The sequence below is a fragment of the Rana temporaria genome, chromosome 1, assembly GCF_905171775.1.
Source record: "Rana temporaria chromosome 1, aRanTem1.1, whole genome shotgun sequence".
Classification (NCBI taxonomy): Eukaryota; Metazoa; Chordata; class Amphibia; order Anura; family Ranidae; genus Rana; species Rana temporaria.
In genome coordinates this window covers 245,288,695-245,360,783 of record NC_053489.1, presented here as the reverse complement: position 1 = coordinate 245,360,783, position 72,089 = coordinate 245,288,695, and the positions used below count along the sequence as shown (strand labels likewise).

Genomic DNA, 72,089 nt, shown 5'->3' with positions numbered 1-72,089 from the left:
TTTTATGGCATTTTTATTAATATTTTTTTTTTTTACTGGTAATGGCGGCGATCAGCGATTTTTTTTCGGTACTGCGATATTATGGTGGACACTTCGGACACTTTTGACACATTTTTGGGACCATTGTCATTTTTATAGCGATCAGTGCTATAAAAATGCATTAATTACTATAAAAATGCCACTGACAGGGAAGGGGTTCACACACTAGGGGGCGGGGAAGGGGTTAAGTATGTTCCCTGGGTGTGTTCTAAATGTAGGGGGGGTGGACTCACTAGGGAAAATGACTGATCGCTGTTCATACATTGTATGAACAGACGGTCAGGCATTTCTCCCCTGACAGGACCGGGAGCTGTGTGTTTACACACACAGCTCCCGGTTCTCGCTCTGTTAGAAGCGATCGCGGGTGCCCGGCGGTGATCGCGACCGCCGGGCATGCACGCGGGAGTCAGGAGCAAGGGGGGGCGCGTGCCTCTAGTGCCCGCTTCGCCTGCTGACATAGAGCTACGGGCTCTCACGCAGGAGAGCTTAACTGCCGTCGTAGAACTGCGGCGGCTGGTCGGCAACCAGTTAAGCTAGTGCACTTACCTTTTCCTTCGATTTCCCTTCTAAATGTTTTTTTTCTTTGTTGGAATTTCTCACTTCCTGTTTCTCCTCAGTAAGCTTTCCACCATCATCCGAGCGGTGGAAAGTCATTTAGAACAGCCTACTGAACTGAGGAGGAACAGGAAGTGAGAAATTCAGACAAAAAAAACAAAGAAAAAAACATTTAGAAGGGAAATTGAAGGAAAAGGTAAGTGAACAAACAATGCACTAGCTTAAAGTAACCTATTTAGAAAATAAAAAACAAACCTTTACAACCCCTTTAATGCATTCTATGGGTTTTTTTTGGCCCCACCCACTGCACACACGGTGGCCCTTGGAGGATTACTAAAACAGGTACAAATAAATAGTTTAATTTTCAACTTTTCTTTTTTTTTTCGTAAATTTGAAAATTCATAAATTAGAAAATTCGGGATTCGTAAATTCAAAAATTAGAAAATTCAGAAATTAAAAAATCTGAAAATTTGAACATTTGAAATACAAAAAAAGAAGAAAGAAAATCCAAAAATATGAAAATTTGAAATAATGACGAACTAACTAATAATAAATAACTATTAAATTATAGGTATTTAAGTTATAAGGGGGTGCAAACTGTTGGGACTTTGAATGAAGCACAATTAAGTGCCTCCATCCCTGATTCAAGTATTTATAAAAGAAGGGAAATTTGGTACTTTGAATAAAGGTACAATAAGTTAAGTATTTATTAAATTCATAACATGGATGTATATTCAATAAAAATATGATTTCATATATATACATATGGCATACACAGAGTATAAGCATTTGGACCGCTGGAGGGAGCATTCAACGTGCCGGGGGCGTACCGTGAATACCGCCGGATGTCTAGTGGCGTGGCATGCATGCCGTGGGTACGGGTGACGTCACAATGTCACGCACTTGTGTCGGAGGTAACGTCGGTTCTCAGGGCACACACCTTCCGGAACGCAGAGGGAGCCAGCGATTTTGATGGCAGAGACCCTAGGGTGGGTAAAGGGAGGAGTTCAGCCCCTGCAGCCAATGGGCACATAATTCCAATTCTAATATAATATGCAATCTCCGGAGGAATCCATAGTGATACCTGGAGTGTTGCTTAAGACATATACCAAGAATGTGAACCAGGTGAGTGTGGCTTTTTAGATACACCAGACTGGCCTATGCTTCTACCACATTGAAAATTTGATTACATTATATCTCTAACATTGAAGCTTTCTTTAAAATTAAAGTATAAATGGAACATCTTTGGTATATGAAAATAGCATATAAACCTCCAATATATTTTTGGCCCTTACTTTATATTCCGCACCACTGTTACCGGTGGCACTCACCCCCGGTTTATCAGACTATCTTAGACACTTTAACCTCTTTTCTAACCCCTATCCTTCACGCAATATGGGTATTCTTTCTACCATTGAAGGCAATAAGCGTTCACGATCATAGTTGCACATACGCCTTAGTACACCCACTATTATTGGTTTGGATTCTGACACACTGTGTTTCCTGAATGTCACCCACTTTATTGGATCTCTTATACAAATATTAATTTTATTTTACGCACAGTCACTTCCACTAATTATGGGACCAACGGAAGTAACCGTGTTTTGCAACCCTGGCCTTGCAATACATTTGCACCATCTCATCTCTTGAATGGTAATATATCATCAAATGCATAGAGATGTAATTCTTGAATAATATGCAATGTCAAACAACATTTTGTACACTGTAAGATATTGTTAATGTTGTCTAAATTAGAATTCTCTGACTAATATTTTCCTAGGATTAAAAAACCCCCTGAAGAGACCGATAATGGAAAGGTCGAAATGCTTTGGGGTATTCATGTGGACTATTATGTTATAAACAAAATGGAAATACAGGTCTCCTTGGCCAACTGTCTGTCATGAGTGATGATTTTTGCTGTTATTTGTGTCGTAGACCAGTGATAATACTTAAAATAAAATTCTTTGCACATTTGAACTCATATTTTGATAGAACCAAGATCAATGTACGTATTTATCCATTTTAAATGCTTATACTCTGTGTATGCCATGTGTATCCACTTCCCGACCTCCTCATGTACATTTACGTCGGCAGAATGGCACGGACAGGCACATCAACGTACCTGTACGTGCCTGCCTAGACGTGGGTGGGGGGTCCGATCGGGACCCCCCGGTACATGCGGAGGTCGGGTCCGCTCGGGGAGCGATCCGGGACGACGGCGCGGCTATTTGTTTATAGCCGCTCCGTCGCGATCGCTCCCCGGAGCTGAAGATTGGGGAGAGCCGTGTGTAAACGGCTTCCTCGTGCTTCACTGTGGCGGCGCATCGATCGAGTGATCTTTTTTATTAGGGAGACTCGATCGATGATGTCAGTCCTACAGCCACACCCCCCTACACTAGTAAACACATACACAGTGATCCCTAAATGTTACAGCGCCCCCTGTGTTTAACTCCCAAACTGCAACTGTCATTTTCACAATAAACAAAGCAATTTAAATGCATTTTTTGCTGTGAAAATGACAATGGTCCCAAAAATGTGTCAAAATTGTCCGAAGTGTCCGCCATAATGTCGCAGTCACGAAAAAAAATCGCTGATCGCCGCCATTACTAGTAAAAAAAATAAAAAAATAAAAATGCAAAAAAACTATCCCCTATTTTGTAAACGCTATAAATTTTGCGCAAACCAACCGATAAACGATTATTGCGATTTTTTTACCAAAAATAGGTAGAAGAATACGTATCGGCCTAAACTGAGGAAAAAAAAAATGTATATATGTTTTTGGGGGATATTTATTACAGCAAAAAGTAAAAAATATTGCATTTTTTTCAAAATTGTCGCTCTATTTTTGTTTATAGCGCAAAAAAATAAAAACCGCAGAGGTGATCAAATACCACCAAAAGAAAGCTCTATTTGTGGGGAAAAAAGGACGCCACGTCGCACGACCGCGCAATTGTCTGTTAAAGCGACGCAGTCCCGAACGGTAAAAACCCCTTGGGTCTTTAGCCAGCATATTGGTCCGGGGCTTAAGTGGTTAAATACAGTCCTGATCAAAAGTTTAAGACCACTTGAAAAATGGCAAAAAATCATATTTTACATTGTTGGATCTTAACAAGGTTCCAAGTAGAGCTTCAACATGCAACAAGAAGAAATGAGAGTGAGACAAAACATTTTTTGAGCATTCAATTTAATGAAAACAACAAATAAACTGAAACAGGCTGTTTTTCAGCTGATCAAACGTTTAGGACCACATGCCTTTAAAAGGCCAAATCTGTGCAAAGATGTGGATTCATTGTCATCTTCTGTCAGGTAGTCACACGTTGTGATGGCAAAGACAAAAAAACTCTCCCTTTTTGAACGTGGTCAGGTTGCTGAACTGCATAAGCAGGGTCTCTCATCAAGACACTGGACGATCCTCGACCCAAATTAAGGCACTTACTGGCGCTGACTGCAGCCCCATAACTATCAGACGGCATCTGAGCCTGAAGAGCTTCAAAAACAAAAAACTTCTTCAAAAACCTTGTCTTCTTGCCACAGAACTGCTCGTTTGGACTTTGCAAAAGAATACCAAACATGGGACATTCAAAGGTGGAAGAAAGTTTTATTCTCTGATGAGAAAAAAATTAACCTTGATGGTTCTGATGGTTTCCAACATTACTGGCATGACAAGCAGATCCCACCTGAGATGTTTTCTACGTGCCACAGTGGAGGGGGCACCATAATGGTCTGGGGTGCTTTTTCCTTCAGTGGAACAATGTAGCTTCAGGAAGTGCAGGGGCGTCAAACGGCCACTGGCTATGTCCAGATGTTGCAGAGAGCATTCCTCATGACTGAGGGCCCTCGCATGTGTGGTAACGACTGGGTTATTCAACAGGACAACGCTACAGTACACAATGCCCGCAGGACAAGGGACTTCTTCCAGGAGAATAACATCACTCTTTTGGCCCATCCTGCATGTTCCCATGATCTAAATCCAATTGAGAACCTTTGAGGATGGATGGCAAGGGAAGTTTACAAAAATGGACAACAGTTCCAGACAGTAGATGGCCTTCGTGCGGCTGTCTTCACCACTTGGAGAAATGTTCCCACTCACCTCATGGAAACGCTTGCATCAAGCATGCCGAAACAAATTTTTGAAGTGATCAACAATAACGGCTGAGCTACTCATTACTGATTTCATGTTTGGAAGTTGGATTTCTGTTTTGGGGGGGTTTAGTTTTTTTTTGGAGGTGTGGTCCTAAACTTTTGATCTGCTGAAAAACAGCCTGTTTCAGTACGTTGTTTTCATTAACCGGTTAACGCCCGCCGCATGTATATGTACGTCCACAGAATGGCACGTACAGGCATATGGGCGTACATGTACGTCCCCGCCTTTCCGCGGGTCGGGGGGCCAATTGGAACCCTCCCGATACATACGGCGATCGGTAACCCGCGGGGAGCAAACCGGGACGAGGTCGCGGCTATTTGTTTCTAGCCGCCCCCTCGCGATCGCTCCCTGGAGCTGAATAACGGGGAGAGCCGTATGTAAACACAGCTTCCCCGTGCTTCACTGTGGCGGCTGCATCGATCGAGTGATCCCTTTTATAGGGAGACTCGATCGATGACGTCAGACCTACAGCCACACCCCCCTACAGTTGTAAACACACACTAGGTGAACCCTAACTCCTTCAGTGCCCCCTGTGGTTAACTCCCAAACTGCAACTGTCATTTTCACAATAAACAATGCAATTTAAATGCATTTTTTGCTGTGAAAATGACAATGGTCCCAAAAATGTGTCAAAATTGTCCGAAGTGTCCGCCATAATGTCGCAGTCATGAAAAAAATCGCTGATCGCCACCATTAGTAGTAAAAAAAAAAAAACTATCCCCTATTTTGTAAACGCTATAAATTTTGCGCAAACCAATCGATAAATGCTTATTGCGATTTTTTTACCAAAAATAGGTAGAAGAATACGTATCGGCCTAAACTGAGAAATTTTTTTTTTATATATATATATGTTTTTGGGGGATATTTATTATAGCAAAAAGTAAAAAATATTTTTTTTTTTTTTAAATTGTCACTCTATTTTTGTTTATAGAGCAAAAAATAAAAACCGCAGAGGTGATCAAATACCACCAAAAGAAAGCTCTATTTGTGGGGAAAAAAGTACGTCAATTTTGTTTGGGAGCCATGTTGCACGACCGCGCAATTGTCTGTTAAAGCGACGCAGTGCCGAATCACAAAACCTGGCCTGGGCATTTAGCTGCCTAAAGGTCCAGGGGCTTAAGTGGTTAAATTAAATGCTCAAAAAATGTTTTGTCTCACTCTCATTTCTTCTTGTTGCATGTTGAAGCTCTACTTGGAACCTTGTTAAGATCCAACAATGTAAAATATGATTTTTTGCCATTTTTCAAGTGGTCTTAAACTTTTAAACAGGACTGTATATGAAATCATATTTTTATTGGATATACATCCATGTTATGAATTTAATAAATTCTTAACTTATTGTACCTCCGCATTTTAATTGCTTCATTCAAAGTCCCAAATTTCCCTTCTTTTATTAATAGGTATTTAAGTTTCCTTTCAAATTTGGCTGTTGTGAATTAAGGTATAGCCTCTAAAATAAGATACATAAACATTGTAAGGGGTAGTACCATCATCCAGGAATTGAAGTATAAAGAGATTGGGTCTAAGGTCCCCAAACCAAAGAACCAAAGAGAAGGGGGGGGGGCGAGATTGGACTATTGCGGTACTGGTAAGTGGAATAAGATCAAACATAAAATTATAAATGTAAAGCAAAAGAAAAAAGTTTTCGAATTTTCGAATTTTCGAATACTGTATACCAATTTCTGAATATTCAGATTTTTTTTTATTTTGGTTGTTATCATTCTGGCCCTGCTGGCCAGAGGAGAATGATGCAGAATAACATCATTATCTCAGTAGAGGGAGAGAAGAATAAAAGGCATATTGCTGTAGCCCAGCACTTGGCTACACCTGCATGAAAGGCTCTGATAGAAACAGTCACATGTGAATTCTAGGCCAGTGACTTTACGAAAACAATGGAGAATATTGACTTGGCGAGGGGGCGTGGCCAGATGCGAGTGTGAGGCCCCGTACACACGGTCGGACAAAACCGATGAGGATGGTCTGATGTGTTTACACACCATCAGTTCAAAAACCGATGGGGTCAGAACGCGGCGACGTAAAACACACGACGTGCTGAAAAAAACGAAGTTCAATGCTTCCAAGCATGCATCGACTTGATTCTGAGAATGCGCAGGTTTTGAACCGATACTTTTCTGTACTAACCATCGGTTTGGACCGATCGGGCAGCGGTCCATCGGTTCGGTTTTGAAGCATGTTTTAACATTTTGGACCGAAGGAAAACAGACAGATGGGCTATACACACGGACGGTTTGGACCGATGAAACTGAACCTCGGTCCACTCTCATCGGTTTTGTCCGACCGTGTGTATGGGGCCTGAGAGGACACTTTGGCGAGAGCTCCAGCTCCCTGACCAACTTATCCTGCTGAATTCTGCTGATATCAGAGGCATCCTGCTATCAGAATGCCGAAATCCTGCCAATGTCAGAGCCATCCTCAACATTATGTTGAGCTTCTTTTACCTAGATTCCTACTTTAATATACTGATTGATTGAATCAAGGCTATCACCCCCCCCTTTTAATGAGGCACATGTGCTTCTTAAGCCAGGCAATGATCCCCTCCACTGTGCGTCCTATAGGCCCATATCTCTATTAAACATAGTTTACTAAAATGTCTCTTTACTTACATTACTGTTTTTTATGCCAGAAATTATATTATTCTCTTGTGGAAAAAAACACGCTACCCTCTGTGTCCACCTGGAAAGGGTTAATTAATAAAGCCTTACCTCTATACAAGGCCACATACGCCAGCATAGGGATGCCAGCTAAATTTGACAAGGTCACTATGCAGCTCTGCATTGTGACCGGCTGTGATTGGATACAGCCGGTCACACTGCTCCCCAAGCTCCGCTGCCCGCTCATTACCCCTATCGGGGAACGGTTGTGTCCCGAGAGGCCTGCAGTAGCGGCGGTAAGCCGAGGACGTCTTTTTTAAACAAACAGGTCAGGATCCTGGATAATGACATTGACCAAGTATGACCATTGCAATGACAGATCCCTGTACGCTCCTGTGTCTAAACAAGCTAGCATTGGGCCTGGGTGACATTATCGACCAAATATAGTCATGAACATATTTGGTCAATGACATCACCTAAGATTCCCAGGCCCGGACTGGCCATAGGGTAGACCGGGCATATGCCTGGTGGGCTGCGACGATGTGGGCCGGGGCCGTCCGCTCCTTTTGATGTCCAGGCCGCATTGCTGTATGCGACCGCGGCCTGGACAAGGTTAACACAGGCCGCGGCTGCCACTCACCTGCCGATATGCGGCCATGCCTGGGTCTTCTCCAGGGCATGGGCTGAGCTGTGTGTCATGTCTCTCTCACACACAGCCCAGCCTCAATGCAGACAGGAACAGTTCCTCTCTCTGCTCCTCCTCTTCCCGTCCTTTTCTTCTGTGTGTGACACGCCCACACTCTCGGGGAGATGTGAAAGAAGCAGACAGCCTGTTCCTGAGCCATGTCCTGGGCTGAGTAAGATCTCCCTCTCTCTCCTGCCTCACAGTATGTAAAACATATTTAAGGAGTGATGCAAGAGGGGGGCTTTGATGACCAGAGACCCACTTACATCAGAGTTCCCCTTTGCACACATTCCCCTATAGGCCAGGTTCACACTAGTGCAATGCGAGAACCCTGCGATTCCACTGCGGGTTCCCGCATCGCACCCGATTTGCAAGGCAGCTCACACTGCCATATGCGAACTGCTGGGGAGTGTCATACAATGTTAACGACACCCCCAGTTCAGCTCGCATATCGCACGGCGAACTGACAGTTAGGATATGAATCGGATCGCATTGGGTGTGAACACCCATGTGATCCGATTCTGGTGCAGACCAAAAAAAGGGTCCTGTGCATGTTTGGTCCGAATGCAATGCGATATCAGCCATACTATCTGTATGGCTGAAACCCCATTGCACGGACATCACATGTGATTTGCAGTGCAAATCACATGCGATATCGCACTAGTGTGAACCTGGCCTTAATGCGATATCGCATGTGATTTGCACTGCACTGCAAATCACATGTGATGTCAGTGCAATGCGATTTCAGCCATACAGATAATATGGCTGATATGGCATCGCATTCGGACCAAACACGCACAGGACTCTGATGTAAGGGGGGTCTGTGCGGACTCTGATGTAAGGGGACTCTGATGTAAGGGGGTCTGTGTGGACTCTGATGTTAGGGGGTTCTGTGCGGACTCTGATGTAAGGGGACTCTGTGCGGACTCTGATGTAAGGGGGTCTGTACGGACTCTGATGTAAGGGGGGTCTGTGTGGACTCTGATGTAAGGGGGTTCTGTACGGACTCTGATGTAAGGGGGGTCTGTGTGGACTCTGATGTAAGGGGGGTCTGTGTGGACTCTGATGTAAGGGGGGTCTGTGTGGACTCTTATGTAAGGGGGTCTGTGTGGACTCTTATGTAAGGGGGTCTGTGTGGACTCTTATGTAAGGGGGGTCTGTGTGGACTCTGATGTAAGTTGGGGTCTGTGTGGACTCTGATGTAAGGGGGGGGGGGGTTCTGTGTGGACCAAATACACACAGGACCCTTGGTCCACACCAGAATCGGATCACATGGGTGTTTACACTCAATGCGATATGATTCATGTCTGAAATGTCAGTTCGCAGTGCGATATGCGAGCTGAATTCACAGGGTTCCCACATCATACAAGTGTGAACCCAGCCTAAGAAAGGGTCCCCCTTTACATTAGAGTCCACAGAGCTTCTACTTACAGTAAGTGGAAATTCTGCAGACTCTAAGGGGGGTCTGTGTGGACTCTGATGTAAGGGGGCTCTGATGTAAGGGGGTCTGTGTGGACTCTGATGTAAGGGGGGTCTGTGCAGACTCTGATGTAAGGGGGTCTGTGTGGACTCTGATGTAAGGGGGTTCTGTACGGACTCAGATGTAAGGGGGGTCTGTGTGGACTTTGATGTAAGGGGGGGTATGTGTGGACTCTGATGTAAGGGGGGGTCTGTGTGGACTCTGATGTAAGGGGGGTTCTGTGCGGACTCTGATGTAAGGGGGCCCTGTGCAGACTGATGTAAGGGGGGTCTGTACAGACTCTGATGTAAGGGGGTCTGTGCAGGCTCTGATGTAGGGGGGTCTTAGTGGACTCTGATGTAAGGGGGCTCTGTGTGGACTCTGATGTAAGGGGGCTCTAATGTAAGGGGGTCTGTGTGGACTCTGATGTAAGGGGGGTCTGTGCGGACTCTGATGTAAGGGGGTCTGTGTGGACTCTGATGTAAGGGGGTTCTCTGCGGATTCTGATGTAAGGGGGCTCTGTGCGGACTCTGATGTAAGGGGGTCTGTACGGACTCTGATGTAAGGGGGGTCTGTGCGGACTCTGATGTAAGGGGGTCTGTGTGGACTCTGATGTAAGGGGGTTCTCTCCGGACTCTGATGTAAGGGGGCTCTGTGCGAACTCTGATGTAAGGGGGTCTGTACGGACTCTGATGTAAGGGGGCTCTGATGTAAGGGGGCTCTGATGTAAGTGGGGTCTGTGTGCACTCTGATGTAAGGGGGGTCTGTGCGGACTCTGATGTAAGGGGGTTCTGTACGGACTCAGATGTAAGGGGGGTCTGTGTGGACTTTGATGTAAGGGGGGGTCTGTGTGGACTCTGATGTAAGGGGGGGTCTGTGTGGACTCTGATGTAAGGGGGGTTCTGTGCGGACTCTGATGTAAGGGGGCCCTGTGCAGACTGATGTAAGGGGGGTCTGTACGGACTCTGATGTAAGGGGGTCTGTGCAGGCTCTGATGTAGGGGGGTCTTAGTGGACTCTGATGTAAGGGGGTCTGTATGGACTCTGATGTAAAGGGGGTCTGTGTGGACCCTGATGTAAGGGGACTCTGATGTAAGGGGGGTCTGTGCGGACTCTGATGTAAGGGGGGTCTGTGTGGACTCTGATGTAAGGGGGGTCTGATGTAAGGGGGGTATGTGTGGACTCTGATGTAAGGGGGGTCTGATGTAAGGGGGTTCTGTGTGGACTCTGATGTAAGCGGACTCTGATGTAAGGGAGTTTTGTGTGCACTCTGATGTAAGTGGGCTCTGATGTAAGGGGGTTCTGTGTGGACTCTGATGTAAGCGGACTCTGATGTAAGGGAGTTTTGTGTGTACTCTGATGTAAGCGGGCTCTGATGTAAGGGGGTCCTGTGTGGACTCTGATGTAAGGGAGGTCCTGTGCGGACTCTGATGTAAGGGGGCAGGAGGAGCTGGAGAACTGCACAGTGAGCAGAGAGTAAAAAAGTAATTGCAGGGGCACTGTAATATAAAAGGGGCCTACCTGTAAAGGGGCACTGTAATCATTACAGTGCTGTCCCCTTTATATCACAGTGTCCCTTCTACATTACAGTGTGGAGGACACCAACACCATCCACCCCCGCGAATGCCTACCGAAACCAATCCCCCAGACCCCCCCTGGGCCTGGAAAAATTGTCTGTTCGGTCTTAAATGCCGGGCCTATTTTTTGTCCCAGTCCAGGCCTGAAGATTCCTGTAGACTTATTTACAAAAGCTGGCTGGGGATCTGTCATGGTAAAGACACCTCTAAATGACAAAGATTCCCAAACCGTGAACAGGCTGGGTTCGGGTTGACCTGAACCTGAAGTCTATCCCTAGAAAATGTGTTGAAAAAGGTGAATTTAAGATTTGGTAAAAAACAAATCATGTCCAAAAAAGAAAAATCAACCAGACTTTTGGTTGCAAATAATTGAGAAATTAAAGAAACCATTGCAACACATTTTTCATTAAGTTGATATTCGGACACGTTTTATATATTAATAAAATATGATTAAAACAAATATTTGCATTAAAAATAACACATATATACTATAGTATTGATTAGATATAACAACCATAGTGCAATCAACAAAGAAATAGCTAACCAATTTATTTTTACTTTTAATGACTTTTAGCAAAGATACTAATAAGCTGTTGTATTAGGTAATGTATTTCTGAGGCATGATGTAATCCACAGACTATACTCAATTGATCTCAGTGGCACACAGGTAGCGTTCAATTAGGATGGTGCCCAAGAGAGGCATGTGTTTGCAACAATCTATTCTGTTGACATCTCCATAGGTCTAATTAGACATATTTGTTTTGTTTAACAACTCTTAATTAATGCCTATTTCTCTGTGAAGCGTAGGGACCAATTAGGATGCTAAAAGCTTCACGTGCATTGGGGAAATTAGTCAAACAGGTGAACTGAAGTAACCTCAGTACAGTAATGGAGAATCAGAATGTAACATTTAATGTAGGCTTTGAGATAGATAGATAGATAGATAGATAGATAGATAGATAGATAGATAGATAGATAGATAGATAGATAGATAGATAGATAGATAGATAGATAGATAGATAGATAGATAGATATGCATAGCTCCCAACTGATTTCGAGGGACTGTCCCTGATTTGGAACAAGGTCCCTGTGTCCCTCATTTTGGTCTAAATGTATATAAAATGCACTTTTTATCTTTCAAAAAGAGTGTCCAAGTGCTAAACCTTTCATCCAAATTATAAATTGCTGCATTTGGAAATTTTAGAAAGCCAATATAAAAGAATAGTAGTGGTAAAAAAAAGCACTTGTGGATTTAATTAAACTTTTTTGGGGGGTTAATTCTCCTTTAAGGGGGTGTGACATGGGGTGTGTCCTATGCCTGCATACATTTGCTAGTAGGTGTCCCTCATTCCCATCTCAAAATGTTGGGAGGTATGGATATGTAGATAGGCCTCTCTTTAACCCAAAGTCTATTTTTCATATGCTTGGCATTATGTTTCACTGTGTACATTGCGAACATTTGCTCCTGGTCAGCTAAAATACAAGAGCCAATTATTTGAAGGAAAGGCAGACTCCTCTCTATAAAATGGTGGCCTCACAGATGCAATATTGTTGGTGCATATGGGAGCTGAGTGGGAGATCCAATAATTCTGTGTGGGGGGTGATAATGTTTTTCAATTTATTTAATTAAAGGGGTTGTAAAGATTATTTTTTAATTTTTTTAAATAGGTTCTTTAACCAGTTAAGCCCCGGACCAATATGCAGCCTAAAGACCCAAGGTGTTTTTACAGTTCGGGACTGCGTCACTTTAACAGACAATTGCGCGGTCGTGCGACATGGCTCCCAAACAAAATTGGCGTCCTTTTTCCCCCCACAAATAGAGCTTTATTTTGGTGGTATTTGATCACATCTGCGGTTTTTAGTTTTTGCGCTATAAACAAAAATAGAGCGACAATTTTGAAAAAAATGCAATATTTTTTACTTTTTGCTGTAATAAATATCCCCCAAAAACATATATAAAAACATTTTTTTTCCTTAGTTTAGGCCGATACGTATTCTTCTACCTATTTTTAGTAAAAAAAATCGCAATAAGCGTTTATCGATTGGTTTGCGCAAAATTTATAGTGTTTACAAAATAGGGGATAGTTTTATTGCATTTTTATTAATTTTTTTTTTTTTACTACTAATGGCGGCGATCAGCAATTTTTTTCGTGACTGCGACATTATGGCGGACACTTCGGACAATTTTGACACATTTTTGGGACCATTGTCATTTTCACAGCAAAAAATGCATTTAAATTGCATTCTTTATTGTGAAAATGACAGTTGCAGTTTGGGAGTTAACCACAGGGGGCGCTGTAGGAGTTAGGGTGCACCTAGTATGTGTTTACAACTGTTTGGGGGTGTGGCTGTAGGAATGACGTCATCGATCGTGTCTTCCCTATAAAGGGAATGACGCGATCGATGCGCCGCCATAGTGAAGGACGGGGAAGCCGTGTTTACACACGGCTCTCCCCGTTCTTCAGCTCCGGGGAGCGATCGTGACGGAGCGGCTATAAACAAATAGCCGCGCCGTGGTCCCGGATCGCTCCCCGAGCGGACCCGACCTCCGCATGTAGCGGGGGGGGTCCCGATCGGACCCCCCACCCGCTAATAGGCGAGGACGTACGTGTACGCCCATGTGCCTGTACGTGCCATATTGTGGACGTATATGTACATGCGGGGGTCGGGAACTGGTTAACCACTTTCATACCAGGCCTATTTTGGCACTTCTCTCCTACATGCATAAATCATAATTTTTTTGTTAGACAATTACTCAGAACCCCCAAACACTATACAGTAGGTGTTTGTGATATTGTGTTTTTAGCACGACAGCATCGCGCTGATTCTCGGAGACATGGTGCCGAGATCTCGCCGACATCTCGCACTCACTGGAATAGTGACAGCACATCCCAGCAAGCGCGTCATAGAAGCGACGGGAGATCCGACTTGGATTCCCGCCAATTCTACACGTGTACGGCGTTTGTTATGAATCCTGAGGGGGAAGTCCCCGCCGGATTTTAAATAAAAATCCGGCATGGGTTCCCCCCTCAGGAGCATACCGGGCCCTTAGGTCTGTTATGGGTTGTAAGGAGAGCCCCCCTACGCCGAAAAAAAATGGCGTAGGGGGGTCCCCCTACAATCCATACCAGACCCGTATCCAAAGCACGCTACCCGGCCAGCCAGGAAGGGAGTGGGGACGAGCGAGCGCTCCCCCCTCCTGAGCCGTACCAGGCTGCATGCCCTCAACATGGGGGGGGTTGGGTGCTCTGGGGCAGGGGGGCGCACTGCGGCCCCCCCACCTCAGAGCACCCTGCCCCCATGTTGATGAGGACAGGGCCCCTTCCCGACAACCCTGGCCGTTGGTTGTCGGGGTATGCGAGCTGGAGGCTTATCGGAATCTGGGAGCCCCCTTTAATAAGGGGGCCCCCAGATACCGGCCCCCCACCCTAAGTGAATGTGTATGGGGTACATCGTACCCCTACCCATTCACCTGCAAGAAAAGTGGTAAAAACACAAATAAACCACACAGGGTATTAAAATATTTTATTAGTCTGCTCCGGAGGCCCCCCCTGTCTTCTTTATTAGCTCTTTTACCAGGGGGAGCTTCTTCTTTGACGTCTTCGGGTGGGTGGGGGCCACCGTCTGGTTCTCTTCCACCGCCGGGGGGGGGGGGGCGCTTTTAAAAAAGCCCCCACCCCCCGGCGGGTTTCCTCCGGCGTCTTCGGCGGGGGGGCTTCTTCTTCCGCTATCCCGACGGGTCTTCTCCGCTATCCGGGGGGTCTCCTTCTATGTTCGCCGCTCTCCGCTGTTGACTCGGCGCACCCCGGTTCTTCGTCTCGCTGTCCGGTGCCTTCTTCCGTGCTGTACTTCTTCTTCTCCTTCCGTGCTGTGAGTTCTTCTTCCGCGCTGTGACGTCATGTTCTTCACTTCTCTTCTTCTCCCGATGTTGACACGCCGGTTCTTCTCGCTGAAATGACGGATGCGCGCCTTGCATCGGACCTATATAGGCCTCACAGTCCCATCATGCTCTGTACCTACCCATGTGATACCTACCACGTGGGTAGGTATCACATGGGTAGGTACAGAGCATGATGGGACTGTGAGGCCTATATAGGTCTGATGCAAGGCGCGCATCCGTCATTTCAGCGAGAAGAGCCGGCGTGTCAACATCGGGAGAAGAAGAGAAGTGAAGAACATGACGTCACAGCACGGAAGAAGAACTCACAGCACGGAAGGAGAAGAAGACGCACAGCACGGAAGAGGGCACCGGACAGCGAGAGGAAGAACCGGGGTGCGCCGAGTCAACAGCGGAGAGCGGCGAACATAGAAGGAGACCCCCGGAGAGTTGAGAAGACCCCCCGGATAGCGGAGAAGACCCGTCGGGATAGCGGAAGAAGAAGCCCCCCCGCCGAAGACGCCGGAGGAAACCCGCCGGGGGGTGGGGGCTTTTTTAAAAGCGACCCCCCCGGCGGTGGAAGAGAACCAGACGGCGGCCCCCACCCACCCGAAGACGTCAAAGAAGAAGCCCCCCCTGGTAAAAGAGCTAATAAAGAAGACAGGGGGAGGCCTCCGGAGCAGACTAATAAAATATTTTAATACCCTGTGTGGTTTATTTGTGTTTTTACCACTTTTCTTGCAGGTGAATGGGTAGGGGTACGATGTACCCCATACTCATTCACTTAGGGTGGGGGGCCGGTATCTGGGGGCCCCCTTATTAAAGGGGGCTCCCAGATTCCGATAAGCCTCCCACCCGCATACCCCGACAACCAACGGCCAGGGTTGTCGGGAAGGGGCCCTGTCCTCATCAACATGGGGGCAGGGTGCTCTGAGGTGGGGGGGCCGCAGTGCGCCCCCCTGCCCCAGAGCACCCAACCCCCCCCATGTTGAGGGCATGCAGCCTGGTACGGCTCAGGAGGGGGGGGCGCTCGCTCATCCCCACTCCCTTCCTGGCTGGCCGGGTAGTGTGCTTTGGATACGGGTCTGGTATGGATTGTAGGGGGACCCCCTACGCCGTTTTTTTTCGGCGTAGGGGGGCTCTCCTTACAACCCATAACAGACCTAAGGGCCCGGTATGCTCCTGAGGGGGGAACCCATGCCGGATTTTTATTTAAAATCCGGCGCGGACTTCCCCCTCAGGATTCATAACAAACGCCGCACACGTGTAGAATTGGCGGGAATCCAAGTCGGATCTCCCGTCGCTTCTATGACGGCTCTGTCTCCATCGCGGCAAGCCAGCTCGGCTCCCGCGATGGGGCTCGTAGGTGCTCAATCTCGCCGAGAAAGAGAGCGAGATTGACACAAAATCGGGTTCACCTACTGTATATGTTTTTTTAACAGACACCCTAGGGAATAAAATGCCGGCCATTGCAACTTTTTATCTCGCACAGTATTTGCGCAATAATTTTTCAAATGCCTTTTTTTGGGGGAAAAAAACAGTTTTGTGAATTAAAAAATAACAAACCAGTAAAGTTAGCCCAATTTTTTTGTATAATGTGAAAGATGAAGTTACGCCGAGTAAATAGATACCTAACATGTCACGCTTTAAAATTGCGCACACTCATGGAATGGCGCCAAACGTCAGTACTTAAAAATCTCCATAGGCGTCGCTTATTTTTTTTTACAAGTTACAAATTTAGAGTTTAAAAAAAAAATGATAATTTATTTTACTAATTTACAATTTTTTTTTATTTTTACACTTTTTTTGTCATTTTCTTTTGATCACTTTTATTCCTATTACAAGGAATGTAAACATGCCTTGTAATAGGAATGGTTCGTGACAGGTACTCTTTATGGAGAGATGCAGGGTCAATAAGACCCCACATCTCTCCTCCAGGCTGGAAAGCATTAGATCGTGAAAAAAAATTCACCGATCTAATGCTTTCAGCCGCGATTGCGGCTGTGTTTACATTCCAGGACCTGGGCGTGATGTCATAACATTGTGCCCGGGCCTCCGACAATCATAGAGATGACTGGTGACCATCTGGTCACCAGTCTACTCTATGGTTTCCATCGGATGCCGGCGGATCGTTTCTCCGGGTCTCCGATGGCAAAGGAGAGCCCGGAGAAGCACTGGATGGTGGCGGGAGGGGGGGGGGTGTCCCCTCCCGCCGCCTATAAGAACGATAAAGCGGCGGAACGCCGCTATGATCATTCTTATGGTGCAGGGATTCGTCGGCTGAAGAGATGGATATCTGAATGATGCCTGTAGCTGCAGGCATCATTCAGATATCCCCACTGAAAGTCCAGGACGTCATATGACGTCATTGGGAGGGAAGTGGTTAAGCTAGTGCATTGTTGGTTCACTAACCTTTTCCTTCCATTTCCCTTCTAAATGTTTATTTTCTTTGTCTAAATTTCTCACTTCCTGTTTCTCCTCAGTAAACTTCACACCATCATCATTTAGTCAGCCAGAACAGCTTAATGAACAGGAAGTGAGAAATTCAGACAAAGAAAACAAAGAAAAAAATAACATTTAGAAGGGAAATGGAAAGAAAAGGTAAGTGAACCAACAATGCACTAGCTTAAAAGAACCTATTTAGAAAATAAAAAACTAACCTTTGCAACCCCTTTAATATTGGCATTGGTAAATGTCCACTGTGGCAGTGCCTGTCTTCCTATGCCTTTTGTTTGACAATAGCTTGATTACTAGCTTGGTAAATAGCCATAATTGGATAACATGAATCACCCCTAATAGATTTCGCCCAAAAGTTTGCAGTAAGGTTCTCAGGTTTTCCACTCAACTTAAATAAAGTTATACGACTATAAACCTGTTGTTTCTGCCTGCTGTCTCATATACATGCCCACAACCAATACCAATTGCAAGACTTTTTTTATCTCCATACACTGCTGTGCACCCAACTAATACATGTGAGAGGCCCTGTTGCTGTTGTGGCATGGAAGAGAGGTCACATTGCCTTGCACCTGTGAACATTCTTTGACCCCAGGGCCGCCATCAGGAATTATGGGGCCCCTTACACAGCTTCAGTCATGGGCACCCTGGAGCAGAGAAGCGGGGGGGTGCTGCCGTCTGAAATTGAGAAGCGGGAGGGGGGGCTGCCGCGAATTGAGAAGCGGAGGGCGGCCCTTTACAAATTATTATAATTTTTTTTATAAAAAGAAATTACAAAAGAGGGGGGTTGCCATCCGGGACCTCTGGGCCCTTTAATAAAAAATTAATAAAAAAAATATATAAAATAAATAAACATTTATAAAAAAAAAAGAGGGGGGGTTGCCATCCAGGGCCCTGGGGACCTATGGGCCCTTTAATAATAAAAAAATAAAAATAAAAATGTATAAAAAAAGAAAAAAAGTGGGTTTGTCACACGGGGTCCTGGAGACCTCATGAGGCCTTTAATATATATATATATATATATATATATATATATATATATATATATATATATATATATATATATATATATATATATATATATATATATATATATATATATATAAGGAATAAAAACAAAAAAAAAGAAATAAAATAATATAAAAAAAAAAAAATTATAAAAAAAGGGGGGTTGCCATCTGGGCATATATGTATATATGAAATAAAAAATATATATAAAAATGTATTTATTTTTTTATAAAAAAAGGGGTGTTTTCATCCCGGGCCCTGGGGATCTCCGGGGCCCTGGGGATCTCCGGGGCCCTGGGGACCCCCGTACCCCTAAGAAAAAAAAATTGGCCCTTTAAAATATATATATATATTAGAAAAAATATATATTTTTTATAAAAAATAAATAAAAAAAAGGTGGGTTGCCATCCAGGGCCCTGGGGGCCTTCGGACCCCTGGGGACCTCCGGACCTCTAAAAAAAAAATGGCCCTTTAATAAAAAATAAAATAAAAATATATTCAAAAATATATATATATTTTTTATAAAAAATAATTAAAAAAAGGGGAGTTGTCATCTGGGGCCCTTTTTTTTTTAAAGGGGGTTGCCATCCAGGCCCCTGCTGGCCTGGGGCCCACTACAACAGGGCCAGTTGTACTGGCTTATCAGCGGCCCTGTTTGACCCTGTCGCCATGTTTGTCCCTTAGCATTGGATGAATGATTGGGCTCAGATTTACTGAGCTTATGATCTACCAAAACCCCCAGATCCTTCTCCACTATGGATCCCCCCAGTTGTACTCCCCCTAGTATGTATGATGCATGTATATTCTTAGTCCCCAAGTGCATAACTTTACATTTATCAACATTAAACCTCATCTGCCACTCAGTCGCCCAATTAGACAGAGCATTGAGGTCGGCTTGTAAATTGGAGACATCCTGTAAGGATGTTATTCCACTGCATAGCTTGGTGTCATCTGCAAAGACAGAGGGCCAGATCCACAGCCAGCCGCCGTAACTTAAAAATTCCCATTTAAGTTACACTGGCTGAAAATTTCTACCCAAGTGCCCGATCCACAAAGCACTTACCTAGAAATTTTCGACTGTGTAACTTAAATCCGGCCGGCGTAAGGCGTTCCCAATTCAAATGGGGCGAGTCCCATTTAAATTAGGCGCGCTCCCGCGCCGGACGTACTGCGCATGCTCGTGACGTCATTTTCCCGACGTGCATAGCGCAAAATTACGTTACGCCGAGCTTCGTGAATCGCGCCGGGTCAAAAAAGTTGCGTCGGGAAAAAAAACGAGTTGCGGCAGGAAAAAAATAAATAAAAAAATAAAAAAGACATCGTTGCTGGAAAGAAGGGTCTGCTTTTACAAGGTGTAAACAGTTTACACTTTGTAAAAGCAGCCCTAATTTTACACATGCAACTTAAAACTTACGGAGAAAAAACGAAGCTGAAAAGCTTTGTGGATCTCCGTAAGTGCTAATTTGCATACCCGAGGCGGCATTTCGACGAGAAATGCCCCCAGCGGCGGATGCGGTACTGCATCCTAAGATCCGGCAGTGTAAGTCCCTTACACATGTCGGATCTTCTGTCTATCTCTTGGAAACTGATTCTGTGGATCAGTTCCAAAGATAGAAACAGGGATACGCAGGCGGAACAGCAGATCTGCCTGCGTATCTCTTTTGAGGATCTGGCCCAGACATTACTTTTGATCCCCGACCCAATATCCTTTATAAAGATATTAAAAAGTAAGGGTCCCAACGCTTAACCTTGGGGTACACCACTGATAACTTTAGACCATTCAGAGTAACAATCATTAAGCACTACTGAATTCTGTCTTTTAGCCAGTTTTCTATCCATTTACAAACTGATATTTCCAAGCCTGTAGTAAAATGGCCGCGGCACCTATATTGGTATATTATAATATAAACATTTCATTTCATTTCAAACTTATCTTTATTACCGTAAATATATCAAATACATAAATTCTAAAACTTCAAATATTTATCAAAATCAAAATCTCACTCAGTTATAGAACTCAAGTGAGTATCATAAATAAAATATTCAATAAATATTCAATAAAGTCCCCCCTTGATCCAAGGGTGACAAACCACATAAAGGGTGCTGCGACAGGGTGGGAGGGAAGGGGAGCTCACAGGTCATTCCAGGATAATTGTGACTAAAACCTACCAGAGGGGGGTCTTATATACCCCTCTCCTCACATGTATCCAAACCCTAATCCACATCACAATCCCGCCTAAATTCACATGTTTCCCGCTTACACTGCATGTGCCTGACAGCTACACTTCTTAAAGTGATAGTAACCTAATTTTTTTTATTTTTTTTTGTTAGCCACACTCCCATGCTGTGGGCACTATACTAATGCCCCCTTATTCATTAGCTGTGTGTGGGGAACTGTATTGAACGCTTTTGCAAAATCCAAGTATACCACATCCACAGCCACGCCTCTGTCCAAGGTTATACTTACCTATTTTTTTCCAGCAAGAACTCATCTAGGTGGTCTTTTATTAATCTCTTCAGTATCTTTCCCAACTATAGAAGTTAAATAAACAGGTCTATAGTTACTTGGTAAAGACTTTGTTCCCTTTTTTAATATAGGCACCACATTGGCCCTGCGCCAATCCAGTGGTACTATTCCTGTCATTAACGAGTCCCTAAAAATCAAATACAATGGCTTTGAAATTACAGAGCTCAATTCTTTTAGAATCTGTGGGTGTATGCCATCTGGTCCAGGTGCTTTATCCACCTTTATTCTGTCTAAATATTTCTGGACCATATCACTTTTGAGCCATTGTGGATCATTTGGGGCTGTGTCATTACCACCCCCATTATGGACATGAGCTCCCCCATGCTTCTTTGTATACACAGAGCTGAAGAACATATTTAATAAATGTGCCTTCTCTTTGTCCCCAGTCACCCACTCTAGATTATTTTGTAAAGGGCCTACATGCTCAGACTTGACCTTTTTACTATTAATATATTTGAAGAATTGTTTGGGGTTTGTCCTACTATCTTTTGCAATATGTCGTTCGTTTTGAGTTTTTGCATCCTTGATTTCCTTATTACATATTCTGTTATGTTCACTAACAGTAAAATTTAAAAATGAAATTCTATAATTTAATAGTTAGTTATTAATAGTTAGTAAAATTTTTATCATTTAACATTTTTGGATTTTGTTCTTTCAAATTTTTTTTTATTTTTTTTTTTCAGATTTTTGAATTTATGAAATTTATGATTTTTCACATTTATGAATTTATGAATTTCGTAAATTCAAAAATTCGTAAATTCAGATATTCGAAAATTCGTAAATTAAAAATGTTCTAATTTATGAATTGTGATCATAATGAATGACCTGAAAAACGAGAAAAACAAACAAAAAACAAATGAAACGAAAACAAACACATTTTTCAGCAGTGCACATACTTACCACCATAGTAAGGGCACATGACATCTCTGCTGGCTTCTACTCAAAATGGTGAACTGTAAGATTGCCGAACTCTGTACACTGTACTGCACATTCATACAACTAGGATTTTTTAGGAATACAGAATTTCACTTGAATTAAGGGTACTCTCTGAGAACATTGCTATGTTATTCCCTTCCAATTATGTACCATAATTTAAGTGCTCCTGTGCCCAGACTATGGACTAAATTAAATGCATTTTTGTACCGTGCAGTAAGAAAAGCTAAAAAGCTTTAAAGCTAAATTCTAGGTATGGATATGTTTGCGTAGTTAAATTGGTCCAGTTTGAAACAATGCAACTATGCAAACACAATTTAACTATGCAACAGAGGAAGTCACTCACTCAGTACTGGTGGCATTTAGACCCCTTTCACACTGAGGCGCTTTGCAGGTGCTATAACGCTAAAAATAGTGCCTGCAAAGCGTCCTGAAAGAGCAGCTGCTGTATCTCCAAGGTGAAAGCTCTGAGGGCTTTCACACTGGAGCGGTGCGCTAGTAGGACGGTAAAAAAAATTCCTACTAGCAGCATTTTTGGAGCGTTGAAGGAGCAGTGTGTATACCGCTCCGCTCCTGCCCATTGAAATGAATGGGCACTGTGGCTATACTGCCGGCAAAGCACTGCTGCAGCGGGTGGTTTTAACCCTTTTTCGGCCACTAGCAGGGGTTAAAAGCACTCAGTTAGCGGCCAAATAACGCCGCAAGATAAACAGGAAAAGTGCCGCTAAAAATAGCAGCGCTTTACCGCCGACGCACCCACCACCCCAGTGTGAAAGGGGGTTAGAGGACACTTTTAATTTGCTAAAAGAAAGCCAAGCATTTTCAGATTGGACATTGTGGAGAGTTGGGGCAGCAACATCATGATCTCCATCTTATCCAATCAGGGAACACTTTGCATTCATTGAAAAAATGCAAAATTTTCTTTGAATGGAGTCCATGTCAAGTGAGCAACCTACTGTGTTAACTAATCAGCAGGGCAGCCACTTGGCATGGGACCAAAAATGTAGTGGTGCCTACTGCAGTGATCTCCAGATTCCACAGGGATCTTTCAGGTATGTAATATGCAGTGGTGGCTGGTGCTCAATTTTTTTTGGGGGGGCGCAAACAGATTAAAAAAACATCAATTGCAGCCTCACTGTGCCCAAATGCAGCTACTGTGCCCATCAATTGCCGCCACTGTGCCCATCACATGCAGCCAATGTGCCATCAAATGCAGCCACTGTGTCATCCAATGCAGCCACTGTGCCCATCAAACGCAGCCACTGCTCCCATTAAATGCTGCCACTGTGCCCATCAAACGCAGCCACTGTACCCATGAATTGCCACCACTGTGCCAGTCCAGATCCGGTGCACCTGATCAGTGGCGTAACAACCGGGGGAGCCGCCGGTGTGTCTGCCCCGGGTTCTGAGCTGAGGGGGGGCGCCGGTTAAGTCTGCACTGCCGCCGCCATGTTGCCAGCAGCCACTACCGTCAGTCTGTAGCCGTGCGCCGCTCGTGTCCTCCCTCTCCCCTCTTCCTCCCTTCCTCACAGTCCGGACCTGCCAGGAGGAGGCCGCCCGCCTGTGTTTGTATGTGTGTGTGTCCCCTCGGCCGGGGCTGTTGGGGGAAGCTCCTCGGTCCGTCCTATATGACAGCTCTCGGTGTCTCCCCCTCCTCCTCAGCTTGTAGGCAGCGAAAATAAAGATGGCGGCCCGGAAGCTCATGGCTGGAACCAAACTGCTGCCCCCCCGGGCGCTGCCAGGCCGCTGGTGTAGACGGGCCACGCTGTAGTCATGGCAACCATGCCGGCTGTCCCTGCATTCCCCTGTGTCAGTGCTAATCATATGTATTTGTGCCGGCCGGGTCCTCCCTGCTTCCATCATAAGCGAATCGCAGAATTCCTGGCAGATCCCTGTAGCTGGGGGGGGCAACGGGCAGTGTGATTCCCGTGCACGGGGGATTCCTGGACGTGTTATTATTGGTAATCTTCCTGAAGAGCCAGAGTGTATGTTTATATAGGGGGAAAAAATTCTGCCCCGGGCGCCCATAACTCTAGTTACGCCACTGCACCTGATTGGCTAATCAGGCGGATCAGTGTTAGGGAAACTAATACATCCCTAACACAGCACTACTCTGTTTTTGGCCAATCGGAAACGGTTCTGACACCCGCTTCTGATTGGCCGGATTGAGGATCAGTGTTTCAACAGCGAATAATCACCTCCCGAGGCCCTCCAAACATAATACAATGAATATGCATATGACAATGGTCTAATCCCGTGGAAGAACATATGGCATATGCAGTGGGGATACTTTACTTTTTCACAATTATTTAGAGAGATATCTTTGGCGCAAATATTTGTAAGACAGAATGGGATTATGAATAGACAAGTATTCTTACAAAGGTATGGAACTTGAGGAGGAGAGGGATGTCATAATTTTGAAGGTTTGACAAATAGATACCAGGGTGACACTTTCAAGAACATCAGAGAATGACAAAGGCTATTCTCTAACAAGTAAATACGTGCAATTTGTTTCTTTCCGAACTCACTTTTTAACAAATTTAGACAAATTTGTTGATTCGTAAATATCCAAATGGATAAAAACATGTTTGACCAATTTTTCCAAATATTCATAATCTGAATAATTGTAAATGTGTAAATTTGAAAATCCGAAAACCCAAAAATTTGAAAATCTGAAATAATAACTAACCAAATAACTTAACCATTGCTAACTATTAAATTATAGTTATTGTAATTTCCTTTCAAATTTGGCTGTTAGTGAACGTAACGAATACGAATGTATCCAAAGTTACGAATTATCTGAAATAACAAATGCCTTATCTAAACAAATTTAACGTAAAACAAATTAATAATAATAAATAACAATAATAAAAAAAATAATGTACTACTACTATTAATATTGCATATCATTAATTCGTTCCGCTACATTTAGATCCGTCATTAGTTTTTTCAGATAATTCGTAACTTCGGATAAATTCGTATTCGATACGTTCACTAACAGCCTAATTTGAAAGTAAATTCCATTACTTATAATGTAATAGTTAGTTACTTATTATTAGTTTGTTAGTTATTCTATTCACATTTTCGTTTTCTTTATTATTTTTGGATTTTCTAATTTCCTAATTTACAAATTTATGAATCGCAATCATAACAAATGACTCAAAAAAAAAAAATGAATGAAATGAAAACAAAAACGAACACTTTTTTCTGTCTACTAATAAGACAAAACAGACCCATCCAAAGATATAGCAATGACTTCCCAAATATCACACACAGCAAAAATTACTTTAAAGTGTAACTAAAGACAAAACTTTCTTTTTCATTTTCGATAGAGTAAAGGAGGGTTAGAACACCTAGTATTTTTTTTGTTTTTATTTGCCCATCTGTTCCATTGGGGAGAATATCCCACTGTTAGGCCCCATACACACGGGAGGATTTATCCGCGGATACGGTCCAGCGGACCGTTTCCACGGATAAATCCTCTCGAGGATTTCCGCGGATTTCTATGCGATGGAGTGTACTCACCATCGCATTGAAATCCGCGCCGAAATCCTCTGGCGATGACGTGTCGCGCCGTCGCCGCGATTATGACGCGGCGACGTGCGCGACGCTGCCATATAAGGAATTCCACGCATGCGTCGAATCATTACGACGCATGCGGGGGATCCCTTCGGAAGGATGGATCCGGTGAGTCTATACAGACCAGCGGATCCATTCCAGGGGAGAAATATCCACGGAAACAGATCCGCTGGAGTGTACACACCATAGGATCTATCCGCTGAAACCCATTTGCTGGGATTTTTCAGCGGATGGATTCTATCGTGTGTATGGGGCCTTAGTGTTCAACCAAAAATGTGGCAATTTCTTGGAGAAACAGTAGAAATAGAGAGTGAATCTCTATAATAGGGCACAGACAGCAATAAAAAAAAAAAACAACAGAGGTTCTAATCTATCTCCACTGTATCCATCCAACTGGATATCACTTCATGAGATAAAACACTGCATGGTTTAATGAGATAAATACCTTACATTTAGATGAAATACCTCATGCCTTATTTTAGTAGCTTTTTTTGTGATTTTTTTTTTTGAAAAACGCAATTTGGCTCCCAAACAAAATTGACGTCCTTTTTTTTCCCACTATTAGAGCTTTCTTTTGGTGGTATTTGATCATCTCTGCTGTTTTTACAAAAATAGACCGACAATTTTGAAAAAAACTAAATTTTCTACTTTTTGCTATAATAAATATCCAATAAGCGTATAGTGATTGGTTTGCGCAAACATTATAGCGCCTACAAAATAGGGGATAGAATTATTACATTTTTTATTTATTTTTTATTATTTTTTCTTTACTAGTAATGGTGGTGATCTGTGATTTTTGTGAGGACTGCGATATTACGGCAGACACATCTGACACTTTTGACACATTTTTGGGACCATTCACATTTATACAGCGAACAGTGCTATAAATATCCACTGATTACTGTATAAATGTGACTGGCAGGGAAGGGGTTAACACTAGGAGGCGAGGAAGGGGTTAATGTGTGCCCTGCTAGGTGATTCTTACTGTGGGGGAGGGGACTGACTGGGGGAGGTGACCGATGGTTATCCCTATATACAAGGGACACACCATCGGTCTCCTCTCTCTGACAGGACATGAGATCCATGTCCCTGTCTCTGTGACTGCAGATTGCGGGTGCCTGGCAGACATTGCATCGGTACCTGAGTGACGCAGCGGGCGTGCGCACGCCGCCGGTGGCGCTCGCGCGCTCCTTAGTGGCTGGAGGCCATATATAGACCAGAATTTTAGAGCCACATTGTGGCGTAAAAACTCATCGGGCGGGTGGGAAGTGGTTAAAAGGCAACAATAAAAATACACAAATCTTTTAAAAAACATGATTGGGAGATGCCTTAAACCTGCATGTGAATTATATGCGAATCCTGCAAGATGTTAGTGTATGGTAAATGATGTCAGGTAACATCCGCTAAGTTAGTTGAAATTTAGCAGTCAGCTGGGGAGCTGTCCTTTGCATAGTGACAGGAGAAGATCATTGTGGTATGGACCATCATGTCTGCAGATTGTTGAAGCATTATGCATCCTGATTGATGAATTTATATTGCTGAATGACATGACTGATATTGGGTTTCCATCAAGGGCCAGAGTTTATTCTCTAATTCACATTTAATAATAAAAAGGCCTTTTCAATTATGTCTTCATGTTCTCTAAACTTTTCAATTCTATTTTTGAATGAGTAAAAAACAGTTTTATGTACCCCTTTACTCATTTACATAGAGAAGGGTGGATATCTGGGGGACCCTTGTTTTAGATTCTGATAAGCCCCTCTACAGATCTCCATATTCACCAGGCCAGGAATGTGGGGATGAAGACCTTGTCATCAACAACAATTAGGTGCCCTCCAAATGTTAAGGCCAAGTGACCTGGTATGGTTAAAGAGAATGGGCACACTCTCATTGCCCCACCCTTTCCTAGCCAACCAGGCTGCATACCAGGATAACGGTCTGATATAAAAAACAAAATTATTTGCTTGTAGCCTGGTAAGGTCCAGGAGGGGAGGGCACAATCCCCATATCAGGCCACCAGCCTACATAGCAGGATAATGGTTTGATATGGTGTTAAAATCCATATCAGACCATTTTGAAAGTTGTAGTATGGTTTTTGATGGGGGCCTTGCTGAACATTCAAGGGAGGGGAACAAAACCACCACTCCTCCTTCAGAACATTACAAAGCCACATGCTCTCTACATTGGGAGCATACCAAGGATGCTGAGGGACAACACCTTCATGCCCACATCTCTGGCCCAGAGAATGTGGAGGTATTTTCTGAATCTTGAAGCCCCTTTGAAAAAAGGTGATCTCCATATTTTCAGCCTCTACACATATGAGCCCAATTTGGGTCACACTAGTATCTGTTTGTTACCCATTCAGAAAAGTAAATAGTAAATATAACACCCACCCTAGTAAAAGTCCTTTATTTAAATAATCCATGATGTCATGAAGTCATCATGTCCCAAGGTGTAAATATAATTTCAATCATGTTGTCCAGCGAGTAGATCCAGCATCAATCACAATGAACCGACAAACAGATGACCTACTGACGTGATGACCCAAAATGAAAAAATCTCCTGTCACACTTCTGCTGCAAATGGACAGCTCCTTGATCAGATGCTGAATACCAAGAAAACTGTCAGGGAGATGGAGATGTTATTTACCATATTTGGCATGAGAAGCTGTCATTTAATGTCAGTAGTGTTATTGCCACTAAATGAGCAACCTTTGGCTGTAGCAAAAGAAGGTTCAGGCAGGTGGATGAACTGGCCAAACCAGGCCTAAACTGTAAACAGCCTGGATTTGGGTTAAGATCATGGTTGACCCAAACTCAAAGCTGATCTCTACAATAGGCAAAGAAGAATAACTTCCCCTAATTCTGTCATTCCATTATATGCCTGCAATACTTTTTTTTTATTAAAATGTGTACTCAATTTGGATTTTAGCTATAGAAAAATTAAATGTATCAATTAAAATAAAATTTGCAGCTAAAGCATCCATAGCCAAAGGGGAAGGATTAGAACTCCTGTTGTAGCTTAACCACTTCCGGACCGCCGCATGTACATTTACGTTGGCAGAATGGCACGGACAGGCACATCAACGTACCTCTATGTGCCTGCCTAGACGTGGGTCGGGGGTCCGATCGGGACCCCCCCCCATACATGCGGCGGTTCCCGTGGCTTCAGGAGCGATCTGACACGAGGGCGCGGCTATTCGTTTCTAGCCGCCCCCTCGCGATTGCTCCCCGGAGCTAAAGAACGGGGAGAGCCGTATGTAAACACGGCTTCCCCGTGCTTCACTGTGGCGGCTGCATCGATCGAGTGATCCCTTTTATAGGGAGACTCGATCGATGACGTCAGACCTCCAGCTACATCCCCCTACAGTTGTAAACACACACTAGGTGAACCCTAACTCCTACAGCGCCCCCTGTGGTTAACTCCCAAACTGCAACTGTCATTTTCACAATAAACAATGCAATTTAAATGCATTTTTTGCTGTGAAAATGACAATGGTCCCAAAAATGTGTCAAAATTGTCCGAAGTGTCCGCCATAATGTCGCAGTCATGAAAAAAATCGCTGATCGCCGCCATTAGTAGTAAAAAAAAAAAAAAATAATAACACTATCCCCTATTTTGTAAACGCTATACATTTTGCGCAAACCATTTGATAAACGCTTATTGCGATTTTTTTTACCAAAAATAGGTAGAAGAATACGTATCGGCCTAAACTGAGGAAAAAAAAATTATATATGTTTTTGGGGGATATTTATTATAGCAAAAAGTAAAAAATATTGCATTTTTTTCAAAATTGTCGCTCTATTTTTGTTTATAGCGCAAAAAATAAAAACCACAGAGGTGATCAAATACCACCAAAAGAAAGCTCTATTTGTGGGGAAAAAAGGACGCCAATTTTGTTTGGGAGCCACGTCGCACGACTGCGCAATTGTCTGTTAAAGCTACGCAGTGCCAAATTGTAAAAACCCCTTGGGTCATTTAGCAGCATATTGGTCCGGTCCTTAAGTGGTTAACTGCTATATAGGACTCAGCTAGAGAGATTTCCCCTCACTTCCTATGCCTAACCTTGTAAACATGCTTTTTAAAGTTAAGTGGGAGAATGCTAACATCTATGTCACGTTTTAATTGTTTTCTGTTTTTCTGTTGTTGATCTTCCTTCATTTCTTCTCTGGTAAAACGTTGTCCCCAAAACAGGAAGTGAGTGGAAATCTCTCCAACAAAGCCCTCAATAGAAGTAAAAATCGTCAGGAGCTGTAACCCTATTGTTCCTAAATATCTACAATATATGCGTTTTAAATGCCAAGCTATAGTACCCCATTCATAACCTACCATTTGCTTCTAGAGTCTCTAGTTAAATCCCATACTTTTTTTTAGCCTAATCGCATTTATTCATAAATAAACCAAGATGAGAGATTTACAGTTTAATATAGGAATAATAATAATAATGACGCAAACTATTAGAGCCAACTAAAAACAACAAAAGTACAAAAAAAATATATTATATTATTGGAGATAACATTTAACAGAAATATTGAAGTCAGCAAAGAGTGGAAATGTATTAAAAAAAAAAGTAATATAGTAATGCCCACCAGATGAAAAACTCCAGTAAACAAATGTTTCTAATAAAATATTAAACGCCTATAAGCACCCAACATCAAAATGCTACCTGCATTGATAGCCATTACCATTAAGAATATGTTTCTCAAAATTTGGTATCTATTGAACACAAGAAGTCAGTCCCATGCCTTATGATTTTCTCTAGAAACCCACTATATTGTGACAGTTTCTATAACTAATCCTATTAAAATGTGCATGATCAGGATTACAGGATTAATTGTGAACCGTTACTATTAAACAAGCAAACATAGAGGGTTACAAGTTGTCCTTGTGCCAAAGTAACTATTATGATGTAAAGAGGTTGAAAATGAACAGATAATGATTACTAATAATTATTTTATGTTCATATGATTTGCCAATTTAAAGCTGACAGCCTTTTTCAAAGCTTGCTTAATATCATTGTTTCTCAAACTGTATATAAGTGGATTGATCATTGGAGTGATAACAGAGTAAACTAAAGACACAGATTTGTTAAAATTTAAAGCATTAAGAGTCCTTGGCCGAACATATGTAAAAATGGTAGTGCCATAGAATATAGATACAATAATCAGATGGGATGCACAAGTGGAAAATGTTTTCTTGCGTCCATCTGCAGTAGGAATTTTAAGTATTGTTGAGATTATATTAATGTAAGAAAACATTGTAAGCAGCAATGAAGTCAACAGAATTAGTGAACCCAAGATAAAATTGATGACCTCAATGGTATTAATATTCTGACACGAGAGCTTCAGTAATGGAGGTGCATCACAAAAGAAATGGTTAATAATGTTTGAGCCACAAAAAGGTAGCCGAAATAAAAATAATGGTTGGATCAGGGTGATAAAATTCCAGCCCGTCTAACAACCGCCTGCAAATTAGAACAAGCTGTTTGTTCATAATTGCATTATAATGCAGAGGGGAACAGATAGCAAAATACCTGTCATATGCCATGGCAGTCAGTAAAAAACATTCTGTGCTACCTAGGGCAAAAAAAATGTACAACTGAAAAAAACAGGCATGGATGGAAATTGTCTTTATCCTTGTTAGGAGACCTGAGAGCATTTTGGGTACAGTAACCGTGACATAACTTATCTCCAGAAATGAGAGGTTGTTCAGGTAAAAATACATAGGTGTATGAAGATGACAATCCAGATTAATAACAATAATAATAGCTGCATGTTGTGTAAAGGTCAGTATATACATTACCAAAAAAATGGTAAACAAGGCCAGTTGAATCTCTCTTGCATCAGAAAATCCTTCAATTATGAACTCTTTTATCCTTGGTTTGTTTGTTGTGTTCATGATAGCTGTAATGGACAAGAATAAGTCTATTATGTTTATAAAATATTAAAACAGTAAGTATGACTTTGTGATAACTTTGTTTATGTATTTAAAATGTAAGTACAAAAAGAGATGAATCATTTCACACAATAATCTCACTTATAATAGCTGTTTTGTGTAATTTTTCTTACACATATATGTTCATATATATATATATTTTGGAAATTGATGATTGATTTTTATATGGATTTTTAATTAACCAATATATGTGGTAATATTTATATATTTCACATGATGATGCTATTAATATGAATATAACCACAGTGTGACATGAGGCCCAATAATGCTTAGGTCATTAATATTCGTTAGAGTGTAATTAGAGTACATTCATAACTCTATATTGAGTTACTACATCAACTGATCTTAGGCCTCGTACAGACGGACGGACTGTCCGCTCAAAACGGTCCGCCGGACCGTTTTGAGCGGACATGTCCGCCCGAAGATTTCTGTCTGATGGTTGGACACACCATCAGACAGAAATCCCCGCGTACACGATACGCGGGGAGGTGGCCGCGCTGTCGCCGCGACGATGACGCGGTGACGTGCACGGCCCTGGAAGTTCAAAGCTTCCACGCATGCGTCGAATCATTTCGACGCATGCGAGGGATGGTGGCCGGTCGGACATGTACGGTGAGTCTGTACAGACGACCGAACATGTCCGACGGACAGGCTTCCAGCGGACATGTTTCTTAGCATGCTAAGAAACATTTGTCCGCTGCAAAACGGTCGGCTGTACAAATGTCCGCTGGAAACCTGTCCGGTCGGCCGTACACACGACCGAACATGTCTGCTGAAACTGGTCCGCGGACCAGTTTCAGCAGACATCTTCGGTCGTGTGTACAAGGCCTAAGAGGTCAAACACCTATACATTTATTTTTAAGTGAACAGCTATAAACTAAGATCAGATATAGACAATTGCATATATCTTGTTTTTTTTTTTTATAATCACCACAGGCTAAATACTGGCTACCTCAAATTCTTCTTCTTATTATATTGATTACTGTATAAGCAGATAGGTAATACAGATCAAGGAAAATGTAACTACACAACTCAAAGCAGGAAAGCTTGGCCAGATAAAATCTCTTCAGCAAAATATCTCCTTAGTTTGAGAGTATTTATCGATTTACTAAAGCTTAATTCCTGCTTAAAGAAAACGTACAAAATAAAGTTCATTATACAAAAACTCTTACATGTTTACACTCTTTTAGCATCTTTATAAAATATAAAGTATATATAAATTAATTCACATTTTTATTTTAAAATATGTTTATAGTTACTTACATTTTGGTGATAGATTTAGATTACAGATAGGTGTTTCACATCAACTCCACTGACCGACTACATGGTTGACATTTTATTAAGTCCTTGTAAAAGAAAAATTTTGGCTGTAGTTGGCCAGTAAATGACAAGGCAGTCAGGAATGAAAGATCTAAATACTAGTGTAACTCCTCCACTGGGAGCCCCATGTTCCCAACATTCTATGTTATTCACTGTGCTAAATAGGTTTGTTTTTGTTTATCTGCATTGGGCTGTGTGACCTATTTTTACTGATTACAATAATCAGAACCGTTTAAAAATTCTTAATATTATATATAACAACAATTTTAATAAAGTTCTGCATGGTAAGTATTTTTTATAGCTCATCTTATACATTATGTTAAAGACTGGGGATATTAATCTGATCAAGGGCTACAAATAAAGAATCAAATAGCAATGGTAACATTGGACCGCTAATCATAGTTTTTTTTACCAAACTCCTTCTCCCAGCTTTCCACTCTCCAAGCATCTCGCCAACTCCAACACTCGTTCTGGTGCATAGCACACTAGCATTTTTTTAAGTTAAAAAACATAACAAACGCTGGTAAAAGCTTTTTGTAGTAGCATTGTAGCAACAATTTAGGAGTGTTTAGGAGCATTTAGGAGCCATTGCATTTTATTTGTGTTGCAGTAAAAGAAAAAGAAAAGCTTAAAAAACGCTATTAATAGCATTTAGGAGCGTTTAGAAGCGTTTAACAGCATTTAGGAGCATTTCTGCTGGGAAGACGCTTCAAAGAACCCTACAAAAACATTCTGCTCCTAGACGCTGCAGCTCAAAAAACAAGATTAGCCTAAAGTGCTGTGCATTGACACATAGGATAACACTATTTAGCTTCTTGGAGCAGAAAAATGCTAATAGCTTTTAGGAGCTTAAAAAAACACTAGTGTGCATGGAGCCTTAATCTGATATGAATTTTAGTTAAGGTCTGTCGGTGGGAAGAAAAGAGTCTTTCCATACATGCCAGACTTTACGTAATTACGGAAAATTATTTTTTCTAACTGAATTGTTTAAGCACTTAAGGACCACCTAACGCCGATATAAGACGGCAGAATGGCACGGCTGGGCACATTGACGTATATATACGTTGCCCTTTAAGTGTCCAGCCGTGGGGCGCGCGCGCCTTGCCAGCGACGAGTTCGCGACCCGGTCCGAAGCTCCGTGGACACGCCCGCGGGACAAGCGGACCCGATCGCCGCCGGTGTCCTGCGAACGTTCACAGGAGCTGAATAACAGGGAGAGGTGAGTGTAAACACACCTTCCCCGTTCTTCTCTGTGGCAGTGACACTGATTGTCTGTTTCCTGTTATAGGGAATTACGATCAGTGATGTCACACCTACAGCCACGCCCCCCTACAGTAAGAATCACTCCCTTAGGGCACACTTAACCCCTTAGCGCCCCCTAGTGGTTAACCCCTTCACTGCCATTGTCATTTTCACAGTAATAGGTGCATTTTTATAGCACTTTTCGCTGTGAAAATGACAATGGTCCCAAAAATGTGTCAAAAGTGTCCGATGTGTCCGCCATAATGTCACAGTCATGAAAAAAATGTATGATCGCCATCATTACTAATAAAAAAAAATATTAATAAAAATGCCATAAAACTATCCCCTATTTTGTAAACGCTTATTGCAATTTTTTTTACCAAAAATAAGTAGAAGAATACGTATCGGCCTAAATTGAGGAAAAAAAAAGTTTTTTTTATATATTTTTGGGGAATATTTATAGCAAAAAGTAAAAAATATTGTTTTTTTTCAAAATTGTCGCTCTATTTTTGTTTATAGCGCAAAAAATAAAAACCGCAGAGGTGATCAAATACCACCAAAAGAAAGCTCTATTTGTGGGAAAAAAAGGACGCCAATTTTGTTTGGGAGCCACGTCGCACGACCGCGCAATTGTCAGTTAAATTGACACAGTGCCGAATCGTAAAAAGGGTCAAGGTCCTTAACCTGCATAATGGTCCAGATCTTAAGTGGTTAAATAATCATTTATTTCCAAAGAACTAATATAGGTTGCAAAGGGTTCATCCACCACAGGGCAAGAAGGGAGAGAGTTTCAAAGAAAATATTTTAGTTAATGGTGCCCTTGCTCAAGAATACATAATAGGCATACAGGTGTATATATTATTTTGTTTTATTATTTATTTACTGTAAATTTTAATTAAAACATTTTTTTTAGAAAAAGCACTCTGCACGAGATAGAAGTCTCTCCAGGATTGGGTGTGATGTGACCTTACAGCAGAGAAGGAGGCAGCCAGGAGTGAAGCACCTGCCCCAGCCCAAAAACCTCATTCATATGCTAGGAAGCTAGAGTCAAGAGAGTAAGTATAGTTGTAATTTTTTGGGGGGGTGGGAACCCTGTTTAACTTTTACTTTAGTACTGTCTTTGTTACTAAAAATAAGTACATGGCAATTAAGATGTTATATAAACTATATGTCCTGGGAACATTTAGTTTAAATTAAAATAAACTGCTGGCACAATATGCTTAGATAAACATTATAGAGAAGAAGGTTCTGCGCTAACTACATATATCGAACGGATCCATACATAAAGTCCATAAATTGACCAGATGAATAATTGCTGGAGTTGGAATCAGATGTCATAGGTGTGAAGAAACCACCACAATCGCCCAAACAAACTGACCCTAAAAAAAGCTGTTGTTAGCATAGGTACGAACCAGATGACAGCTCCAGTAGCAAGGGGATATAATCAGCAACTCCACCGGATCACCAGAAATCTTGGTTAAAAGATAAAAAACTCCTCATAGTGCAGACATCTAGATAAAAGGTTTAGTGAATAAAATCCAAATAATTACACATCTGAGTTTCAAACCCACAAAACGGCCGCTGCCTCCCTGCATACAAGTTGCGTCGCACATCTCCAACCCCTCCATACAGGTTTCATCATCAATGACGTCATCAGGGGCATGGCTAGATGTGCGCTGTTACTTTATATATAAGGGACAGCTTAAGTGACAGGCAGATATCCCTTGCGTTCCACTAACAAGAAGCAGGAATTCAATTCAAATAAATCTTTCCGCTCCAAGACGCGGGTTTTAACTAGTATATGCTCCCCAACTTAGGAACTACAAACTAATTATATAACATGATTTAACGGTTATAGAAAATATAATTTGGTTAACTAATAATCATAATAAAAACCTAAAGTGTAACAACAACCGTGCCTGGAAACAGTGCCATCGTGGTTACATATCATAATACATAATAGATCATAATTAACATAAATATACCAAGAATGCGAATAAGTGCAATCTCCAATAAAGCTCCAAATAATAAATTAAGTTCATGTATTAGAAGAGGAGAACAGATAACAATTAAAGGAGTTGTAAATAAAACATTATTTTTTTTTTTGCTGGAATGACTGTTTACAGAGTATAGAGACATAATAGTTAACTGATTTCTTTTAAAAACAATTTAAGACCCTTCTACTGTTTTTAAAATCTGAACGGGGTCGTGGTTGAGTTCCTGCACCTATTTTCTGAGAAAAAAAGCTCTGTGTAAAATTAATGTACATACATGTAGAAGGCCATGATAGACGTTAATTCTCTCTACACCAGCATTATCCAGAAAGATGGATTACTAGGAGTGGAAAAAGCACTGCATGAGAATAGTGATATGAAACAGCAGCAGATTAACTACATCATAGAGGGCCTCCAGCTTGCAATGGAGTGCAACTACTTTTGGTATAACAAAGAGTACTATGTCCAAACCAAAGGGGCTGTGATGGGGGCATGTTATGCCCCTAGCGTAGCCAACCTCCTAATGAATATGTGGGAGGAGGAAGATGTCTACGCTATGCAAATTCCGCAACTGAAACTGTACCGACGGTACATAGACGATTTGATTATACTTTGGGAGGGCACAATATAAGAATTCCTTAAAAACCTTGACAATAATCGGTATGGTCTCACATTTGACTACCAGCAGATAGATTATTTGGACTTGGAGATCTATAAAGAAGGTGGAAGTTTGTACACCAGAACATTCTTTAAGGCGACCGATCGTAATGGATATATACCTACCTCCAGTTGTCATCATCCCAAGTGGAAAGGTAGTATTCCCAAGGGACAGCTGATGAGGCTATGTCGGAACTGTAACAAGCTAGAGGACTTTTATATACTGGCAGATACCGTGATTAACAGATTCCATGACAAAGGGTACATACGAGATAATCTGGTGAAAACTAAAAGGGAAATCGCAAATATGAATAGAAGCACCCTACTCGAGAAATCAAAGAAAGATCAGAGTCGCATGGAACTGGCTTTTATCACAGGATTCAACTCCCAATACAAGGACTTCGAACACATCCTAAAAAAGTACTGGCCGATCCTAAGAGAAGATAGAGTTTTAACCAAATTACTTCCAAATAAACCCAAGTTTGTATATAGACGAGCACCAACTCTTCGCAATCATCTAGTACATAATGTCATTAACCCACCAAAACGAGTAGAAATTGTCTCAGGAATGAAGGGGTTTTTTAAATGCCAAAGATGCTTGGCCTGTAAAGTTAGTAAGAAGCAACCGCGTAAAAAAGAGATTTTCAAACCAAGAACTGATTATAAAAAATATGAAATTAAAGCACTTATATCTCTTGCCATATCACACACGTGACATATGTCATTTAATGCCCGTGCCATTCGCAGCATGTTGGGAGGACCACCCGTCCCCTTTGTGTGCGTATACAAGAGCATATAAATAATATAAGGAAGGGGTTTCCGAAACACAACCTATCCCGCCATTTTGATGAGGTTCATTGTAACGACCCATCAGGACTTATATTTTATGGTATAGACCTTGTCAAGGACAACTGGAGGGGTGGGAACAAACAAACCCTAGTATCACAGAATTAAACCAGTTGGATTTACAGATTGGGGAGTCTCGCTCCGAAGGGGTTGAATCGAGACATAGACCTTAATTTCTTTATAGCCAATCCCTAATACCCCTCCTGTTATTTTGAGTTATGACCTTAGGCCTTTAGACCATTATATACCACATAATGGATGTATGGGACCCCTGGATGGCTCCCCTACACCCTTCACTTACTTTTAGTTATAGCACTTACTCATCACTCAACACTGTCTTTGGGTTTCCCCAGCTCTGGTCCTTGTTAGTGGTGCACACAGGGAGAGGTTCCCCCCTGTTATACCCTAATAGTGCACATGGTATGGCCCTTTACCATGTATTATTGGCCCATAGGCCTATGATTATATACCATTAGGCTGGCCAATTAAGGGTTAGGGTTAATTCACTTATTGTTCTCTCCTGCTGATGGCACCCATTTGCCTATATACCGTATTTATCGCGGTATAACGCGCTCTGGCGTATACCGCGCACCCCCAAAGTGGCCCCCAATCCTGTGGGAAAAAAAGATTTTTTGTTTTTTTTGTACTTACAGTTTTGGTGTCTTGCGCGGCGTCCATCTGCGGCCTCGTCGGGTCCGGCGTCCTCTGCGGCTTTCGGGTGTCCTCTTCGGCGGTCCGGCGTCCGTCTTCGGCGGGTCGGGCGTCCATCTTCGGCGGGTCCGGTATCCATCTTCGGCGGGTCCGGTGTCCATCTTCGGCGGGTCGGGCGTCCATCTCCGGCGGGTCCGGTGTCCATCTTCGGCGGGTCCGGTGTCCATCTTCGGCGGGTCCGGTGTCCATCTTCGGCGGGTCCGGCGTCCTTCTGCGGCGCCCTTCCGCTCGTTTCCCGCCACGACTTTGAATATTGCGCCCGCATATAGCGAGCGCAGTACACTCGTGAATCTTCGGGCAGGCTCGGGTGCCTCTCGCACTGACGCTCTGGATGTCAGGACGTCAGTACGAGAGGCGCCGAGCTGCCCGAAGATTCACGAGTGTACTGCGCTCGCTATATGCGGGCGCAGTATTCAAACTCGTGGCGGGAAAGCGGGTATCGGCGTATATCGCGCACCCACGATTTTGCCCTGATTTTCAGGGCAAAATAGTGCGCGGTATACGCCGATAAATACGGTAACATCTGGAATAGACTTGTGACACCCTATTACAGTGGTCTCAAAGTACCGGCCCGCGGGCCATTTGCGGCCCGCGGACCAGTTATAAATGGCCCGCAGGCAGGGTGGAAGTGAGGGGAGCAAAAAAAAATATATATATATTTTTTTTTTTTTTTTTTTTTTAGCTGGCGCCATCTGGTGGTGAGCCGTTGGTATTACAAGTTATTACCACCAGATGTGAGCTGGCGCCATCTGGTGGTGGCCGTTGGTATTACAAGTTAAGCATTACAAGTTAAACAGCAATTCTAATGTAATTTTACACTATTTTCACTGCCATATTCTTCCCCCAAACATTATATATATTTTTTATCCTAACACCCTAGAGAATAAAATAGTGATCGTTGCAATACTTTCTGTTACGCCGTATTTGCGCAGCGGTCTTACAAGTGCACTTTTTTGGGAAAAAATTACACTTTTTTTAATTAAAAAATAAGACAACAGTAAAGTTATCCCCATTTTTTTTAATATTATGAAAGATAATGTTACGCCGAGTAAATTCATACCCAACATGTCACGCTTCAAAATTGTGTCCGCTTGTGGAATGCCGACAAACTTTTTTACCCTTTAAAATCTTCATAGGCGACGTTTAAAAAAATCTACAGGTTGCATGTTTTAAGTTACAGAGGAGCTAGAATTATTGCTCTCACTCTACCAATCGCGGCGATACCTCACATGTGTGGTTTGAACACCGTTTACATATGCGGGCGCTGCTCACGTATGTGTTCGCTTCTGCGCGCAAGCTCGTCGGGATGGGGTGCGTTTTCTGGCTCCTAACTTTTTTAGCTGGCTCCTAGATTCCAAGCAAATTTGTCAAACCCTGACTTACACCAGTGCTGGTGGTAATAATGCGCTCGCTGACACCAGTGCTGGTGGGAATAATGCGCTCGCTGACACCAGTGCTGGGGGTTAATAATGTGTTCGCTGACACCAGTACTGTTGTTTTTGAAGTTTGAAAGTTTGCATGCAGCCCCCCATGGGATATGAAAACTTGTCTTGTGGCCCTCAGGTAATTTGAGTTTGAGACCCCTGCCCTATTAGGACTATGCTACCAGCTTGGTATAGCCCCGTCACCAATTATGGATGACAGCTTGCTATATAACTTAGGGCTAGTTTAATTGTACATTTATTACATACCCCCCTTTTTGTTATCATTTTTGGCTGTGGATACTGGATAGCAATATCTAGTTAGCCCTATCTAGCTAGCCCAGTTCTCTAGTTTGTAATAGCTGCCCCCTCTTGAGTAACATGTCATACATGCTAAACGGTTTAGTGCTTTCCCTTTGTCTCTGCTAATATGTCTCTCACGGATATATGGTTTGCTGTTCTTTTATCCTGATATCTGATTTGTGATTGGTAACTATTTGGGTCAGGATCATTGTTTGATCTGATTGGCCACATAGGAGGGTCATAGGCCATGTACGTCACATGACCTGTTCCCTCCAATCACATACACTCATTGTTAAGCTTGCTTGATTGGTCCGCCTATTCAGTCCAATTAAGAATTTTTTTCTATATATATGTGGCAATATGGGGGTGAAGGTAGATGCCCCAGTTGAAGTCCAGTTGGACGAAACGCGTCGGGCTTGCTATACCTGCTCCCCATATTGCTTTTATCCATTTTATGCTAAAGTGATCACTTTTAATGTATTTTGGTTTTATTACAATAAAACCTACTCTCTTTTACCTGCACCATCCGGAGCATTGTTTTTTTCTTTCTCCTGCATGACCTGCTTGGATACAAAGTTTTTTTCATACTCCACGATTGTGCCCACCTTCCTTCAGTGGATACCACTGTTTACACCACCAATTGTCGCTTTGAGACAAGCTGACCTTCTGTTCCTGTCTGAGAATCTGAGTCGGAGCGAGGACACCCACGGTGAGGTTCCAGCCCAGGACTACAGTCATCCATCTGGATATCCTGTGTGAAGTCTACCATTGGGCCCCCGTCCAGCCGAGCAGATTCAAGTGGAGTCCTTCCATGCGTTTACGATCTGTTGTCGCTGACAAGCAGATCCACGCTATCCGGTAAGAGTATTCCATCTACTCCTGTTGTACCGTGCAGAATGTCCTTTCCGTGATGATGATGTGGCCATATACCTCCTATTGATGGACTTTTTGTTTCGTGTTTATTTTTATGGACACTTATTCACAGGCCACTGTGATCTAATTATATTGGTTCATGGTTTCCACTTATGTGTTTTTCTATAAGTGTTTGTTACTAGCGCTACACATTTCTTCTATTCATACTTGCCATTGGACCTGCCTTTCTGAGCACAGGAGGTATTACCCCAGTCTGAAGACCTGTGCCCCACATGTGGACAAGCCGGATTCCCACTTGATGTGCCTAATGCCCCATTGGGGTTCTAGGATCTGGTAAGCAGGGACACAAGAGGGGTTACCATTTTACAATTGAGAGCACATGTCACATGAAGATACTCTGAAGAGCTTACTTGTCTTGTGATCATTTATTGGTCTTTTTCCTGCAGTTCCCTGTGGGATTACCACAAGCTGCACATATATGACTATTATTTTGTTGTTTACACTTTGCTGCACTGGACACTTTATTATCATTTTTTATCAATATGTATATATATTGTTTACACATTTTGATGTGGTTATGATGTTAGACAATTATTGTCTCATTTGATGCACTTTAATCAAATTTACATATACACTTCTGGGTTATATATATATAACCCTTTACACCATACATATTATTATTTTGTCCATAATTATCACTTGTTTACAAGGTCACTGCCTACCGAGGCTTTATTGCACTATTGGTAATATCTGAGGAGCCACTTTTCACACTGTTGTGTAGCTAAGTGTTTCTATTGAGATCTGATTAGTTTTGAGTGGAAGGTAGCGCCAATACCCCTCCTATACTTTAAACTATTCATTCTCCTTAGGGAGTTTTTTAGGTGGGCCGCAACCATTGCCAAGGCCATCAGCGCGGATTAACCACTTTTTTATCACATACATGTAGAAGGATCAACTGTTTTGAGTCTTGTTCTACTCATGAGCAGTTTCCCATCAAACTGCAGGGGACAGAAATTCACTGAGCAGACAGTAGAAAGGATCCTTTCAGTGCTTGGTGAAGTCCAAAGGGAGCACTACACAAGGATTCATTTAATGATCAGAGAGATCCACAGGCAACTTCCTACCACAGGCTTTGGCTAGTATTGGATGATCTTGGCAAGGTGTGGGAGAAGCATGTAATGGACAGTATTTCTGCACACCTGGGTTAATTAACAGCAGCAAAGAGGAATGACATGACAGCGCCACCTGCACCAGCTTCTCAAGGTCCACCCATCTACCCTACTGCCTCTGTTATTACATATCTCCCTACCCCCCACCCCTCCTGTCTATGACAGCTCCACCGACCCCCCATGCTCCTTCCTACCAGAGCCAAACCTTTCACCCCAGATCAGTGAATCCCTCCTTTCCACACAGATCAGTGGATTCCTCCCAATCACTAGAATGTTCACAGGGCCAATCCTCCCCCTTATGCTGCATTTATCAAAACTTATAATTTAGAGAAAAAACATTTCCTTTAGTTCATGCTAATCTTGGTCAATTGTTGGGCCCACAGTCCCTGGTAACTATGGTGCTTTATTTTGAATGCAAGGGATTGGGGATTTGGGATTATAGCGGTGACCAAAAACATTTATGATTCAGATTTACTTAAAATACAATTTTTTATTATACAAGACATATACAAAGTCAAGTGTGTTTTAAAAAAGACAGAGTAATTGTATAGTCATTGATACTGGCCGAGGTATCCATATAAGAATTACTGGTGTGTAGTAGACATGTGCATTTGTTTATAGTTTTAACAAACGAAAACGAACGTGCAGACAAAGCAGCACAAAACATACAAAAGTCAAAACTGTCATTGAAGGCTTATGGTGTCTGTGGAAAGTTCTAAGAAGATTCGACAAGCAGCTAAACTGTACGGCGATGCAATCGTACATTTCTGGTCAAATGCTCGGCCCATAGGATATAGAAGAATTTGAATGTTGGTTGACTAGTAATAATAATTTATAAATATAATTATTATTAGTGTCATGTGTCATGCAACATGAGAATTCTTCTATAGCTTGTAGGCGGAACATTCGACCGGAAATGTACGATTGCGGCAACCTTTTTAAAACTTTTTTTGCATTGATACATGTCCCCTGGGGCAGGACCCGGGTGCCCAAAAACTATTTATGACAATGACGTGCATATTAATCTTTAAAATGATCACTTTTGATTTTTCATGTTCGTGTTCCATAGACTTTAATGGTGTTTGGGTGTTCAAACACATTTTTTGCCTGTTTGCATGTTCTGCTGCGAACCAAACCTGCTTGGGTGACCCTTCATTTCCCACTGTGTATCAGCATAGATGAGACTTTGCTAGATGGACCCATTTCCCTCCGGCAATTCTTGGTGATCTTCAGAGTGACGCTACAATTGCTTTATTTGAGACTCTAGAAAGTCTTTGGGAGCTGCCTGAAACAGAAAGGTGTATACGTATATACAGTACATATCTTCTGGCACCACTATTTTGTTATTCCCTCATGTCCCTTTACTCAATTTAAATATATCTCTCTTTATTCCCCCAGGACAAAGAAATTACATCCTCATTGTATCAATGCCTAAACCAATTGAACTTCCTGGAAAAGATGGTCCAGTGGGAGGTCGAGTGAAAACATTCCTGCACAGAATTGGAATGTACTTGATAATCTTCACAAGTGAACTTTCTCTATAACTCTTTGAGTACAGTCATTCCCTACTGTATAGCTGATAGCTGGCAGAAACCTAGGAATCCAGGATTTTTTTCAGCAGTTTCTTGGCTTTTTGTTTAGCTCTCAAAGTTATAGTACACCTGCCTCCCTGGTGTGGTCATGGCACATGAAGCATGAAAATACTGCCTTGGAGGTCCTTTGTTAACTTAGCACCTAAGTCCCTTAATTAGTTTTTCAGGACAATCAACCTTCCATTAACTTTCTTATTTGCACCACTGTGTACTACGATAGCTGGGTCCTTCCCAACTCCATCTAACAATATGTCCATTTGATCTACAATGTGTCAAACCTGTATAGCCAGTAAAAAACATCTCGATAAACAGGGGTGGACTGACAACACTTAGGGCCCCAGGATCAAATAAAGCAAGGGACCCCTGTCAGGCCCCGCCCATGCCTCACCCCTGGCCTTCACACTGAGGGTACAACAGACAATCTGTTAGAAAGCGGTCCATCCAGATCCCATTAGAGACAACAAAGGTCTATAATGGGACCTGGAGGGGGGGCCTTCTAACAGAAGGTACAGTGAACACCTACATTCACTCTGGTCCTCATGGGACTTGTGCCATGACTCTCACCCCTGCCCCAACCCCTCACAAAGTAGAAAAATAATTGGCACTGTGTAGTACTCCTCTTACCTTAACTGTGGGTACTGTAGCTGTGGCTGGCTCACATGTCCTCTGTGACTGGCTGCCTCTCGTGTCCTCTGTGGCTGGCTCTTGTGGGTAGCTGGCTGACTCCTGTGGGTGGCTGGCTGGCACCCTGGCCCTTCTGTGGGTGGGTCACCGTGGGTGTTTGGCTGGCACACTGGTCCTGCTGTGGGTGGGTCATTGCAGGTGGCTGGCACCCTGGCTCTGCTGTAGGTGGGTCACCATGGGTGACTGACTGGCACCCTGGCCCTGCTATGGGTGAGATACCGACTCAACCATGGATGGCTGGCTGGCACCCTGGCCCTGCTGTGGGAGGGTCACTGTGGGTGGCTGACACCTTGGCTCTGCTGTGGGTGGGTGGCTGGCTGCCTTGCACTCTGGCTCTTTTGTGGGTGGGTCACCAACTCACCGCGGGTCGCTGGCACCCTGGCCCTGCTGTGGGTCGCAGGTGGGTGGCTGACTGGCACCCTGACTCTGCTGTGGGTCACCATGGGTGACTGGCCTGGCACCCTGGCCCCACTGTGGGTCACTTTGGTTGGCACCCTTGACCCTGCTGTGGGTCACTGCGGGTGGCTGGCTGGCACCCCTGATCCACTGTGGGTCACTGTGGGTGGCTGTCTGCCATCCCTGACCCTGCTGTTGGTCACTGTTGGTGGCTGTCTGGCACCCTTGACCCTGCTGTGGGTGGCTGGCACCTCTGACCCTGCTGTGGGTCTCTGTGGCTGGCACCTTTGACCCTGCTGTGGGTCTCTGTGGCTGGCACCCCTGACCCTGCCATGGCTCACTGTAGGTGGCTGGCACCCATGATCCTGCTGTGACCCTGCTGTGGCTGGCTGGAGTGGTGGTGTATCCTTCTCCTCTCCTCTTTCAACATTACGGGTACTTTGTTGTGGCGAGGGAGGGACTTGGAGGGAGGGAGGTGGCAGCTTACCCGATTACAACTACTAAAAGGTTTGCAACAGGTGAGCGGGCCCAGTGTGCGGAGCAACACATAATGATGGGGTGGGGTGTGCTCTGTGTGAAGGGGGGTGTCCATTATCTCCAGTCAGTTCTAATGCCGCGTACACATGGTCATTCGGCATGAAAAAAAAATGCAATTTTTAAAAACGTCATTTAAAATCATCGTGTGTGGGCTTCACATCGTTTTTCGGCTTCTGAAAAACAACAAAAAAAATTTGAACATGCTGCATTTTTTAATGTCGTTTTTTAAAAATTACGTTTTTCGGGTTGTAAAAAATTATCGTGTGTGGGCTAAAACAACGTTTTAAACCCGCGCATGTCCAGAAGCGAATTATGAGACGGGAATGCTCGTTCTGGTAAAACTAACATTCATAATGGAGTAAGCACATTCATCTCGCTGTAACAGACAAAAAAGCACGAATCATCTTTTACTAACATGGAATCAGCTAAAAGCAGCCCAAAGGCGAATAGAACTTCCCCTTCAGAGTGCCGTCGTACGTGTTGTACGTCACCGCGCTTTGTTCATCATTTTTCAAAAACGATGGTGTGTGGGCAACATCATTTTTAATGATAAAGTTGAAAAAAAACTTTTTTTTTGGACATGCCGAAAAACGACCGTGTGTACGTGGCATTAGAGCTCTTGTACTGTGTATCTGCAGCTCCCCACTATTTGCTCTGTGAGTCTGTTAAAAAATATTATCATCTCTGAATTTTACAAGGATGTAAAGAACAAATGGCTGCAAATAAACAATAATACAACAGCAGTATTTAATACACTTTTATGTATCACACAAGGCTAGTGACTTTATTAAATATAAGCAAGGGTTTACAACCTCTTTAAATTACATTCTTGGACTATGCCTTAAAGCTGTACACAATTTAACAGAATATATATATATAAATATTTAACATAAAAATATATAATTTGTGTACATAAAAGAAAACCATAAAACAAATATGCAATCTAGTGTGGTTCAAAAATGTAAACATGAAAATAATAAAAATCCACAAAATATTGATCTACGCTGCAAAAATTGTCCCCTGTGCTGGAAATCAATCATCAATCCACATTTTTTCACCTAGTTTAACCACTTCCTTACCGCACTATAGCTGAAAGATGGCTACAATGTGGCTCTGTTTTTCCAGGAGAGCGTACATGCCTGTCCTCCTGGAACCACGCCTCTCACGCGCCCCCTGTGGTGCGCATCCGGCGTGCTCTGTGATTGATGTGCCCTTTAGACACAGCCGATCACAGATCGTAGTAAAGGGCCAATCACAGCAGCTCTTTATCACATGATCAGCTATGTCCAATCACAGCTGATCCCATTGCTTACTTCAAGGCTCCAAGGCTCTGTCCTAGGTCCTAGGATCAATTATGTTCAAATTATTCATAAACGATGATACAAAGTTAAGTAGGGCAATAACTTAACAGCACATTCTAGAAACCTTGCAGGAGGAACTCAATAAAATAAAGGGATGGGCAACTACAAGGCAAATAAGGTTTAATGTTGAAAAAAATAAAGTAATGCATGGGGGGAGGGGGGCAAAAACATGAATGCAATTTACTTGCTATAAATGGAACCATTGGGGGATTCTCGAATGGAAAATCACAGGATCAGCAATGGCATGCAATGCCAAACTACAGCAAGCAAATCATACAGAATATTAGCATGCATTAAAAAGCATATTCAAGAGATAAATCTATAATTCTACCACTTTACAAGACTCTGGTTCAGCCACCTCCTGAGTATGCCATCCAGTTCTGGTCACCAGAAAGGTGAATAATGGATGCCCGAAGTCTGACTCTTCATACAGGTACCAGCGTATAAGATGACCCCCAATTTTTGGGGTTATTAGGTTCTGAAATGCTCCTGAATTTTAGATTATTCCTCCATCATCTGTCCTCAAGATCAGACATTTTGTCTTTAGCAGTAACACAGTCATTGTGGAAATCATCCAGATCATTAAAGGCATTTTTGTATTGCCCAATTTTCCTTTCAATGTGGTCTATTTTTTTCATTTCATCTGTTGCTTTCGAAAGTGGATTCTCAGATTTTCACATTTTAGTAGGTTTACTGATAAGATCTGCAGATTTTTCTTTTATCTCAAGAATATCTGCTTCAGCGTATGTTCAGAAGTGGGCTGGTTGGAGGTGGGAAAATCAGCTGCACAGACTTCAGATGAGGAGAAACGTGTAGCTTCAAATGCATGTTTACCTACTTTGGATTTTTGGAGAGAGGTGAGGCTGACCTTCGAATTTACCTTCGGAGCGATAATCTGAGCCTCAAAGAAATGTGCTTCTACTGACTGGACATCTTTACCAGGCCATCCTGTAAGTCTTCCCATTCAAAAACCGGGAAGAACTCTAATGCTGCGTACACACGATCGGGTTTCCGATGGGATAAAATCCAATGGAATTTTTTGTCGGAATTCCGATGAAGCTGACTTTCCTCAGTCTTGCCTACACACTATCAGACTAAATTCCGACCGTTCTAAACACGGTGACGTAAAACATTATGATGAGCGAGAAAAATTAAGCTCAATACTTCAATACAGCATTAGTGTGCACAGCTTTGATTATTTATGTCTGTGGTGCGGTAATGCTTCATGCAGCAATGTGATCTGAGGGCTGGTCCCCAGTGAGGAAGATACCATCTGCAAATGTTACGAGTTGTGAGAACGTTTATGGACCAGCAGGCAAGCCAATCTGGTTCACTACATAGTTCTTGCGTCGACTTGATTCTGAACATGCGTGGATATTTCTCCGATGGATATCCACACAGACGATCGGAATTTCCTGTTTTTTTTTCCATCTGAAAATCTTAAAACATGTTCTATTTTTTTACACCGATGGAAAAAAGTCCGATGGGGCCCACACGCGATCGTTTTTTCTGATGAAAAAAGTCCATCAGACTTTTTTCATCAGAAAAAACTATTGTGTGTACACAGCATTAGTGTGCACAGCTTTGATTATTTATGTCTGTGGTGCGGTAATGCTTCATGCAGCAATGTGATCTGAGGGCTGGTCCCCAGTGAGGAAGATACCATCTGCAAATGTTACGAGTTGTGAGAACGTTTATGGACCAGCAGGCAAGCCAATCTGGTTCACTACATAGTTCTATTATAACTTTGCATATAAACTAAAAAACATGTTGCCCAAAATATTGAAATCTGTTTTTCCAATTCGTACGATATTTATCATGTAACAAAGAAAAGAAAGTGAAAATGTACAGCTATGTACAATTTGAAATTGTAACATAACACATTTTAATGTCTTTAACACAAAAAATATAACAAACTGTATAACTATGTTCCACATGTATTAATTAATATGTCCCAACAGTTCAGGCTTCCTTTTAGAATAGATGATTAATCCCTTATGTAATCATCATGGTTTGAAAATTATACCTGCCCAATCAATGCAGAAACAATAAATGAGGAACAATACATAAGCAGGTGTAAAACCTCTAAAAAGCCAGCATGCCTGCACTAAGCAAATTCCATTACTTGACACTGCAATGATTATAACAACATTTTGTCTCTGAAATTAATGCTACTGGATTGTTTTTAACTGCCATAGGGAAGGTAAAATTGTTATTTTCTCCTTACAATTGTTTTGTTGAATGAATGGATTTGTGACATACAAGCATATTTTCATCTATAAATCACAGATCCACAGCTCCTGGACCTTATTTAAAAACGGGGAATGTATTGAGCTTTACTTTTCGACCTAATTTCAGCAAACTCATTTATTTTGCTGTACTTAAGTGTATGTTCAGTCAAATTGATTATATAATTTTTTAATAGTGTGGGTAAGGATTAAAACCTCTTTAACGTTTTGAATGGTATTTAAGGCTCTGTCATATGCTTGCATTAAAGTTCAAAATGAATTCTATTTTTCACAACACATATTAGCTTCCATTTTAGAACAACTATTCACAGCAGCTCTACTGCATTTTCTCACCCCTTTTCAACCCAAGACCAAAGTGGTGATCTACAGAGCTGCAGTCTTTGTTTTACGTTTGTCATTGTGTAAATGCTGCTTTTACACTTTGTAAGAATCATTCTTTTCTCTATCGAATTTGGAAAGTGCATTATACAGTGCAATATACTGTATGTGTGCAACAATAATTGCATTTATAGCAGCTAACTATAAACTACATACAAAGCCCCAAATGGGTTTGATAGTCTCCAGTATCTTGTCAGCAAGTGCTCAGATTTGTTGCATTGTTCTAGCCCCTGGACCACATTTAAGCCCCCTAATTTTGTCAAATCATCTGTAACCAGTAGATCCCCATTTTCCGTGCTTCTTGATTATTTTTATTAGGTCTTGTATGCTATCTCTTGTTCTGTCTCTGGTGATTATTCAAGGGACAACTGTACTTTTACAGAAAAATCCTTAAAAGTAGGGTTGTCCCGATACCACTTTTTTAGGACTGAGTACGAGTACCGATACTTTTTTTTAGTAGTCGCCGATACCGAATACCGATACTTTTTTTTAATGTGTCTCCATATGCAGCCATGTCCCCCCACAGATGCAGCCATTGTCTCCCCCCATATGCAACCATTGTCTCCCCCCATTATCCAGCCACTGTCTCCCCCCATTATCCAGCCACTGTCTCCCCCCATATACAGCCATGTCCCCCATATACAGCCATTGTCTCCCCCCATATCCAGCCATTGTCTCCCCCCCATTATCCAGCCACTGTCTCCCCCCCATTATCCAGCCACTGTCTCCCCCCATTATCCAGCCACTGTCTCCCCCCATGCAGCAATGTCTCCCACCATATCCAGCCATTGTCTCCCCCCCTTATCCAGCCACTGTCTCCCCCCATTATCCAGCCACTGTCTCCCCCCATATGCAGCCATGTCCCCCATATCCAGCCATTGTCTTCCCCCCATATCCAGCCACTGTCTTCCCCCATATCCAGCCATTGTCTTCCCACATTATCCAGCCACTGTCTTCCCCCATATCCAGCCATTGTCTCCCATATGCAGTCATTGTCTCCCCCCATATCCCCCTTACCTGCATCCGCTGCTGCCGCCGACTGTTTAACACGCGCGGGTAGTGTAATAATTGGTGCCGCGCTGCGTACAGACACTCCCCCTTGCTCGGGATTGGACAGTTCACCCGAGCAAGGGGGAGTGTCTATACGCGGCGCGGTGCCAATCATTACAGCTGTAATGATTCGTGCCGAGCTGCGTACAGACACTCCCCCTTGCTCGGGATTGGACAGTTCACCCGAGCAAGGGGGGAGTGTCTATACGCAGCGCGGTGCCAATCATTACAGCTGTAATGATTTGTGCCGTGCTGCGTACAGACACTCCCCCTTGCTCGGGATTGGACAGTTCACCCGAGCAAGGGGGAGTGTCTATACGCTGCGCGGCGCCAATCATTACACTCCCTGCGCGTGTTAAACAGTCGGCGGCAGCGCGGATTCGGCGGGATGCGACGTAACGGCGGTGGGATGCGGCGTAACGGCGGCGGCAAGTATTCTATTTCGGTATCGGGGGTATTTGCGGGAGTACGAGTACTCCCGCAAATACTCGGAATCGGCCCGATACCGATACTAGTATCGGTATCGGGACAACCCTACTTAAAAGGGTTTTAAACCCTCGATTTTCTTTACCTTACCTCCACTTTGCAGTTCGTTTTATACAGAGTGGCCCCGATCTACCTCTTCTGGGGTCCCCCCGTGGCGCTGGTAGCTCCTCCCCACACCGGGCGTCCACGTTATAGAAGCGCTCTCCTTGATAAACACCCATGCAGACACGCTCCCGAGTCCTGTTTTTGCGTGTATTCACACAGAAACCAGGACTCGGCCCCACCCCCCGGCGCCCGCGTCATTGGATTTGATTGACAGCAGCGGGAGCCAATTGGTGCGCTGCTATCAATCTATCCAATCAGGAAATGAGACACCAGCTAGAGCCGTTATTCTCATTCCCAGCCATCAAAAGACAGGTAAGTAAAACAGAGGGCTGGGGGACTGCAGCACTACAGAAGGTTGGTACGCATTAAGGTGAAAAACCATGAGGGTTTACAACCCCTTTAAACCCTACTAAACCAATCTATTATAACATCCCTTCCCAAGGATCTTATATATAGTAGAGCTAAATTTTGCATCACAGTTTCATATTCCTTAGTAGAATTCTCTTTTTTCCTTAGGGCCATACAGGACATGGAGTTATAAAGGCTCAGACACAACTGGAGCTGAACTGGTATGAGGAGTTATATAAGTGCTACATATTTTCATGACTGGTGTATACTTTATATTAACAAGCATTTCTATAGCAAAATGATGGCTGGGCGGGAGCACTGTTATTCTGGGAGGACATCATATGACCTCCTCCCAGAAAGCACCTCTTGCGTACATGTGGGGCCACGCAGCAGCGCGATCTGTCACTGGCTGTGTCCACCTGACACAGCCAGTGACTGATCACTGTACCGACCTGGGGCCAATACCATCTGATTATTGTGATCAATCCCAGCAGATAACATGACAATTGTAAACAATGGATGGCTCCCTTTCATGCCATCCAATGTATACAATTGTGTTTCAAACTGTGATAGTCACAGTGATCACATGGTACAGACAGGGCTATTTACCTCTAATCACAAGCAAAATACACTGAATGAACTTGTTTCATTCAGTAAAAATGGTTGCTTATACCATTGTAAGTCACTGGTATAAGCAATCATAATATGTAAAAAAAAATCCTGATCACTTTCCCAAAGTTACTAGAGTAACACGGTATTGCTTTGGTCACAGTGTGCTAGAAAAAAATGTAAATAAAAGATACAAATGTAATAAAAATTTTGAAAAGAAAGTTTAACCAGTCAGTGTTCCTGATCACCACCACATCAGTTATATGATAAAGCTGTACTGCACTGTTGACAGTATGTAAAACAAATTGCAACTTCAAGAAACTTAAAAAGATGGGTCATTGGGGGTATTTGTGCTGTCTGGCATTTTTGGGCTTCAAGAAATGAGTTGGGGGTGTCAGTAGATCAGGGCTGATTAATTTTCATATATATACAGTATACCATAGTTTCCTATAGACTAAATAATAAACACTGATTTTGGTTAATTTCACCAAAGAAATGTAGCAGAATACATTTTGACTTTTAAATTTATGAAGAAAGATTATTTATTTGCAACATTTTATAACAGAAACTAAGAAACATTTGTTTTTGTTTTTTTTCCAAATTTCTGGATTTTTTTGTTTATTTTGCAAAAAATAAAAAAACCCAGTGGTAATTGAATACCACAAAAAAAAAAAAAGCTCTATTTGTGTAAAAAACATGCTAAAAATTCTCATGGGGTACAGTGTTGCATGACCGTGATTCAAAGTGTGACAGCAAAGGTGAAAAATGGCCTGGGCAGAAAGGGGGTAAAAGTGCCTAGTATTGAAGTGGTTAAAATCAAACTCCAGATTTTTTTATTTGGATAGTGAGGAAAGGTTAGATCTATCTAACTATAATATTCTTATCTGAGGCAATCATATTGTATTTAATCAGATAATACACGTTTTAATTTGTATTTACTTTTTCTCATTGGACAATATTTTATTGCTCCTGGTTGCTTTTGTTACAAGCCATGGTTTGAAGACAAGATATACAGTATATCACTCATTTACTAAAATAACAGATTGTTTTACCTTGGTAACCAACTTGAGAATCACAGAAAGGTAGAGGTAAAGTGATATTTTAATTCACTGAACAGAATAAAAATTCAAGCTTCGAGACAGATCATTCCTCTTACAAAAATATAATATCCTTGATAAAACATTTGGGCAGTCTCTAAAACTTGATGTTAAGAAAAAAAAATAGACTATACCCAGTATTTTAAATTAAACATTGCTGTAAATGTTTTATTAGGACCTGCAACATGCAAAAAATACTGGGCCGAATTCAGATACGAGATACGACGGCATATCTCCAGATACGCCGTCGTATCTCTGAGTGCGAGCCGTCGTATCTATGCGACTGATTCAGAGAATCAGTTACGCATAGATTTCCCTAAGATCCGACCGGCGAAAGTGTCTTAGGCTGCATATTTACGCTGGCCGCTAGGTGGCGCTTCCGTATAGTTACGCGAGAAATATGCTAATTAGGTATTTACGTCGAAACGTACGTCCGGCACATTTTTTTACGTCGTTTATGTTAGGCTTTTTCCGGCGTAAAGTTACCCCTGCTATATGAGGCGTAGCTAATGTTAAGTATGGACGTCGTTCCCACGCCGAGTTTTGAAAATGTTACGTCGTTTGCGTAAGTCGTTCGCGAATAGGGCTTTGCGTAAGTTACGTTCACGTCGAAACCAATGAGGCTTTGCGGCGTAATTTCGAGCATGCGCACTGGGATTTTTTCACGAACGGCGCATGCGAGGTCATCTGAAATTTAAATAAAACACGCCCACATCATCCCCATTTGAATTAGGCGGGCTTACGCCGGCCCACATACGTTACGCCGCCGTAACTTAGGGCGCAAGTTCTTTCTGAATACGGAACTTGCGCCCAAATTTACGGCGGCGTAACATATCTGAGATACGTTACGCCCGCAAAAAGATCCGCTCATCTTTCTGAATCCGGGCCACTATATTTATTGGCGTATAACACTCACTTTTTTACCCTGAAAATAGAGGGAAAACTGTGCCTGCGTGTTATACGCAGCGGGCTGTGGAAATATTTTTTCCTGAAACTTCCCTCTTAAAGTTGGGGTGCGTGTTATACGCCGATAAATATGGTAAATAAAAATTATATCTCAGACAGGAGGCGAGTATCTTATGCATTATCTTTCCTTTAATAATGCTCACAGCAGAAAGTGTATCTAAAACATTCAGTGTAAAAAACTTAAACAACCACCACCCCCAGCAGTCCATATAGTCACTAACCACGCCCCAACGGGGGACTCCATAAGAAGGGCTGCTTGTGGTGGATCTCCTCTTTCTTTCTGCTCACAGGATCAGATAAGTACTCCATTAAATTTGTCATCAGTATAAATATATTGATTTTGACTAGGGATATACAGAGATTTCCTCTCCTGTTTTCTTTCCCTTACTTACCCTCACTATTGTTTTCCTTCTACTGATATGTTACTGTAGTCAGTTTGAATGTATTTAAATTAATTTAATAGCATATTATTGATTGCCTATCGTTTGCCATCTTTTCCCAGTGTTCCTGTTTTTCTGACAGGATTTTTTGCTTGTCTCCCCCTTCTGATCGCGGGTTTTCCTGCCGCTCAGACCCTCTCCCTCTTCACCTCACTACAGCCTCTCCGCTGTCTTACCCAGCGCGCGCCGGTGCTTATCACCGCCACACTGAGGGAGATCACGTCTCCCTCAGTTTCTGCTGTGTAGAGCGCGCGTTCGGGGGGGGGGCGGAGCTTCTTCTCCGCTCGTTCGTCCAATCAGCGCCCAGCGGCCGTAGTCTCGCGAGACTTCGTTCCCGGGCCACTGGGAGAGTCCAGGTTCCCTTCCCCTCTGTCGCCATTCGGCGCCGACGGAGGGGAAGACAAGTTGGAACCTGGAACTGATAAGTCATATATTAGAATCTAATTAATACTAATCTAGCTGGCACTTTCAGAGATCACCTGCCTGTGACATACACTACAGGACCAGATATAGGATAGCTTACAGCTCCTTTACAAAACCCTGTTTTAAGTGCCTGCCTGTGCGGTTTAATATCTGCCTATAATATATAATATTTTACAACTATATCATAGTGACATGTCCGAGACTAATCCCCTTAATGGAGAGATCTCTCCTTCTGCTGCTTCACATACTTTGAGTGCCACGCAATTACAGGACATTATACAAATGTCCATTCAAGCGGCCCTGGCCTCCACTGCCTCACCCGCTTGGGCTTTACAACCCACTGTGGTACATCCACCACCGCCGCAGAGCGGCGAACCACCTTCAAAAAAGGGAAAAGTACTGCATAAAAGAAAACACACCCTGGTGGTAATTGACTCCCCGGCAGGGGAAGAAAATAATGTGCAGCAGGTAGCCCCTAGCACGGGCTACCATCCCCAGCACTTACCTGAATCTACTCGACCCCTGGACCCCAGGGAGACTCCCCAAAAGGGGTATAGAATTCCTAGAAGAGCCAAGCCGGATTCTTACGAAGATTCCTCGGCTGAGGAGTCGGCTGACTTTTCTGAGGGATCAGAACTATCAGATTCTGAGTCTATCAATCAGGATGCTGGGGCCATGACGACCGACACAGTCGCCAATCCTGCCACGCAGGACGATGTCCTATTGGACGCTCTAGGGGAACCATTTTTCCACCCGGACGCGATTACCCACCCGCGTTCCGGAGAATGGACTCCCCTGCCACATGTGGCACAGTATGTAGAGCTTTGGGCCAGGAAGTCCCTGGACAGAACGGCCCGTAACAAACTGAGAGCCGAATGCCCTAGACCCTCATTGCCCAAAAAAGTGGTGGCTACTCCGGAGGTAGACCCAGTCCTCACTAAGTACCTAATTAAAACAGGTAAATTTCAGAAAAAGGGCATTGAGAGGTCCTTCCGGTCAATACAAGACCGAGTTTTAGACCTTATCGGTCCACTGACCAAAATTTTAAATTTGTCCGAACAAGCGGCAACTTCGGGACAAGCAGTTGACTTACCACAACTGCGAGGTTGGGCGCAAAGAGCCCTATGCCTAGCGGGTACTGCCAACACGGCATGTTCCGTAGAACGGCGCAGGTCCATTCTCATGCGCCTGGACCCCCAACTCTCACACCTGGCTGAGACTGAACCCGGCCCATCGGCCGAGGGCATGCTATTTGGGGATTCGGTCATTAAGGACATCAACAAGTTTGTTGGCCTGTTTTCTAGCCTAGACAAAGCTCAGAATTCTCTGAGACGTACCGGAACCAATAAGGTTTTCAACAGGGCCGGCAGAAGTAGAGGCCGTTCTGCCGGCCGCGCTAATTTTTACAGGCCACAAGGTAGGAACTCTACCCAGTATCAGTACCAGGCTCCAAACTACTCCACCCCGGTGGCTCAGCCAGCACCGTTTTTTCCCCCAAGAGGCAGACCCTGGCGCGGACGCGGGGGACGCGGCTACCCTCGATCCAGACCCTATACCGGTGAGTATGCTTTACACCACACTCGATCTCATCCCGGTGGGGGGTCGTCTGAGACATTTTACCCACGCCTGGTCTGCGATTACGGCAGATGCGTGGATCTTAAATTCCGTAGAGGGGTTCACGATAGACATACTTTTTCCTCCTCTACTCAATATAATTCCCCCTCCCATTCGATTTGCAAAACGAAGTTGCCTTCTCATAGACAGGGAGGTGAGAGACCTGCTTACCAAACAGGCCATCGTGGAAGTAAACCCTTCTTCCCCAGGTTTCATAAGCAACCTTTTCCTGGTTCGAAAAAAGGGGGGGGGGCTACCGCCCAGTTATCAACCTCAGGGGCCTGAATCAACACGTCCAGTATCGCCACTTCAAAATGGAAGGAATTCACTTCCTACGAGACCTTCTCCAACCCAGAGACTGGCTCATAAAAGTAGATCTCAAGGACGCTTACCTGACGGTACCCATACACCCGGACTCTCAGCATCTGCTGCGTTTCCCGTGGAAAGGCAAGATGTGGCAATTTACTTGCCTCCCCTTCGGCCTATCATCCGCCCCATGGTGTTTCACCAAGATCATGAAACCCGTAGTGGCAGCTCTAAGGAGCAGAGGGGTGCGTCTGATTATTTATCTGGACGACATTCTCATCATGGCATATTCAAAGTCACAAGCCCTGTTACACATGTCATGGACTATGTCCCTTATACAAAAACTGGGATTCATAATCAACCGCGAAAAGTCGGTCTTAACCCCATCCCGTCAGATGGAATTCTTAGGCTTTACAGTGGACACCGTCCAATCTACCCTCAGCCTCCCCAAACCCAAACTTACACTCATTCGCAAGGAGATTCGCTCTGCACTTCGCAAGAGATATCTCTCACTACGCACTCTGGCCCGACTGGTGGCTTGCTGGCTGCCTCTATCCAAGCCATATTCCCGGCCCCTCTGCATTACAGGGCCCTTCAGAGGCTCAAGATTATGCATCTGAGGCAAGGCCTCGGATATTCAGACGAGATTCCCCTATGTCAAGAGACCACAGAGGAACTGAAATGGTGGCTACACCATGCCGTCGAGTGGAACGGCAGAACGATATTCAATCCCAGCCCAGACGTTGTCATAGAGTCGGACGCCAGCCGACTGGGCTGGGGCGCACGGTGCGGCGTAGCCTCCACAGGGGGGACTTGGTCCCAAACAGAATCCTCCCTGCATATCAATGCACTGGAACTACTGGCAGCCCTGTTCGCTGTCAAGAGCTTCATGCCTCATTCTCCAGCATGCTGTATTCTCTTTCGCATGGACAATGTGGCGGCGGTGCAATATGTCAACCGCCTGGGGGGCACCAGATCCAAAACTTTGGCTTATATCGCCAGGGACTTCTGGCACTTTTGTCTGTCCCACAACATCACTCCTATAGCGGAGTACATCCCGGGGATCCTCAACTCCGTGGCCGACTGGAACTCTCGATATCTTCGAGATTCCAGCGATTGGAGACTAGATCGATCAATCTTTCTCCTTTTGCAGAGGCTTTGGGGTCCGCTATCCTTCGATCTATTCGCCTCTCGGCTCAATCGGCAGTTACCCCGCTTCTTCAGCTGGAGGCCAGATCCGGAGGCTTACGCAGTAGACGCTCTTCGCCAACCTTGGCCGGAGGGGACGCACTACGCTTTTCCCCCCTTCCAGATACTATCCAGACTTCTCCTTCGGATAACCAACCTGGGAGCAACGGTGGTACTGATCACCACCATGGTGGCCGACCCAACCTTGGTTCCCTCTGCTATTAGCAATGTCGGTGGACTTTCCCAGACATCTCCCACGATACTCCCATCTCCTCACCAACCCGAACGGGGAACCCCATCCCCTAGTTCTAGAGGGCAATCTCCCACTTCTCGCGTGGTTAGTATCGGGATCCCTTCCCCTGATAGAATTCTTTCAGAGTCAGCTCGAAACCTCCTCGCCCTGGCCTGGGCCCCCGGGACTAGATCGGCATATCGATCAGCCTGGAGACGTTGGGTTCGTTGGTGTGATCAACGGCAAGTTGATCCCGTGCAAGCCCCTGTGCCCCTAGTGGTCAATTATCTAGCCGATTCCTTCGATTCCGGTAGCTCATATAGCTCCATTAATATCTACCGTTCAGCCATTTCAGCATATCACCAACCTGTTGATTCGTTACCCATTGGCAGACACCCTTTGGTATGCCGTCTTCTGAGAGGTGCAAAATTCCAACGTCCCCCCAGGCCTAGATACCAAGCGACCTGGGATGTTTCCAAGGTGCTGGATATGTTCGCCAGTTGGGGGGACAACACTAACCTTTCGCTTAAACTTTTATCCATAAAACTGACGGTCCTTCTCTGTCTCCTCTCTGTCAAGAGAGTGTCAGATGTCAGAGCCCTGGACATTTCCAGACGGCAGTTTTCCCCACAGGGAGTTGAATTCTCCATTGTACGTAGGACAAAAACCGGCATTACCTCGGTCTTCTACCCATCTTTTCCGGATCATCCGCTCCTTTGCGTCGTACGCTGTCTTCAGTCGTACGAGACCCAGACCTCTGCTCTGCGTTCCGCGGGCTCTTCCCAGCTTCTTCTGTCTTATGTAAAACCCCATTTTCCAGTCTCCCCCGCCTCTCTGGCGCGTTGGGTTAGGACCGCCATGGACATGGCGGGGATCGACGTCACACTTTTTGGGGCCCACTCCACCAGGGGTGCCATGGCCACAAAGGTGCTCGTCTCAGGAGGCTCTCTTTACGATTTATTGAGAGCAGCGGACTGGTCCTCGGAGACCACGTTCCGCCAATTTTACTTCAGACCTCCAGATCACATCTCCAGATCAGTTCTCTCTTAATGAATATCTTATGTCTTATATTATGTTTAGTTTGTGATTACTACATTAGCTTTGAACTTGCATAAGATATGAGCCTCCTGTCTGAGATATAATTTGAGATTTTCCTAGCTTGTGACGGAAAATATTGATTATATGAAGACAGGAGGCGAGTATCTTCCCTCCCTGCCCTCCCTATTACGGTTGTTTTCTCTCCTTCACAGGCTATTGACCGACAAACTGCGTTCGACAGACGGATTATCCAGTTTAAAGGATGATGGAATCCCGTCCGATGGATGAAACACAACCAGGTTTAGTTTCCCCGTTGGGATCGTTCGTTCCCGGACCCCTGTTGGGTCATGGTGAAAGTCATCTCTTCTTCACAGAAGACGCCCGTCGTCGACCGGCCGGTCCAGACGTCAAGGCTACATTTTGTTTCTCCTCCGGTGCCGTTCTACCCTGTAAGCGTCGCATCAAGAAAGAGGAGGATCCACCACAAGCAGCCCCTCTTTATGGAGTCCCCCGTTGGGGCGTGGTTAGTGACTATATGGACTGCTGGGGGTGGTGGTTGTTTAAGTTTTTTACACTGAATGTTTTAGATACACTTTCTGCTGTGAGCATTATTAAAGGAAAGATAATGCATAAGATACTCGCCTCCTGTCTTCATATAATCAATATTTTCCGTCACAAGCTAGGAAAATCTCAAAATTTGATGCAGTAAACACAATCTATATGCTTATTTTATAGAACATACAACATACTGCTTTTATTCCAGCTCTATTGAATGATCACATTAATTATAATTTTAGTAATAATGAGTCATTTTAAATTAGTATATGCTACTCATATACATATAGAGTATTGAAATGTTATAGGAATAAAAAGTTGTGATAGATTTAAAAAATGTACAGGAGGTAGTACAGCATGTCTGCAGTATATTATTGTATCCATTTTTAACCACTGCCATTCTTCACAGATTTAGAATATCTGATGGAGTATAGCAATACAACTGAAATTAATGATTTCTTCCTTCGTGGATTTCCATCTTTACTTGAAATACAAATAATATTGTTTATATTTTTTCTGATTGCTTACATTCTTACAATATCTGAAAACACAATTATTATTATGATGATAAGACTACATTCAAAGCTTCAAAAGCCTATGTATTTTTTCCTAAGCAATTTGTCATTTCTTGAGATCTGTTATGTGTCAGTTACTGTTCCCAAATTATTATTAAATATTATAACTGAAAATAAAACGATTTCTTTCTCTGGGTGCATGACACAACTCTTTTTCTTTATCTCTCTTATGTGCACCGAGTGCGTTCTTCTTGCGGTAATGGCTTTTGACAGATACGTTGCTGTGTGTCATGCATTACACTATGTTAGGATAATGAATCATAATTTCTGCATTAAATTAGCTTTGACCTCATGGATATCAGGATTTACTATTACTGCAATAAAGATATATTTTATATCTAAATTATCCTTTTGTGGTCCAAGCATAATAAATCATTTTTTTTGCGACATTTCACCAGTGCTTAATCTAGCCTGTATAGACATGTCAGAAGCAGAGTTGGTGGACTTTATTCTTGCCTTGGTCATTCTTCTCATCCCTCTGCTAGTCACTGCTTTGTCCTACCTCTGTATCATTCATGCCATCTTAAATATATCCACCACTGATGGAAGGAAAAAGGCATTTTCCACTTGTGCCTCTCACTTATCTGTAGTCACCATATTTTTTTCAACCACACTCTTTATGTATGCCCGACCAAAGAAAGCCAAGTCATCGGATGTAAATAAGCTTATATCTCTTTTGTATGCTGTGTTCACTCCAATTATTAATCCTTTTATTTATTGCCTCAGAAACAAAGATATTCGAGACACTGTAACAAAATACCTCCGTCGAACAGAAAAATATCCCTAATGTATGAAATGTTAGATTGAACATTGTTGCTGAAAAAAAAACAAAATTTTACTGTTGTTTGATCCTTTCTATTTAATCTAGCCATAGATCTTAAATGGATGCTGGACAGGCAGCCACAATCCAGCCAACCTATCCTGTGTAACAAAGAGGACAATTACAAAAATGTAAATATGCCATTATCTGTCTATCTATCTATCATTGTTCCCACTAGTGGTGGCTGGTAATTTTTTGGGGGGGCGCAAACGAAAAAAAAATTGCAGCCTCACTGTGCCCATCAAATGCAGCCACTGTGCCATCAATTGTCACCACTGTGCCATGCCATCAAACGCAGTCACTATGCCATCAATTCGCACTACTGTGCCATGCCATCAAACGCAGTCACTGTGCCATGCCATCAAACGCAGCCACTGTGCCATGCCATCAAACGCAGTCACTGTGCCATGCCATCAAACACAGCCACTGTGTCATCAATTGTCACCACTGTGCCATGCCATCAAACGCAGACACTGTGCCCCTCAATTGTCGCCAGTGTGCCAATTGTCACCACTGTGCCCTCTAATTGTCACCACTGTGCCCATTGTTGCCACTGTGCATGTCACTGTGCCCTTTAATTGTTGCCACTGTGCCCATTAATGCCACTGTGCCCTTTGTCGCCACTGTGCCCTTTGTCACCACTGTACCCATTGATACCACTGTGCCCTTTGTCACCACTGTACCCATTGATGCCACTGTGCCCTTTGTCACCTCTGTGCCCATTGTCGCCGCTGTGCCGCTGGCTCTGATAGACACTTCCGCACAGCCAAAAAGCTGCCATTATTCAGGTAGTCGGCTCTCACTGTCCGGCCATCTGAATAGTTGCGGCAGCGGTCGGCAACAATAACATAGATTCATGCAATGCATGAATCTATGTTATTCAGTGGCGGTGCGAGAGCCAAAGGGGGTGGCGCTCCAGCGCCCTCTATAGACGCACCGCCACTGGTTCCCACTTAAATAAGTATTGGTCCACGCATACGATGGTTAAAGAGTGTAAGTAATTTCAGTTGATCAATAAGGAGCCAGCACCCGCCTGCATTCTTAACAACCAGGAAATAGCTGTTGTCAGTGGAATTCCCCACTGACAGCAGAATGTAAACAAAAGAGTCGGCATAAAAAAAAAAAGAAAACTTTGGGTCAGGTATGGATTTTAAAGTATGAGCCCATGCTAAAATAAAAAAACATGGTTCGGGCAGGCCAGGAAAGGAGAAGGGAAGAGTGAGTGCCCCTCCCCCCAAACTGCACCTGGTCCTCAACATGCCCTGGTCATTGAAGTCACAAGGGGGTGGGGTGGTGGGGTTCCACCCCTTAGTTTTTTTAGCAGCAGATAGGCAGGGCAGCTGTCAGTCAGTGGACCAGGTTTGTTCTTGCCGGTCAGTGGCCAGCATTCATCGATATTGATGCCAGATTTACTTCAGGGGACATTTTTTTTTAAAATAAAAGACTTGTCAAAAACTGCCTCTGCATTTGTATTTACTTTGCCCCTTTGTTTGGTGAATAAGTAGGGGTACTATGCACTCTTTTACATGAGGGGGAAATCTGGGGGCTCCCTTTTTAAATGGGCCTTCCAAATTCCAATTCCAACCAGGGGGTGACACACTGGGCCAGGGTTGTGGGTAAAAGGCTCTTGTCCTTAACAACATGGGGACAAGGGGCTTTGGGCGGGAGTATCACCCCCCCCCCCCCAAAGCACCCCCTCATATTGAGGGAGTATGAACGATAAAGGAAGAGAGGGCGCACCAGCCTTTATCCCTTGCATTATCCCAAGAAAATTAATTTTGTATAAAAAAAGATAAAAACTACTCACAAGCATGTGAAAATAAATACGCATAAATGAGTCTCCATCCAGTGGTTAAACAGTCCTGGGACCTGTACTCTCCAGATCATAGGGGGTCCCTGCTGGCTAATGCATTTCAAAGGTAAACTTTCTTCCTCAGAGCCTAACATGCTTGTGAGTACTTTTTATCTTTTTTATACAAAATAAATTTACTTGGGATAATGCACATGGCTGGTGGGCCCTCTCTTTCTTTATCTTTCTAGTGTAATAAGGAAATCCCTGGTCCTAGAGGGCAGCAAAGACATTTATTCATTATTGGGCTAGACAATATATTCATGCACAGGAGTATTTGTTTGTTTTCCATTGAGGGCATGTGGCCTGGTATGGTTCGGGTGGGGAGTGCTCGCTCGTCACCCCTTTCCTGGCCTGCTGGGCTGCATGCTCAAATCAGGTCTAGTATGGATTTTGGGGAATACAATGCCATTTTTAAAATTTTGACATGAGGTCCCCCTCAAAATTCACAGCAGACCCCAAAGGAGTGGTATTGATTTGGCGGAACCTCATACTGTTTTTTTTTTTTTTTTTATGCCGTGTTATCTTTTGTTTACATTCTGCTGTCAGTAGGGAATCCCCCTGAATCTGGATGAGTTATAGTTGTTAAGGACATGGCGGCTGCCAGCTCTTTACAACCAGCTATTCATGGTGGTTAAGTATGCTGGTGGGTGCCAGCATTAAAATACCACATCCCTTAATAAAATAGTGCATGCGTTTTTTTAGTAGCTTTTTTTAATAAATTGCAAAAAAAAATTTTTTTTTAAAATGCTAGAAGCTTTTCTACCATTGATCTTAAAGCAGTAAAAAAACTGCTTAGTGAATTGAGCCCTTGCACTTACTGCACTATCGCACACCGGAATGTTAAAGTGATTTCTTATGAAAGGTGATTTTCATTGTTTACTGCAAAGAACGATGGCTATTGTACTTTTCAAACCATTACCCGATTGTTCCCTGCATGGTTGTGTCAAACACTTTCTGGGTTTGATTTAGAATTTGTCAAATGACTTGTGGATCATGTGACTGGTCTTGCAAGTGATAGTATCTTCACTGGCTCATCTGTGCTCAAATTACCTTCTATTTAACCCAACTGGCATATTAACCCTATTGATTTTTGATCCACCATACTCCTATACCTCACAACCCTACTTGGCCCCCCAATAACTTCTCACACCCTTTTCCTTCCCTCTTTAACCCCCCTCCCCCACCTTCTCAAAACGTATGCCTCCTCAGTCCTCAACCCCCTCTAGCCTTTCATCCTTTGCTTCCTCCTTATCCCCTCCAACACTCTTCAATCCTCTGTCTTCTGTAACCCCCTCCAACCTTTTCCCACCCTCTGCCTCCTCCTTCTCTACTACCTTTACATATATTAACCTTCTCATTACCCTATCCTCCCTGCCCACCCTCCTACACTAAATTAGGTAGATTCAGAAAGAGTTAGGCCGGCTTATCAGTAGATAAGCCGACCTAACTCAGAGTCTACGCCGACCTATGTTTAAGCGTATGCTCAAACAGAGATACGCTTAAACATATCTAAGATAGGACGGCTTGCGCTGTCCTATCTTAGATTGCAATATTTCGGATGGCCGCTAGGTGGCGCTTCCATTATGGTCGGCGTACAATATGTAAATGAGTTGATACGCCGATTCACGAATGTACGCCCGGCCGCTGCAGTAGATTTACGCCGTTTCCGTAAGGCATTATCAGGCCTAAAGTTATTCCATCTATTAGGTGGAATAGCAATGTTAAAGTATGGCCGCCGTTCCCACCGCGAGATTCAAAATTTTTACGTCGTTTGCGTAAGTCGTCCGCGAATAGTGATTTACGTTGTTTACGAAATCAATAGGCCCGTGCAGCGTACTTAGCCGCAATGCACACTGGGAAATGTAGGCGCCCGGCGCATGCACAGTAACAAAAAAACCTCAAAAACGTAAGGTCAAGCCTGATTAACATTAAACACGCCCCCCTTCCACACATTTGAATTTGGCGCCCTAACGTCCGCCCGCTTTAGGCTACGCCGCCGTATATTAGCAGGCAAGTACATTGAGAATCATGTACTTGCCTAGCTAACTTACGGCGGCGTAGCCTAAACAGGCTAAGCTACGCCGCCGCAAGTTTGCACCAATGTACCTGAATCTACCTATATGTGTTTTTCATTTTGAATTTGTTTATTATGTTTTGCTTAATCTCTCCTCCCCAACCAATTTAACTTACATGGGCATGTTGTCTCATTTTAGAACAACTATTGAGTGGTGATTGTGGCTTAGGGACTCACAAATTTGAATTATTTGTACGTTTTTGTGATTGTTCACTTAGCTTACTTTTTCATGATAAATCACTTTCAAAATAATGCCCAAGCTTACTCTTAGAAACGTATTGATTGTATAAACATCATCTTACACATTTTGGTTGAGTTTGGGGACATCTACTGTGAAAATATTTTGGACACTTCATTCACCAGTCTCTTTTTGGCTTCTATGTTAGATAAAGCACTCTCTACAGTAATATGTTTTCATCATCCAGCCTGTAAAATAATAAACAGATTTCTCCATCCACACTATACAACACAAATGGATGAATCTTCCAATGTGCCTAGGTGACCATGTGAGGAAGTAGGGATTTCTAATACAATTTCTTGTATTTTCACAGGCACCTACCCTAGCTGGGCAAGCTATGAATAGTGGCTGCACCTGATTGGGTTTTCTGCCATTTTGAGCCATAAAGAGATGTCCGGCCACCCACTGAGTACATTTCTGTCAGTTCCTCATAAACTGGCTGAAAATTCGTATAGTGAATTTCAATCTTAAGGCTTGCACAAACTTTGGCACTCCAGTTGTAGTGAAACTACAAATCCCATCATGTCTCTGCATCAGGAAGTCATACCTGTGGCTCTCACAGTCCTGCAATGTCTCATTGGCAATATAGTTCATCAACAGCTGCAGGGCCGAAGATCAAAAAAAGTCAAGCTGCAATCTTTTTTTTAATGTATACAATAATAAGAAATATAAAAGAGTACAAAATAAATTATTATTAAACATTTTAAAAATATTGCTATTTACAATAAATGAAAAAACAATAAAGAAGATGTAACATGTCAGGCTGGTTTGGGGAACATGACGGTTCCTGTGATCGCACCCACTGCACGTCTGCTGTATGATGCGGGAGGCATGCTCTGTGATCACAGTGCCTGGAGGACACTGCTGATCACTGACTGAGTTAAAAAGCCAATCATCGGTTCTTTACCACACGATCAACTGTGTCCAATCACAGCTGATCACGAATGTAAATAGAAGTCGGTTATCTGCACTTCTTTCTTCATGCTGACACCATCAGGAGAGGAGAAGAGAGCCCATAACTGGCTTCTCTAAAAAGGAAATGTACACTGACAATCAGGGCACTGATTATTGGTGTCCTGATTATCAGTGCAGTCCCAACAGGGTCCACCAGTGCTGCCAATCTGTACCCACCAGTGCTGCCAATCAGTGCCCACCAGTGTTGCCAATAAGTGCCCATTAGTGCTGCCAATCAGTGCCCATCAATGTCTCTTTATCAGTGTCACCTATCAGTGCCCATTAGTGCCGCCTATCAGTGTCACCTATCAGTGTCCCCTATTAGTGCCACCCCATCAGTGCCAATCAGTGCAACAATGTACATAAAATACTCACCCTCAGGACCTCTGACTGCATATGATGGTGATGATTAGGCCTTCCCCAGCCTGCCCCTCCTGTTGCTGCTGGCCTGTTTTAATGCTATGGGTTAGAAAAAAAAGATGAAGAAAATAAAAAAATGAAGCATGACATGTATGAAAATATTCTGTTGAAAAAGCACTAACACAGTAGTGCTCACAAAAGGTTTGGCATTGTGAAAGCATCCTAGCCTAGTAGTCTAGGTAGCCCAATCTATGTCTCATTGGGAGATTTTCCATCACTTCCTGTCCCATAGCTTAAGCAGGAAGGGAGGGGAAATTGAGAGCGCAAAATACTCTTTTGATGAAGCTACAAATTTCAGAGCAGCTTACCTTCTACTGTATGTACTCCTATTGGCCAATTTCTCTCTTCATCCTCTGGAGAGGCTGCGGTCTCAAATGCTGTGGCATTGTTCCTCCTTTTCCTCTGAGGAGAAGCTGGAGTCTCCCTGCAGCTGCTCATCCTCCGGGTAAGAGGGGACCCGAGCAGGGCAATCCTCCTTCACTCCTGTCCGACCAGCCAGACTCTGCAGTGCCTGTGACTGGGTGTAGCTAAAGAAGCTAAAGGCGAAACACGTATTGATCCATTGGCGCTGACACGGCAATTTCGTATTACTGGCCTCTAGTCAGAAGGGATCTTCTAGGACTACCTTGTTACCAGTCTCTAGGCCTTCCATGCGATCTCTTTGTTACAGTTTCCCAATCTGTTCACTACTATGAGACTGTGTACCTTTCAGACATGTTCATGTTTATTTTTTCCCTTTATTATGTGTGTTTTAATGTGATTTAAATAAATTATATATTTTTACTATAATATGAGACAATTTTTCCTTCCTATTTGGGATCATAGTGGCAACTTTTTAAAGTCCTTTTTCTTCTCTTTTTCTTTTTTCTGTTTTTGCTGAATTATCACTGGATGTGTTGTCACGCTCTGCAATATATGTCTCAAACCTTTTTCGCATGATTTCAAACACCCATCCAAAATTCTTGGAACCAAAATTACCTACATGGCAGATGCCTCTTCTTAACATAGGAAATCGGGATTCCTGTAATTGATGTCATTCCAATACTACTGCAACTGTCTCCATTTCTGGTCAAAGAGGCCCTCAATAATAATTTGGTTAGCAAATGTGAATCGCTGTTTGTTCAAGCACTCCACATCCACTCCTAATTTCTGCCTTCCAATCTTTGGATGCGGTGTGATGTTACCTTCAGCAATGTACTGGAAGGACTATATGAAAGCAATGTATGCTGTTTTAAAATCTGTATTAAAATGTAGGTATTTACATTATCCATGAAAATAAAATAAATAGACATAAACACAAAAAAAAAAAAGTAAAAACATTTATCTGGATGTCACAAAAACAATACAGTGAAATCATTTGTAGCTCTATAGTATACCCAGCTTTTCCAGTGTCAAACACTAAAAAAAGAAACAAAAAATCAAAAGTTCAATTTATACAAACAATTTACACAGACACATACTGCATTACATACATTTAGTACATCTAGATTGCATGGCAATCTAAAAAAAAAATCTAATAAAAAAAATACCCCCCCCCCCCAAAAAAAAAAGAGTACTACTGCTTGTCTCCTTAGGTTGACTGAATATGTGTTTCATATCTTCAGCATCTCAAATAAGTGAGTACACCCCTCACATTTTTGTAAATATTTTAGTCTATCTTTTCATGTGACAACGCTGAAGAAATTATACTTTGCTACAATGTAAAGTAGTGAGTGTACAGCTTGTATAACAGTGTACATTTGCTGTCCCCTCAAAATAACTCAACACACAGCCATTAATGTCTAAAACGCTGACAACAAAAGTGAGTACACCCCTAAGTGATAATGTCCAAATTGGGCCCAATTAGCCATTTCCCTCCCGGTGTCATGTGACTCGTTAGTGTTACAAGGTCTCAGGTGTGAATGGGGAGCAGGGGTGTTAAATTTGGTGTTATCGCTCTCACTCTCTCATACTGGCCTGTACAGTATAAATCGGTATTTTTTTTAACTGTGGCTTTTACTGTGTGCAGGCAGTCTATCTTACAATATGGAAATGCAGCAGCTGTATAAACACCTCTGGTGTTCATTTGACAGGCGTGTGGATGCAGGTGTATGATCTCTGAACATTGACAGTGTGTATTCGGGGTCACTCACCCACGCCTATCAAATTAGGATCTGTTTGTTTATACAGCCACTGCATCCTCATAGAATAACAGCTCCTGCTGTAGAAACAGTTCACTCACACAGAATGGGCTAGAGAACCCATGTGATTTCGAAATTTTTAAAATAATTTCTTACAATTTAATTACTTAAGCCCCATACCGTTTGGCTGGCCAAAGACCAGGCCACTTTTTGCGATTCGGCACTGCATGACTTTAACTGACAATTGCGTAGTCGTGTGACGTGGCTCCCAAACAAAATTGACGTCCTTTTTTTCCCCACAAATAGTAGTATTTGATTATTTTTTGCGCTATAAACAAAAATAGAGCAACAATTTGGAAAAAAAGCAATATTTTGTACTTTTTGCTATAGTAAATATCCCCAAAGTTTAGGCCGATATGTATTCTTCTACATATTTCTACATATTTTTGGTTAAAAAAATCGCAATAAGCGTATATTGTTTGTTTTGTGCAAAAGTTATAGGTCCGGATTCACAAACATCGGTGCATATTTATGCGGGCGTAGCGTATCTAATATACGCTATGCCGACGCAGCGCAGAGAGGCACGCACCGAATTCACAAAGCCTCCGCTGCCCAAACTGCGCTAGGTTTCCTCGGCATAAGCCGACGTAGGTGGAAGTGGGCGTGAGCCATGCTAATGAGGTGTGACCCCATGTAAATGATGGGCCGAGCACCATACAAGTGCTTAAAACAAACGGCGCATGCGCCGTCCTGTGGACGCATCCCAGTGCGCATGCTCAGAATCACGTCGGAACTACTCCCTAAGATACGTCGAATCACTGCCTACGATGTGAACGTAACCTATGCCTAGCCATATTCACGTACTACGTAAACGACGTAAAATATGACGGCTGTGTTCCCTGGTGCAGCCATTTGCATGGATGCTGCTGACTTACACCTGCTTTATGGGGCATAACTTTACGCCGGACGTACGACTTACGCAAACCGCGTATATTATGCGCCAGGTGCAACTACGTTCGTGAATCGGCATATCTCCCTCATTTGCATATGTGCATAGAAAATCAATGGGAGCAGCAAATGTGCCCAGCGTAAATATGCGCCCACGATACGACAGCGTAGGCAAGTTACGTCGGTCGTAGGAAGCCTATTTTTAGGCGTATCTCAGATTGTGGGCACGGCGCATAGATACGACGGCGCATAGTTATACTTACGCGGCGTATCTAGAGATACGTCGGCGTAAGTGCTTTGTGAATCCGGGCCATAGCGTCTATAAAATAGGGGATAGTTTTATGGCATTTTTATTATTATTATTATTATTATTTTTACTAGTAATAGCGGCGATCTGAGATTTTTAATCGTGACTGTGATTTTATGGCGGACACATTGGACACTTTTGACACATTTTTGGGACCATTGTCATTTTTACAGCGATCAGTGCTATACAAATGCACTGATTACTGTAAAAATGACACGGGCAGTGAAGGGGTTAACCACTAGGTGGCGCTGAAGGGGTTAAGTGTGTCATGGAAGTGATTCTAACTGTTAGGGGAAGAATCTACCAGTGACACGTCACTGAACACTGTTCCCGATCACGGGGAACAGTAGATCAGTGACATGTCACTAGGCAGGACAGGGAAAAGCCTTGTTTACAAAGGCATCTCCCTGTTCTGCCTTTGCCGACCGAAATCGTGGGCCGCCCGGGAACATTGAGTTTGCCCACTGGGCCGCAAATTTATAGGGATGTACAGGTACGCCCATTTGCCTGCCCATGACATTGTGTCGATGTATATGTGTGTGCGGTGGTTTTTTCAATTTGTTATTATTTTTTACATTTTTTTAAATAGTTTTTCACATTTACAATGCTGTTGGAGGGTCTTTTGAGAAATATCAGGGGTTTAAACAGACCCTTGACATCTCACCTTTGAGACAGAGAGAGAATGTGAGGACCAGTGGTGGCCCGTCCATAGGGGGTGCACGGGCGCCGCCCCCACAGCTACTCACAAAAAATGACCCTAAAAAAAGTCTTTTAAGTGCACTGTGTTTGGGCGCAGGACACAGTGAACTATGGGAAGCGTGACACCAATGCAATCAGTTCATTGATTTGCAGGGTTTTGTGAGGCTTTGTGGCGCACTGCACAGCACACAGCGCACTACACACTTATTGGGTCATTCTCCTTTATTATCTTTCTGTGGATTGGCACCGCCGTAGGACATGGGCGGTGCTTTCCCCGGGCAGCGACGTCACTTCTGGTTTCTGTGCCAGTGGGAAATCGGCTCCCTGATCGTAAATGAGGAAGCAAGGTACCGTGATCTGAGCAGTGCAGTCTGATACCCTGTTAGTGTCTTCCAGTGTCCACTATACAGCAGCACCTTGTACTGTGATCTGTGATCGGGCTGATGGTGGAGGGAGGAGGAGGGTGACCTGCTTCTTCTGTGCCCGGGAATCAACCTTTGACATTGACCCGACAATGTGCTGGAGTATTTTATCATTACACATCATCTCCTGTATACCATGAGGGGTCCCAGCACTGTGTCCTGCTACAGCCATGGTTTACATACAGTATATCACCACCTTTACCAGGTCTATCTATCTGTCTGTCTGTATCTATCTATCTATATCTGTATCTATCTATCTGTATCTACCTATCTGTCTATCGATCTGTAAGAGAAGTCCTGCTAACAGACGTGCGTCTGTGCACAAGCAAGGGCACACCAGTGTGTGTACAAAATGGGACTTGTATTGGCGCATGCACGTGCACGTATGGGCGCCAAGTAAGCCTATTTAAATTGAACCCTGACACATGAACATTGCTGAGTGGTCTTTCAGCTAGTGCTTGTTTACCTGATCTGTTCCAATTTCCTGTGTTTTGATCCAACTTCACCTGATCCTACTCTTTAACCTCTGCCTGCCTGCCTGATCCCGGCTTGTGTTTGACTCCGCTTCTGTCTGATGTTCCTGTACCTTGCTGCCCGTCTGTGTACCGAACCTGGCCTGTGTCCCGTCTCTGCCTTTGCCTCTCGTCTCGGTACCTGCTCTTTCCGCCTTTTGATGACCCCCTGGCTTACGTCCCGGCTACGCATCCATCTGCTGATCCAGCAATACTAAGCTCCAGTTCTCAGAACCTGCCCAGCGCTCTTCAGCCACCTGGTTCCTGCCAAGGCCCAGCCAGCGCCATCCACAGCATCGGCCCTCGTGCCACTCTGTGTCCTTCACTCCCTGTCATCACTACCAGGGGTGTTGGATAGGAGGTGCAAGAGAAGTCCTCTCTCCAGCTCGATCTCGACAAGGTACGTGACAGTACCACTCAGCCATAATCGATTCCAGAGCCTGCAGCTGTTTCATGGACAAGGACTTCGCTCTACGTCATCAAATCCCCTCACAAGCAAAGACACGCCTGTTCTCCATCCATCTGGCCGATGGATCCCGTCTCAGGTCTGGGCCT

General features: G+C 43.4%; 1 protein-coding gene and 1 pseudogene across 1 annotated transcript; one reads left to right on the top strand and one right to left on the bottom strand.

Annotated features, from left to right (window-relative positions):
* Positions 1 to 30,397: 30,397 nt before the first annotated feature.
* LOC120945733 lies at positions 30,398 to 31,346 on the bottom strand (annotated as a pseudogene).
* A 28,670-nt stretch (positions 31,347 to 60,016) lies between these two features.
* On the top strand, positions 60,017 to 60,955 carry LOC120924868 (olfactory receptor 6B1-like). Its single transcript, XM_040335847.1, has one exon. The coding sequence runs from the start codon at positions 60,017 to 60,019 to the stop codon at positions 60,953 to 60,955; it is 939 nt and encodes a 312-aa protein (XP_040191781.1).
* The last annotated feature ends 11,134 nt before the right edge of the window (positions 60,956 to 72,089 follow it).

What these genes read in the sequence shown, in the direction of transcription:
- LOC120924868 (XM_040335847.1), top strand. Translation starts at nt 60,017, where the DNA reads ATGGAGTATAGCAATACAACTGAAATTAATGATTTCTTCCTTCGTGGA.